Source organism: Liolophura sinensis, chromosome 3 (genome assembly GCF_032854445.1).
Source record: "Liolophura sinensis isolate JHLJ2023 chromosome 3, CUHK_Ljap_v2, whole genome shotgun sequence".
In the NCBI taxonomy this organism is placed as follows: Eukaryota; Metazoa; Mollusca; class Polyplacophora; order Chitonida; family Chitonidae; genus Liolophura; species Liolophura sinensis.
This window is the reverse complement of record NC_088297.1, coordinates 2,080,278-2,139,405: the sequence shown is the minus strand read 5'-3', so window position 1 is coordinate 2,139,405 and position 59,128 is coordinate 2,080,278. Positions and strand designations below refer to the sequence as shown.

Here is a 59,128-nt window from a genome sequence, read left to right as displayed (position 1 = left end):
CAATTTGCACAGGGACTTAAAAGAAGTTGAAAGCGAATTATAGCAAGACTTCCACAGTAGGCTAAAAGCTGGTTCAGAAACTTGTATTGTGAATATATAGATCTACCAGTCATCTGTTATTCCCGTGTAACTAACTATACCTTATACCTGACGTAAGTTAGAGACCTACATTCCGTTACCATAGAATATTCCCACCCCTTAAAATTGCATAGCATGATCACAATATACGATACGTGTAGATCTCTTTCCAGGCCAATGTGCATGTATATGTTTAGGATGTCAGGCATCAGCTACTGCATGGACACGTACGGCGTTAGACAACACTCAGAAGAATGAATGAAAAAAAGATACAAAAAAAAAAATAAAATAAATATATAAATTATGTTTCAATACTTTAAATAAATGGTAATTTAATAAAACATTTTGAATTATAATTTTGAGTAAATGGATTCTGTGTATTCAAATAGACTTTCCCGCCGTGAGTTCAAGTCCCGTCCATGCTGGCTTCCTTTCCACCCGTGCCTGAGAAGGACTACCAACAGCCTGCGAATGGTCGTTGGCTTCCCCTGGTTTCCTTTCACCATAATGCTGGCCGCCGTCGTATAAGTGAAATATTTTTGAGTGCAGCGTAAAACACCAATGAAATAAATAAATACATAAATAAATAAATATATAAATCAAATAGACTTTTTTATGAAACTGTATACCTGATTGCCTGTGTCGGTTTAGAGGTTTTTAAGACATTTATTATCTCTGTATGTGAGCATCTTTTTTTTTTTTTGGCACTCATGTAAGCATTTCTCTAGGTAGACAGGGGTTGGGAAGAGGCGTACCAGCCGGCCGTCTGGAGATCAACTGGGGCAGTGAATCTGTTGTCTTTGGGGGATTTAAAGTCATCCCGGCGATATACTATTCCAGCAGGTTATAATATTATAATTAAGACCAATGGCAAATATACACTGTATGATTAACGGTAAAATACTGGCAGCAAAGTTACCAGTAACTTGCTATAAATGTGTACAGTACGTTTCCACTGTAGAATTTACAATATTTTTAATGTAAATTTAGAGTAAATAGCTTACAGTGTAGAACGTAAATTATCGTTTAGTTATTGAACATGATTTATTCCAAATGCTCCCAAATGGTGGTTTCAGCTATATGCAAAAGTGCCTGAGTTCATTCAGTAGAAAGCCAGGTTACACAGATCCTTGATCCTTTGCTGTTTAGGGCACATCATAAAGGATTTGTTTTTGGATTCATTTGATTATTATACTTCGCTGTACTCAAGAATATTTCACTTATACCCTGGTGGACTGGACTATGGCGAGGGGAAACTGAGCAGGGTTCGGGGAAACTCACGATCCTTTGCAAATTGTTACCACGCCTCCACACGTGTGGCCGGAGCACGAGCTGGAGTTGAACTCACAGCAACCGCACTGGGGAAAGAATCCTTGCTTATTGCACCGCGTTGGTACGCTAAGCACGGAGGCCCCTTTACCTGATTTGTGTTCAACGCGTTAGACAGCTACAATATAACAGCTTGCATAGAGTTACATGGATGGAGCAAACCAATTTCAAGGAGTAAACCATAGACATTCGGCAAGTACCTGACGAATTATCCCACCCTGACATAGTGCAACGACTGGTTGACCCGTATCAGTATAATGGCTTGGGCGGGTCGGTAAGGCGTCTTAGTGAAGCAGCACTAGATAGAAGAATGGTGGAAATCCGTCCCGCAACAAGGAGGCAGATTACATGCACTCTAAGGATTCCTTCGTCGTCATATGACTGAAAAATTGTTAAATACGATGTTGAACCCCAAGGACTCACTCACTCCCACCTTGACAGATGTTCACCTGAAACGTGACATCGAAGTTTATGACACCTAGGTTGGCCCCTAAATGGAAAAATCCCTTTTTCAAAATGTTACAAATATTTCGACAACATTAAAGGCAAGGAAATCGCCAAATTCTCCGGCTGGAATCTGACAAGTGCAAGGCAACGGTCTCCAAGATATAAAAGGTGGAGTAAACTGAAAAATTACATGAAGTTCAGATGAAAGAGTGCAAAAAGGTACTTGTAAATGTGGTCTTCTATATTTTTTTGATATTTCTTTAAAGAAAAAAAAGACACTTTGAGTTAATTTTGTATGGTGGGTATTTGGGACCACCTTTTGGTATATATTGTCTTTGTATAAGAATGTTATCAATGAAGATGTAACGCGTCTTTAATAAATATATTTGCACTAGAATATGGTCTTCACTGCTAAAATGTGTTCAACCTAGATTTCGAATATATTTATACATTCAATGTATTCATAACCATGTAATTCAGATTAAATTCAGGAGCTTGGATATACACAACGAATTAATATTCAAATCAATTTGTCAGACAAGCATCACATCCTAATTAAGACAATTATTGATCAAGGATGACATGTATCAAATTATGGTCGGAACTATTCACCATACATTTTTTTTTTCAAATACCTTTTCTTCCGATAGAAAAAATCGAAAAAAAAATATTAAAGGCCGTTTTTGCGTGAATAAGATTTCACACTCCATCTGGTTTTGACATTTCTTTTAAATTTTCTTCTACTTAAATGAATGACAGAGAGCTCATCTGTGTTGACAGGATTGTAATTAACAGTGAGGGGATATGTATGGATCGAAGTGTTCTTGTTTGACTGGGGTGGGGCTTGAATCGCGAAATTGCTTTGGTCATATTACGACGAGATCTCCTTATAACAGGTTGGTTTTGTCGAGTCGACAACCTATAGCCACGTACTTCATAGCCTAACAATCTAACACAGCGAAGCTAAATCGACACTGCGTGGATTCGAACTCCCAACATCTCCTTATCCCGTTATTATAATAACATGATAATAATAAGAAAAAATCACTGAACTAAGACATTGTTTTGAATTGAGAGCAAAAAAAGCAGGTTCATAGAAGCGATTTAGCCATTTGTAACTAAGCAATTTGTAACCATGCAAACATAGAAGACCCATGAAGAAGACACAGAAGTGTGCACAAAGTTTTTTCAGAACTTTATTTTATTTACGAAGCTGTCATCATACATCCTTTGCTCCGGATAAAGTTCCATTGTACACTTCCAAGGATCAAGAAACTGTGATGAGCTTAAATCTTCACTTTGGTTTGACATTGTACGATAATTTTACATTTTGTCTCAAAGGCAACTTTTTGTATGAAAAAAAAGAGTCATAATTTTAGTATTGTTAGTGAAGAGTTTTGAAGTTAATACTACATGTAAGTATTATGTAAGCTAGTAATGCATGACGGTACCTTCGTTCCGGTATTTTTGGTGAAGTCACTAATGCAGTCATACATCTTTGTGTTTTCTCGGAGTAGTGCCATACTTCTGTCGTCTCGTACCTCAGGCCGTTAAAAGTTAGAGTGAGTCTGCTATGAAAGCACACACTTCCACAAATAGACACACTCAAATTTCGATGGTCTCACCTTCATTTATTAGCAGCCTCTCGTTCTCGAAGATCATCTTCCCACGTTACATGTATAAAACGAAGCTAACCCGTATAACGGCGACCGCGGTAGGTATTTGAGCCATGACTTTCATAGTGTTCGGCTCCGTTTAAACTTTTGCAAAAAATAACCAGTGTGCTTTTATCAAACAGACGTAGCAGGTTTTTGAATAGTTCACACATTTGTCGGTGGAAAATTGCAGTAGTTTTACGCTTCAAAATGAGCGATGTTGTGGTGGCAGAAGTGCGGATCCGATGGAAACTCTCCTGATACTGAATGCTACATAATCTACACTCACAGCGGCCACCGCGAGTGATAAGATTCGATTTAACATGGGACGATGATTTTTGAGACCGACAGACCGCTAATGAATAAAGCTGAGGCCACCGACATAGTATCGGGAATATTTGGGGAGTCCTGTACTCTCACAGGAGACATACTGTAAGTGCTTATAAAGGTACGGTGTGGTTGAACTCTGACACCACTAAAAGAAAAGTAAATATAAGAATGCATGACTACGCTATATAGTGACTTCAAAATAATATGGGTACGAGGGTGTCGTCATGCAGACTATAGCCTATGGAAACCAGCTTCCACAATGTCGTCAACCTGAAACCAGGGAAACTTCTTTGGCGTTGAAAATTTGAGGAAATTATTTACTTGAAAAAAAGAAATTGAGCAATATAATAAAAATGTCCTTGTTCATGGGGAATACAACAGAACGCTTCGAACCATTTGTTTATCATGTCCATTTTAGGTATTTTGCAAGGGCATCCCACAGAAAAAAAAAGAAAGTTCTTTGTATTTTACAGATTTCTCCACAAATGTTTTGTCGGCGCCAAGATGTTACTTTGCAGATGTTCTCGTTTACAGGAAAGGGAAAGCGCCTCAAAATATGTTATGGTAAGCAGGCTGTGAAATACATCGCGTGTCCGCGCAATCTTCGCTGATAAACTACATAGAGAGGAATTACGTATTACTTGAAAGTTTCCACCCTCCGTATCAGTTAGCATTTCTCTTACAGAAGTGTGCGCCTTCTCTCGGCGAAGGCCGCTCTGGCTTCGGTAAACTCCGGAGAGGTGTTTGGGCTAACAGGATATCCGGTGACCCGGAGGAATTTAAAAAGGCTACAGCGCAGGCTCAGGAAGGACTCACTCTTGTAGTTAGAGCCTGACGGCGTCGTGATAGATCGGAAGAAATCAACCATGTACGGTGCCAGCATCGCCGGTGGGATGTCGTTGATGAATCGTCTGTCATGACAGGTTTGTCTCTCCCACAGCCATCGCTCGAAGATGCTCACAGATACCACCATGTTACTCACGCTGGGCTTGGGGATGCTTTCGATGTCCTTAATCTTTCCACGACGAATACGGTTCAACTCGCGAGGCGTCATCGAGGCAATATTCACCAACGATACATTTTCCGGCCAGGGGACGTCACCTACTGAAGTCGTGTGATTGCCACCAGATGGCGTCAACATCTGCATGTGTTGACTTTCCCGTACGTGTACATCTGGAAATAGAGTGACAAATATTTCATTCTCAGTGCTGAAAGTGATTGATACAATCATAATTATTCAAATACACAGCAGTTTAATAGTTAAGGTTTTTCTGTTTCACGTGTCATGGATAACTAAACACAATTTATTATTACTACAGCGTCTGCATAAATGGCAGTTCGTTGTGGTGACAGTGAGTCACAATATCTGCAAATTATCGAAAAAAAGCGTACAACTCCAATCCAACAAATGAAACAAACTCTTAGCTGCTCCACAAGAAAACATTTGACTATTAGCTAAAATTGTCACAGAATCCACATTTTGCCTCAAGCTTGAGTACATCAGCTGTTCTTCTATCATGTACATCTTACCAAGAAACAACCGACCGAAGCTATTAGTTTACTATACACAAGAAGATTAACCTGGCCCAGAAATTTGGATCAAAATATACCATAGCTGAAACAATAAACAAGTCATCTATGCACCAAGAATTGAAAAAGTAGGCAAAAGGTTAGTCGCTCTGCTGAATACCTGCTCAGTTGTGATGTACCCCACAAATGGGTTAACGTGTTCACTGAATTTAGTTCGGTTGTTTTGGTAACAAGTGCGGTATCCTGACATAAAGGCTATAGATTGATGGCGCTTGCCAAAATCCGGCCCATCCTCCGAAACCAGTCACGTGTACAAGTCCATGTTTTGGAGTTTCTGGGGATACAATCAGGGGCATAACACCCGATATGCACGCCATATCAGATATAGCAGGCCCACCACATACAGGACCACTTGTGTTAATTTATATTGAAAAGCAAGGGGTCCTTCTGGTATTTCTGGGCCAAAGAAAGGGAAAGTATGCATTGCTGAGAGCCAAGTGCGAATGATGTGGTTTTTCGGAAGATGGGGGGGTCGGGGGGTGGGTGGTGGGGAGGGGGGGGGGTGAGGGCTGTGTGTGTGAAAATTTCCATCCACCCCTGTTTAGCAGGACGAACTTGACAGGTGGAGTTGCACTAACAAGGTCTCATTTCATTGAAGCCCAAATTCAAACATCTTCAAACAGCGATGACATTAGAAATAATTCCCGGAAGGGATCTAACAGAGCTCATGCCCATAAACATATTGTTCCCAACGCATCAGTCAAGTATTAAGAAAAAGGGATGACGACAAAAATAAAAGCAGTGGCATTCATCAAACAAAACAAGGAATTCATCGCCTTAAATCCCAGCCATATAGTAAACGCGTAATAATTATATAAATAACAGATGCATGGAAACCTCATCTAATCCACATCATCATCATCGACGCTTTATCGTCACGAAGGCGCCACTAACAATGATTGTTGGTCAACAAAAATTCTCTAGGTTGAAACCTGCACCTCGTGAGCCCTAGTGCTTGAAAGCAAGCGCCTTTAATCACTACACTACGACCTCCTTCCCATCATGGATTAAATGCGCGGCAGAATCTGTGGGAGATGGTGTCGAGCATGCGACATCTCCAGTCAATGTTGTATCTGCAGTGAAGGGGAGGCTTTAGCGGCGTAAGTGGGAACAAAATAATATGTGAAGTTGGAGCAAATTATCTCGCAAATATGACTTTACATTAGGTCAAATTCAGATCTGTAATCACTAATTCTAGTTTTTCTAGAACAAATCACATTGTAGTACGATCTTGAGATGACTTTACAACATAGTGACGAACGCAAAAAGTTCTTTAAGAAAAAGCAATGGTTTTTTAACTTCTTTTCAAATGAATTGCGAAACGCACCCTCATGTAAAGGGCCCGGATACAAGCACCCCTCACTGGACTGTACCTTCTGCACTATTAGGGGCGTTTCTCTGTTACAAAATAATGGCTTTGAACATCGGAATACAAATAGCTGGATCAAACATCTTCATGCACTTGAATTTGTGAATGAAATACATCACACAAAGTTCTTTCCAGCGTATACAAACCTAAAATATGCCTACACGCAATTGATCGTGATGACCGCCTACTTAGGAGGGAGCGTTTCCTCTCGAAGCAGGTTCCTCCTGTGCCTATAAGCGCTGTAGCACCCTACGAATATGGAGGAGGTCTTCGGGCATTCAGGATAGTTCGCTTCTTTGAGGTACCGAAAAATACTGACTTTCAGCGCCTGGAAAGATTCCAGTTTGTAATTCTGTCCTGACGGAGTTTTCACGGTGGAGAAGAAGTCGGAGAGGTAAGCGTCCAGTTCACGAGGGGGAATGTCTACGATGCTACGCCGGTCCGTAACCGAGGTCTCCCACAGCCAGCGCTCGAAGGCCCCTACTCCAGCCACCATGTTGATCACAGTTCGCTTAGGAAGCCGTTCCGGATGGGCTATCCGCATCCTCCGGGCGACGTTCGCCTCCGTGGATCCTCGCACCCCCAAAGGACGATCGGAGTCGGCAGATATAAGCATTAGTTCACTGGATGGAGTGATAAACCCGTCGCCACCAAGAGAAGATCCTTCCACCATAGTCCCTACCAACAACAACAACACAGACGAAATTCTTGAGCAGGCCAGAAAACACCACTCTTTTTTATGATGATGATGAAAACAACGAAATTTATACTACAAGACTTGTGAACATTTATAACATGAAACTCGTCATGGACATGCGAGAACACCACCTCAACGTGTTAATATATAGTAGTATCTTTTCGCATTTTGTATACAGTTGAATGTCTGTTACACTTTGGAAAGCGTTACTCTAACACTACAAATTCTTCCCCTCCTCCACCACAGCGGAAATGTAGGATTTTACAAATTCTTCCCCTCCTCCACCACAGCGGAAATGTAGGATTTTACAAATTCTTCCCCTCCTCCACCACAGCGGAAATGTAGGATTTTACAAATTCTTCCCCTCCTCCGCCACAGCGGAAATGTTGGATTTTACCTAATCAAGGTCACATGAAACATTTTAGTCCACGCACTTCTCATCTGATTATGTTTTCACATATGGCAACTGGTGAAAAGGCCTGCACAAAATGGGAAGTCCTCTGATATATATTTATGAACCAAGTATTTAACACTACCCTCTACTCTCCCATCACCAGTAGCAGTCGTCACCTCCACTGTCATTATGGTGTCTTACATCATAATCTAAGGAACGATGTACGTGTATTTCAGCGCAACTGGTATCGTACGCTGTACTCAAGAGCTCCGAACTTACACAAGGGAGGGATGTCTGGAGGAAACGGGCAAGAGACAAGCCAAAATCTGCGTGTTGGGGAGGAGCGCCAAAAAGACGGGGATGGCCTTTGTATGAAGAGAGAACTGCCAAAAACGGTAACCTCTACGTATGACAGGGGTCGTCAAAAAGACGGAGGTAGCCTTTATATGTGAAGAGTAGTGCCACCAGAAGGAAGACAATCAATAAGTGTGATAGAGGTCTCCCTAAAGACGGAGATAGCCTTTATATGTGAAGAGTAGTGCCACCAGAAGGAAGATAATCAATAAGTGTGATAGAGGTCTCCCTAAAGACGGAGAGAACTGTCAACAGAAATGAGATGAACTGTAAACTTACAAGAACATGTGGGAGGGGTCATAAAAACAGAGAAGTAGCCTGTATATGTGAAATGAACGGTCAAGAGATACGAGATAATCTGTATGTGTGGAGTGAATGAGTGAGTGAGTGAGTGCTTGGGGTTTAACGTCGTACTTAACAATTTTTCACTCATATGACCACAAATGAACCCTTAAGGTGCATGTATTGGTATGTACCTCCTTGTTGCAGGACGGATTTCCACCGCTCTTTTATCTAGTTCTTTTCACTGAGACGCCTTGCCGAAGGCAAGTAATTCGCCCCGCCCAAGCCATAATACCAGCCGTTGCACTATCCACTTCATGCTGAACGCCAAGCGAGGAAGATACAAATTCCTCTTTTAAGGTCTTAGGTATGACTCGACCCAGGATTGACCCTGGATCTACTGCTCCCGAAGGGGACACTCTACCAACTGTGCTATCGGCGCAGGTCTGTATGTGTGGAAGAGAACGTAAAAAATACGGAGGTTGATTCTATATGTGGTCAGAACTGCCACGAGAATGGAGATGATCTATACTTGTGGGAGGTAGCGTTTATATGCGGAGAAAAGAGTCAGGAGAAAGGAGATGATCTGCACATGAATATGTGGGAGGAGTCAAACAAAGACGGCAGTAGCTTTTATATGTGCAGAGAACGGCCAAGAGGAAGGTGAACTGTACGTGTACATGTGGGAGAGGCCGTACAAAGATCGAGGTAGCTTTTATATGTGGAGAGAGCGGCCAAGAGGAAGGTCATCTGTACGTGCACATGTGGGAGGGGTAATAAAAAGACGGAAGTAGCTTTCATATACGGACAAAACGGCCAAGAGGAAGGTGAGCTGTACGTGCATATGTGAGAGGGGTAATAAAAAGATGGAGGTCGCTTTTATATGTGGAGAGAAGGGCGAAGAGGACGATGATATGTACGTGCGCATGCGGAGGGGTAATAAAAAGAAGGAGGTAGCTTTTATATGTGGAGAGAACGCCATGAGGAAGGTGATCTGTACGTTCATATGTGGCAGGGGTAATAAAAAGAAGGAGGTAGCTTCTATATGTGGAGAGAACGGCCATGCGGAAGGTGATCTGTACGTTCATATGTGGCAGGGGTAATAAAATGACGGAGGTAGCTTTTATATGTGGAGAGAACGACCTAGACAACGAGCATGATCTCTAGCACTGAGAAGATGGAGTTATATCTTGTGTGAAGGGCATCTTCAAGACGTCAAGACGCCATGCACGAAGAAGGTCGCATCTAAGTTTGAGATCGCTTCTTTGAGATCGTCATGAGAAAGGAGATAACATTTTGGTGTAGAAGAGACCACCAAGATGGCGAAGGTTACGGCTACCCTTATATGTGTATACAAGCCTATTAATAAGACAGAGACAGCCTATATGTGGAAGAGTTCGTCAAGACGAATGCAACGTTGATGTGTAGAGGAGACCAGGCAGAACAAACAAACGCACGAGTAAGAAGTCGTCAAGGGAAAGGAGATAGCCTCCATACTAGAACGAAACAGCCAGGAGGACGGGAGTAACCTTTATGTGTTCAGGGCCTTCGTGGAAGGGCAGAGGAATCAGATTCTCTTGACGCGTGAAGTGCATCATTTATATACATGCAATCAGATCTAAAAGCAGCCATAACTATGCTGAAATGTCACTTAGTTGAATTAAACTACGTCAAGTCTGTCCTAGGACCTTTCTTTAGCTAGACAGATTACACTCCAGTACTTCACACAATCCTCACTTCACTTAAACAAGATCCGTCGCAAGACGCTTAGTCTTCCGGGCCACACTCAACAGTTCCGTTCATTAATGACGTTATGTCCTGCACGCAATACACGCTGTCAGCTTAACACAGGGCAACATTTATTTAAAGGACTGGTATTATACTACATTCAGTATACATTTGTATACATTCAGTATACACATGTGCTATGTATCAAATTAGGATGGGGAATGGTAACAGAGTTCGACACGCACGTTTTGCATTTATAAACCAGTGGAGTGGAGACCAGGCACTGGACATACTACATCAGTATTGAGAGACTCGAACAACCATTCACTATCAACAAGTTCCAATTTGATGTTCAAAGAGTAATCACTCTAGAAATAACTGACGTGGCGCAGTTCAAATGGCACATGCTCACATGATTTCTGCAATCCTTACACATCTCTATGGAAATCCAATCATAACCATAGTTGTAGGAGATTCACCCACTATCTGCATGCCCCTATTCCATATTCAAAGTGTAAACACTCCGGACATAATTGATGCGGCGCTAAATAGCACATGCGCTTTTGGTATTTTTTGGTATGCCTACAAAATGTCACGCAAATTCAATCAAGACTATAAGTATAGATAGGTCGATAGATTTCATATCCCTAAATATCTAAGGAAAATTTCGACTGGGCGAGCAATGCACCGTAGTAAGCTTGAATGCTGTACTAGCGCTACCAATCGTCATTTTGCGCATATTGCGAACATAATTTGCGACTTGCGAAATTATTTTCCGATAACGTCGCCACCTTGGCGAAGCAGCGCAATCCTACGGTGCTACAAGAACATTTGGTTTCAGGGCCATTTTCCGTTCTATTCAACATTGTGTCGAGACCGGGGCTTCTGCACTGTCCATCAGTAAACCGGAACTTTAGGAAGTTCAGTCTGTACAAACAGAAACACTCAACAGGATGCACCTTTACCTGTGCAAATATCAAGTAGAAAAATGAGCAAAACAACGTAACAGAACGTCGTAAAGAGACATGATATTCAGAAATACTGATTGATTTGACTGAGAATTGAGAAACTCACAATGACGAACAAAACTAACCTAGCAACTGGATATCTATTTGTAAATCCCACGTACCTTGTCGACTTCCTTTCCTCTACAGGTCATTTGACTAATTAATATATTAAATGAAGAGAGATCTCGTAAAGTTTAGGTTTTAGTGAGTAACGCTATGATATAACATTCGTGTCCATTCAATGACGCCATGCAAGAAGAAATAGTATCTATGCATGTATAGCTATGTGGACGTTGAACTTGTTGAACAGTACAATACTCCTCGATGAATACTCCTCGATGTATGAACATTGCGGAACGACAAAGACAGAAACGTTAGGAAGCAACCTGCTCAGTCCGTTAAATACAAATGAACCACCAACTATGATGAAAATTACCACCATCAGGGATGCTATTTTGAGATTTGTACACGTCTACGGCAGCAACAAGCACAAAAAAGCAACCAAGGGCATGTAAATCTAAGCGTAACGTACTATAAAACGGTATCTATACCGGTGATAGTAAGATGACAAAGGTGCTTGGCATGTTGCAAAGTGATATCACCTGATCATTATCACATCAAATAATACCGTGTTTGTTGGAGCCGAACATGAACGTGGAAATAGGTACTGAACACATCCTATTTTAGATGATACAGACTAATCTCCAAGACCGAGGCATTATTCTGAAGCGTTTTCAACTACACTACATCGTCGTCTCAGTCTGCAGTTTTTGCAAATAGTCCTTCTTTTTCATGAACGCCAGCTGACTCTTCGCAAACCTCGGGGAGCTGGAGATAGACTCCGGGTAGTTACATTGCCGGAGATATCTACTCAGGTAGGTCCGGAAAGTCACGAACGAGTTAAAGTTGTACTCGGCTCCGTTCGGCCGTTTGACCTTGGTGAAAAACTCGGCCAGGTAGACATCCAGTTGCTCTGGCGGGATGTCCGTCATGCTCCGCATATCCTTGCCCAGGCTGTGATCACCGGTCCATAACCACCGTTCAAAACACCCCACTGCTCCCACCATGCTGATGACAGACTGGCGTGGGATGGACGAGATATCTCCGAGCTTTTGGCGCCTGATCATCTGCCATCTGTAAGAATTTGGCGAACGGTGGTCAGGGAGCTTCGAGCCGAGGATTTCATCGCGTTGCACAGCAGCAATACGCGAGTTGTCCCGACTTCCGTCCCTTGTCATAACAGCTGGCAAAGAGAAAGCGAACCCTGGTCAGTCTGGCAAAGAGAATCATCCACAAGCAACGATGTAAGATGAAACTCATCCAAACACCTTCAGAATTAATATTTTGATCGAACAATGGTGCAATGGATGGAGGTTAAGTTAACGACATTCATCCGTGAGCGATAAACAACATTTGAATCACACTATGTTCTATACTAGAGCCCAAGGGCTTTGAAATGGGTCTATTGCTCTTCTTCTATTTTTATCGTATCTAATGACCAATTGTCAACTAGTACAATTCATTCAAGAGCCTATCAGCAATTCTGTGTGTAATGGAGGACCCAGCCCCACCTCATTATGACATGGCCTTAAAGAGAATGCACTGCACCAGAACGTCATACTATAATATACTGTAAGATTGTAGACATTTTCCCGAAATTTATTTGCAACGAAATCGTTACAATTTCTATTTTTTCGGTCAGTGCATGAGCATCTTCCTTATTTGTAACGTTACGGCGTGTGGCAACAGACCAAGAAAACATACCGTGATACATGTTTTGGTCCTTACATTGTATAGTTGTATCTCGACAGTATGTACAATCTGTCAACTATTTTTCCGGTCTTTCAAGATTATATCCAAATGTTCATCACATATACCTGTAGCAAACGTAATTAACAGCTCATTCCACAATTTAACTGATAGCTTCTTCAACAGACCATGAAAAACTTTGTGTAATAAGTTTGTTGGCATTCACGCAATTAGGAAGATCAGCTATTGGGCAGTAATCCAAGGGGTCAAGCAGTACTACAGATAATTTTCAGAGGAAGTGCGGTACTCCCCACTTTTCCAAAAGGGGGAGTACTGGGTAAGCTTACCGCACCACACATTTATTGAAAATATTCAACATTATTTTGGGTTCCGAATAATACACCTGGAAACTGAGAAGTTGACAGTGAAGGGAGTTGAGAAAATCGAAAGACATACACGTGCATACATGTCTATGCATGCTGGGTTTTTTCCAATACTTTACCTTTTCATTTTGTTTTGACAGCAGAGGCTGCAGTATTATTTCATTCTTTGGTAACTTGCCTAATGCGACTGGTACTTTATTTTTACCTGTTGAAACGTTACTGTAAAAACGGACAACTGGGATCAAAATATAATACGCTTGTCATGCTAAATGCAGATTTACGCCCACATTAAAAGACAATAAATTATTCGCGCTTTATTCATTGGCAGTATATTGTATAAATTTAAAGTGTTTCTGAACACCAGCTGTTTTCGTGATCGTTTGTATTTCATTGCATTAGCTTCTCTCTTCAGAACTCACCTATACATGTACACGTTGGGAAATGGACCCTGGATAACACTTTAACACAGCACAAATAACTGACGATCGGTGTGGAATTAAAAACCATACACTGGGAGCGATATTAGGACGATGTAATGCATTACAGTACCAGAACTGAAAATAACCCAAAAGACCATTTTTTTAGCTCTTGCTACATCTTCGTCATGGCAAATAATAGAGAATGTTACAAATACAAATATTACAGTAGTCATTCTCCACGACTGCGGGTACATGCGCCAAGCTAATGAAAAAAAAAAAAATAACATTGCACTTGCACACTGTAAATTCGGTATATTTTTATTTTACAGTTGGAAAAAGGTGGAAGTTGACTCTACATCTAGGTGTCATACTTATCGTATACGGCTTCAGTGTCAATATCCGCTGAACATATGACAGACGCTGTGTTCATGCGAATCAACATCTCTAAACGTGAGAGTTTCGCACTATCTTTGTTCAACTTTCAGCCACTTTCCCGTTTCTGGTAAGCTACTGAGAGACTCACATCACTGAAATATATGTAGCTGTAAGTATAAATATAATTGAAGACGTACAGCATAAAGAGTAAAACCAGAGCAGCGACGACAGTGTAATAGCTGGCAATAACACATGCCAAAAAAGTGTGAATTTACACATATGTACTTTGATGGTGAGGCAATTTAATGTTTTAGCTCTATAAGGATAAGATTCAACAAACCCGAGGACAAACAGCAATATTATGTACTGTCCACGAATTGTATGGTTTCCTCTATATCAAATGTACGCCGAAATGAAATGTTTACAACAATGTGCACGTACAAGCTACGTAAATAATCAATACTGAATGTCATTAAATGGAATTTAATCACACCAGAACATATTTAAATAGCAAATCATACGTAGATAAATTTGATCAGCACATTTTCATCCTACTAACAGAATCCTATTTGTCAATTTAACACATCGTGCAGCTTGATGGCAAATTAATGATTTCATGGAATAGTTCTTTCACTTTCCCAATATTCATCACAAATTCCGAATTTAAGATCGAAAACAAGTTGAAAAGAATTTAAATTTAAATGTAAAAGGAGTATTCTCGATCGTGCATCAGTCAAGAGCCTAGGCATCCCCACCTATGCTCAGGTTTTTCAGAGAAGGCCGTCAAAAATAAACAGAAGCTAAAACTACGCCTGTTGGAAATCTCTAAGTCAAACTCATTTCAATCTTGATTTCTCTCAATTTCTGTCTGTAAGCGAGATGGCTTTCGCGAAAAGTATTTGAGGTTGCACACGTGATTGATACTGGATAGCCTGTGCATTTTAAGTAGAAATCCAGATATGATCGCAACGATTTCAAAGATCCCGGAGAATAATTACTGCCGTTGGGTAGCCTGATAGTAGAGAAAAATTCAGCCAGATACAAATCAAGCTCTTGTGGGGCGATTTCATGAATTCCCCGTTGTTCTTGTTCATGCCTTGACCACAGCCAACCTTCGAACAGGCCAACTGTACTGGTTATGTTCACCAGTCGAGATTTGGACATCTCCTCACGATTTGGAATACGCTTTAGACGCTCAGCTCTCAGTCGCTTACTTTTCATCCTTGAGTGATTGTCCCTCACAGCTGCGTTAACATCCATCCTAAGGCCAAAACTGAGTCCAGTTGTGAATGATTCTGTTCTGACACGCTCGAGGTCTGGTGAGAAAAAGAAACCAGATGTCAGACAGTTGTCAACTAGTTGTCTTGCAAGAAACAGTTTCGTTGTGTGACTTTTTTGGACGCGTGCAAATTCACACATTGTTTGCATTTGATGTAGAACCCTAGCGCTGGCCCTGAATCACTTCCGATCGTTTAAAACGTCGAAAACTGAAAAAAAAACGTAAGACAAACATTAGAATATCTACTCCACTACGATCGCGCCACCGTTGACCTTGTGACATCAGAGGGGTACATCCCCTGCAGGCATGTGAGGCTTCTCTATGTTTACAACACAGACCACAGGAGACAATCGCTATACTTTTGCAACTAATCTTGACACTATTCCTTGCCCAAACATGGCTTTGTTATTGCAGTAACACAGCGCACGGTACTTCAAATTTACACACATGGTCTAAAAATGCCACACATTGAGAAAAAAAATCTCATCAAAAACACCATTTCATTACGGAGGACTCGATCGTATTCGTAAGAGACTTGCTAATTCAACCATGCTTACTAAAATAAAAGGCTGATGGACGAGGCTTATATCCCCCTTAAGAAAGCCAAACGAAAAAGAAAAGAAGTCCAGATTTTCACTCCCGGAATGCAGACGTTCAGTCACTTGCTTGTTTGAAACATTAGGTTGTGACACGAGTGGTAGCTAGCTTTTGCGCTACAATGGCCCTTCAGCTCAAGTCACACCTCGGCAACAGGCCTGGCTGTGCGCGCGATGCCTTACAGCAGGCCGTACCTTGAAGCCCGTAACGGGAACTCGGACAAATTTTAATTGGCGTTTCTGTGTGCAACCAATCGCAATTTCCATTCAATATCATACAAGCTTTATTTATTTTTTGCGGTGATACTTTTTTAAACATAAAAGATAAGCTCGATTGTTACTTTTACCGGTGTTGAGTGGCAGACTGTTCTCGTCACTGTAAATCACAATCTGCTGGCCCGACTGCATGGATCATCGTGTCGCAACCCGGTGGGGCTAACGAATTATAATCTGTGGGCTGCGAAACCGCGCCAAATTCTTCGAGGGCATTACCATAATTCCATGGATGCCCAAATCGTGTCAGACAAAAACGACGAAAACGCGTTTGCGTAATCTACGGTGGCCGGTATGTGAGCAAAAATCGCCCATCGTATCGCCCAGTCGCTATGCTGTGCACGCTTTTCCGTGATCTAATACAACTCCGGTGTCTTTCAAAATATTTGTTGTAAAACTCTATCACTTACACGTATAGGATTTTGAAGGTGCTATTTTAGAAGTGTAGAGGTAGGGGTAATTACACATTCAGCCATACGATAGCTTCAAGAAAAGAACATCGGAGGGCCCAATCCCTGAAATTGCCAATGCTTTGCAGGGCTTTTCAATACGTAATCCCAGCACGTCTTCACAGCATGACGTCACTCGACCAAGGCTCCAGGGCCAAGATAGGTAGAACGTCCAACTTAAATGGAATTTTTTAAGTGGAACTAGTTGAAATTATATTTTTTCAAATGCAGTTTACCTACTTACACAGCAAAAATATTGTGTCTAGGGAACATTTAGTACAAAAATATAGCCGTTGGGGTTCTCATTTACGCCTGTCAGAGTTTATCGTGCGACTTAATGCCAAACAAAAGTACCACCCCACTCAGCGGTCATCCTACCAATGTTTCAACTGCTACAATAAATCACTTTACGGCTCCCAACAATGGCCGTCTGAATCACCATTCAGTAACAGATACATCAACCTTAAAAATCTCCAGCACTCAGGATAAGCTATAGGAAGATATCGAACGTATTAGCTGAGAATATAAAAATTCATTATCATTTGTGTTTTGAAAAAAAAGAAAAAAATGTTTTAAAAATGCAATGAGATGAGGCAAAGTACATTTTAATAAACGGCCTGCCTGGGAATGCTCACCAAAAGACAAACTGCCAGAAAACCTAAGTGTCAAAAAATGATACAAAGCATCCATTCTTTTGCGAAAAAAACGATGCACACCACTCACTCCCAGAACATGCAAACTAATACATGCATATATGTGTCTCAAAAATTCAATGCAATTCTTAACATTTGTATGCTCAAGACTGAGACGTTACCCACTGGGCATATCACAACTAGAGGTCTCCAACAGTTTCACATATGCCTGTCTATGTTGCCATGTCCATCCTTATTTCCATTACTTTGCGTCTGTATGCCTCATAGCTTCGCGAAAACGCACCAGAACCGGTTGTGATAGACAGCGGGTAGTCAGTGCACCGCAGATAGAAATCCAGATAACCCCGTAACGACCTGAGAGAACCAGCCGAATAGTTCTTGCCGTTGGGTTGTTTGATGGTCGAGAAAAATTCCTCCAGGTACACGTCGAGTTCCTCGGGTGGAATATCATGCATGCCTCGCTTTTCTTGATCGTGGAAGTCCCAGAGCCACCTCTCGAACAAAGCCACAGTACTCGTGATGTTTGCCACTCTTGATTTGGACATCGTCTCTCTGTTCCGTATTCGGCTCATACGCTCGTTCTTCAGCCGTTCAGCCTCCTTCTTGGCTCTTGTGTAGGACCCTGCTTTCCCTCTCTCGGCCTGAGCCATATTTCCTGACCAAATTTCTGGTGACAAAAAGAAGCTAAGCGTCAGAAAGAACGCTAAATGAGAGTAACTCTTGCAACGTCAACAAAGGTGTCCCAGCACTTTACATGTGCAGCTGTGATGAAAATATCGTAGACAGTGTCTGGAAATCTTGAACAAGACTAGAAACCCATCCTCATTATACAAAAATACTCCTTTTTGAAAATACGTCCTGGCTATCTATTTAGCTCCTCAGGTTACGTTATACGCAACGGAAGTGCAAGGTCTAAATAAGAAACACATGTTCACAATACTTCCTTATGTGACGCGCTGCTCAGCCAATGTCGTACTTAATTAAAGGGCATCGTGTTGCCTTGATACCAGGTCGTTCGTTAAATTCCTGGCCCGTTGTAAAAAAAAAAAAAAAAAAAAAAAAAAATGGTGGCCCACGGTAAAAGATAGAAGTTCAACCAATCGATTTAGCTACAAGATATCAAATCAAAAAAAAAAAAGCAATGTGATCATACTAAAATATCATTAAATACGTACAGCATAGAGAGTACAACAAGAGGAGCGACGATGGTGATAGCTGGCAAATCGTCACACTTTACTGGTAAATTACGCCCTCCTGTCAATTTACCCCAGTCAGACTTTTATTCTAATTGTTCATGTAAACGCATAAATAGAAACAATTTACACGCTCGACTTTCTTAAAAGTCTTCTTGGTCCCACAAAGAATGTCTCCCGCACGACATTCACGCTCATCCAAACTGATGTCAGATAATCTAGTTGTTAACTTGAATGCTCTTGATTTTCCAATAAGATGATAATATCGTGGAAGTTTAATTTCCCTCTCTCGTCCAACAGAACGGCATATCACGGTAACTTTATTTTACCTGCTTGAGTCGTTTCACGTCAGCTCTGTCCACCACTTGAAGTTCTGTGGAGACTCACTCGTGAGATTAAAACGTCAAACACTACACGTTTTTCAGCAAGACAAAAAAGACAATCCCACGGGCACACAATTAATTTATCTAGGAAGCCATTTCCTTTCTAATTTCATTGATTTTACGTTTGTAGGCCTCTTGGCTTTTCCAAAATATCCCCGAGATACTTGTGATGGAGACTGGGTAGTTTGTACATCGCAAGTAGAAATCCAAGTAGCCTCTTAAAGACTTCAACGAACCCGGCGAATAATTGTTTCCGTTCGGCTGTTTGATGGTGCCGAAAAATTCGGCTAGATATACGTCAAGCTCGCCCGGTGGGATATCATGTATGCCCCGCGATTCGGTTTCGTGGGTGTCCCACAGCCAACGCTCAAATAAAGCCACAGTACTGGTGATGTTTGCAACTCGCGATTTAGACATGTTCTCCCTGTTCGGTATTCGATTCATTCGTTCGTTCTTGAGGCGATCGGCCTTTTGCTTTGTTCTACTATAGAAGTTGCTCGTCCTCGGCATCTCTTCTGGAGCCATTCCATCTGACGAAATCTCTGGTGAGAGAAAGAAACCAGTCGTCAGACAGAACGCTAGGAATGAAAATGTGGCTACGTTGTCATGTCCAAGGCAGTGACAAAGTATTGTTGTTGTTTTTATTTTATTTTTTTTTTTTGGCATGGTGATCTTTGTTAAAGAATGCCTCAATGCAAAATCTATGTAAAACGATATTTATTCTACAATAGCGCCAAATGGCAAGCACAGAGAAAAGAATATGAAAAATGGTATCATCAGTAAATAAAACTACTATAAACAATCAATAAATCATCAAACCATGACAATTTACCCCTCTTGTTATTAACCTTACCCTTCCTACTAAAGTAATATTTTACAACCAGGAAAACCACACTGCAGAAGGAGTAAAAGAAGATGGAGAGAATATATATGTGTGTATGTGTGCGTGTGTGTGAGTCCCTCCGATATCAACCATACAACACGAGGTAACGGTAATACAACCAGTTAGTTATGAGCTAGAATCCAGAAAGCTTCATAATAAATTTCAGCTAACTTCCTACAGCAAAACGTCCAGACACCTTACACCTATGGGCGGAATAAATTAGGAATACAGCCCATCTCCATACCTGCATTGTAACACCTCTAATTTCAAGGATAAAAAGAACTCAAGTAATGCATGAAAAATATAATATAATAAAGTCTGTTTCAAACTCATACAAAAGATGCGTGTTGCTGTTCTCTGTGATCACCAAAATCATCTTAATTTCACACTCCAAAGGTTGTTGGATGGAACCAATCGAGCGTTAAAGTGTCGCCTGGGATTTCAGGATATCCAATGAAAATTGTTCACAGCGACGGTCTTTAAGAACGTTTTAGTGACGTCGTCGTCATTGTTGGACTTTGCACACGTTGCCGCATGAAAATGAATAATTATTACATTATATTCCCTAATAGTGCAAGTAATGTTGGCGAAAATTAACCGTATATATGCCTCCATCACATGAACCCTAAGTATCAAATACAACATTAGCATCTATAAAGAGGGCAATAATAGTTCTCGCAGTACAAAACCTGAATGTAACTTATTCCTGAACACCCAAGAGATTCTTTTCAACTGCATACTATTCAAGATTTCTTCATCAGGCTTCCAAAACAACACAAACATATGTGTGATCGTGCTCTTCCGAAGAAGTTTTACGTCCTGTGAAGATCAGTTTAAAAACGGATTACTTCTTCGGAAGCTAGGCTGAGACAATATTACAAGGGCAACTCAAGTGTGCTCAGCAGGCAACGTCGAGGTAGCCATTTCCTGTCTTATTTCATTGATTTTCCGTCTAAATGCTGCCTGACTCTGTTGAAACACTCCAGAGTTGCCGGTGATAGATGCTGGGTAGTTTGTACACCGCAAGTAGAACTCCAAATAACCTCGCAATGACGAAAGAGAACCTGGAGAGTAATTATTGCCGTTTGGTTGTTTAATGGTGGAGAAAAACTCTGTCAGGTACCCGTCAAGTTCCTCAGGATATATGTCGTGAATGCCTCGCTTCTCTTGTTCGTGTGAGACCCATAGCCATCTCTCGAACAGGGCCACAGTACTGGTGATGTTTGCCAATCGTGATTTGGACATGTTCTCCCTGTTTGGTATTCGACTCATGCGTTCCCGCCGGAGTTGTTCGTCTTCCTCCTTGGCTCTAGTGTAGGAGCCGGATGTTCTCAACCTCTCAGCCTGAACCATTACTCCTGAAGTCTCTGGTGACAAAAAGAAACCAACTGTCAGATAGAACTTTTTAGCGTAGACAGCTCGGGCACTCCTGGAGGCAAAAAAGGCTGCCTTTGTAACTGTTGCGCTTTATACACATCGCCGATGTTGTGCCTGCAGTCATCATGTCTCCACTTCGGAGCTTTGGTCAAAGCATGAACAGAACAGCAGTCAGGTATCGATTCAGATAAAGTCATCAAGGGTTCGTCTTGGCTACCTGTATTGTTGAGGGTATGCGTCATTCAAAAGCGATCAACTGCTCGAGAATAAGCCAAATCTACAATTTCTGAATGGTATACTTAATGTACTATTATGTGTTTGATAATCTCTAATCAAATCAGTATTTCACAAATAAAAAGCGATCAAAAGTAAAACTACTGCAATAGCAAACTCAACACCGGTAGAGATGGTCAAGGGAATGGTATCATTGTTCATTAAAAAAAACAAAACAAATAACAATCAAGTCAATGGACAAAAAGATCTACTTGGCCTCTGCCTTCCCAGAACACAAGCTACAATTAACCGCCACTTCACAACCACCCAATAAGAAGTTTAATCAGCCTTATCCAATACTCCCTCCACTGCTACAAGTAAGACACATGCTCAGAGCAGAAAGACTTGGCAAGTTCAACATGTCAAGCGATCAGCCAAGCTCTGGGAATATCTCCTAATCGTGCAATCTTGTCCCTTCACACAAGGATGCAATCACCTACATGACTCAAAACATCAAATCATCAGCTGTCTATATTTGCTACCAACTTTATAGCTTTATAGAAGAAGGCCAAATGCCCCTCACGCATTTAATATGACAGTGTGACACCACTGGCTTCACAGCTGTAAGACATATATCCATGTACATCACTGAGTACAAGTTGTAAATTTATGACGAGTGAGTGAGTGAGTGCTTGGGGTTTAACGTCGTATTTAACAATTTTTCAGTCATATAACGACGAAGGAATCCTTAACTTACGACGAAGGCAAGATTATAAATATATCATATCGAAACACACATTCGTGTACCAGCCTTCAACCAATAAGGACTCTCCACGTCAATAATCCCAAGGCCAATTCCCAAAAAGGACCTATAACACAAACCACCAAAAGAACTAAGAAAGTATATAAAGTACGTACATCCATGTTATTTGATGTAGGGAACGATTGTGTGGCTGGCATAACAGAATGCTCGCATAACACCCAAACCCAGACCTACAACAAGATCACGTACCTGTTGATCACACACAATGACTTCATATGTGGCCTTCAGATGTCTAAAGAGTGAATTACTGTGAAACCATCATGCCGACATTTGATCAGATGGTAGAATATTCTTGACGTTTGGTATCACAATACATGTAATATAATTTATTTATTTATTTACTGATTTATTTGATTGGTGTTTTACGCCGTACTCAGGAATATTTCGTTTATACGACGGCGGCCGGCATTATGGTGGGAGGAAATACTGTAATATGATTTCAGATGCTAAATGATAAATGCTGAACTTAAACCTATATGCCATAGACATGATGAGAATCGGGCGTATACAAGAAAGCAACTTGGATTTATTTATTACATGTGATTGGTGTGTTACGCTGTACTCAAGTATATTTCACTTATACGAAGGTGGTCAGCATTATGGTGGGAAGAAATCGGGCAACAGACGCTCGGGTTGCTGCCACACATTCTCACATAAGACCGGAGAGGAAGCCAGAATGAAGACAGTTGGAGGAGCTTGGATAAAAACATCGCCTTGCAAATACAACGTGTACAAGGAGGAACAAAACTGAAATATAGACTAGAATAAAACATTTACAGCAGAGTGAATAAAACCAGAGCAGCAACGACAGAGTCATAATTGGCAAATGGTCACATGTAACCAGTGAATTACGACCGCCCGCCTCTTGTCAATTTACTGAGGGGTAAATTGACTCCAATAATGCATACATTGTTCAATTTAATTGTACAATACAAGAACAATACACTTGTGCTTGACAATATGATTTCCAGCAATTTATTGGTTAGACAGTGTTGGCATAAATTCTTTCCGGGTAAGTTTTCAGGTAGAAATACCTCAAATCAGGGAGTACCGTGAAGTGCAAGTACAACACGGGAACTAAATGTACAACTACATCCGTAATGCAAAATGTATTGTAAAGTATGACTGAAAATGGTATTTTATTTCACAAGATTCTGTCTTGAAAAAAAAAACACACACACACGACATTTTCTACGACATCTGATAAATATTCACAATCGCTGATCCGGTATTAAACTTTATTTTGATACCATCTGCGGGACTGCATTTGTCCTGTCAGAAGTGTCATCATTCACAGCAATATTTTGAGCACTTTGAGCCTTGAGTTCATTGTATTTCGTTCTGAAAGCTGCTTGACTTTGTCTGAAGACATCCGATGTTGTCACCGACGCAGGGTAATTTGTGCACTTCAGGTAAAAATCCAGGTTGGAGCGCAATGATTTGAAGGAACTAAGAGAATAGTTGTAACCATTCGGGAGTCTGACATGTACAAAGAAATCACACAGGTACGTGTCCAGCTGTTCTGGTTGGATTTCATGTATTCCTCTCGTCTCCTCTGTGTGCGTTTCCCACAGCCAATGTTCAAACACACCCACAGCACTGGTAATATTTCTTAACCGTGCCTTAGACATAACTAGCTTGTTTGGTATACGACTTAAGCGTTTTAACTTCAACGTGCTTTCTTTGTGACGAGAGTCGTCTGCCCTTCCATCCCATCTTTGTCGTTGATCATAATGGTCAGTATTTTGGCTGGTTGTCTTTGGTGATGCTCCCACATAGTCTGGTGAGAAAAACAAAGCCTGCGGTAAATCAGAGGTTTTACCTCATGGCAAAGCTTTCAGCCTTTTAACACTCAAGCTTTACTCTCCGAAAGTAAAGATATGCGGCTTAAATGTCAGGTAAATCACACATCTTTCAGGCAACAAACAAGTGTTTTCACTCAGAAAAAAACTAAAATAGTCTTCAAACCCCTGAACAGGTGCATCTGGTTACAGTAATACACATGGATATATACACATAGGATGTGAAAATGTTCTGAAAGAATCTTGCCGATGTACTTTTTATGCCTTGAACTTCCAAACCTCAAACAGAAACTTTGTTTCTGGAACCCATTGTGAACATTTTTTCTGAATCAAACATGACCAAAAAATGGTCAGAGCAAAATTGTGAATGAGCACAACTGTTGTAGCCTAAACCCACGGTGTTCTGAACTTTGAAAACCTGTATGCTGATGCTACATCCACAAGCCGAGTTAGGACATCAGTGAAAATAATCCAACATTTTGACAACTTCTACATGACAGTTTATACTGAATATCCTCTGTCAAGATCAGCAAGATCTCGCTCATTCACAACCATGTCATCTTCAAGCAACTTTTACAACACGGTTGACACACCTAAATACGCTCCATCAGTAGGGCGTCAGTCATATTATCTTCAACCATCCAACTACCTACCCTCAGGTTAACACATTTCATCAATTAAATTAAAACATCAACACCCTGGAAAAGACCCAAAAATAACCTCCCCGACCATGAATTGTCCATGTTTCATAGAACGGTTTCCTTTAATATAGACACATTGGTGTAGCAAATAGTACCAAACCAATGATTGATAGTAATCATAACAGTACATTAAGATCAAAGCGGTACTTATTTGATTGGTGTTTTACACCTTACTCAAATATGTATGTTTTTCAACCTTGGCAGAATATACATATTTGACCCAGCAGGTACAATGCAGTATATGTAATTTTATTAGGTGACTTTCCAACTTCGTCTAAATGGTATATGAAAAACAGAAGACTATTATCTGTAGCATTTAAGCTAAACATTTCAAATTCATGTACAAATTTAAAATCCATCTTTAAGGTAGGTTTTTAATTAAAATATGTGCTATATCTTCAAAACTTTTTTCAGCTTTTCAGAAACCACTTTCAGCTTACTCCTAAAACCACCTTTGACCCCAAGGCAGGTAATTTAGGGTGGTCCAGCTGCACTGACCCGATAGTGTTGACAGCCCAGATCCCTTACATACTTGATCTTAAATTTTCAAAACTTATTATCACAGATCGACCCACCATTTCTATGCATGCCTAGAATCGACCCACCTTTTCTATGCATGCCTAGAATCGACCCACCATTTCTATGCATGCCTAGAATCAATCTGAACTCCCATCACACCACCTCCTGTGGCTTGCTGTGACATTTACATGTAGCTGAGGTGTGAGTGAGTGAGTGAGTGCTTAGGGTTTAACCCCGTACTTGACAATTTTTCATATGACAATGAAGGAGTCCTTAGAGTGCATGTAATCTGCTACTTTGTTGCAAGCTAATTTCAATTACTCTTTTATCTAGTGCCGCTTCACTGAGATGACACACAGAAGGCAAGGATGCCGCCCTACCTGAGCCAATATACTGATACAGATCAACCAGTCGTTGCACAATCCCCTTAATGCAGAATGGCAAGCAAGGAGGGTACAGCTTCCTCTTTTAAGGTCTTAGGTGCGACCCGACCCAGGATTGACCCTGGATCTCACGCCACCAAAGTGGATGCCCTACCAACTGAGCCATCAGTTGAAGTGTGAAGAAGGAACACAGGAGTCATTTGGGCTATTATTCAACACAAAAGGTCACACTTTGAGCGCTCAGAGCTTTGATATTGTTCATTTTCTTTCTGAAAGCTGCTTGACTTTGTCTGAAGACATCCGATGATGTCACCGACGCAGGGTAATTTGTGCACTTCAGGTAAAAATCCAAGTTGGAGCGCAACGATTTGAAGGAACTAAGAGAATAATTGGAGCCATTCGAGAGTCTGACTTGTTCAAAGAAATCACAGAGGTACTTGTCCAGTTGTTCTGGTTGGATTTCATGCATTCCTCTCTTTTCCCCTGTGTGTGTTTCCCACAGCCAACGCTCAAAGAGACCCACAGCGCTTGTAATATTTCCTCGCCGAGCCTTAGACATGCCTATTTTGTTGGGTATACGATTTGAGCGTACTAACTTCTGCACATTTCCCATGTAACGAGGCTCACAAGAGTTGTCTCTCCTTCCACACCACCTCTGCTCTTGGTCAGAATTTGTGCTGGTTGTCTTAGTGGATGCTTCCATACATTCTGGAGAGAAAAACAAAGCCTGCTGTGAATCTACATGTTCGCTGATCCGAAGATTTCTGTATACCCTTAGGATCCTATCGTACATGTACCTAACATGCCTGGCTGAAATTTCACACACGTTTTCATTGAGAAGAAATGACAGTGAAGCATAGGGTTAGCTAGCTACCTGTGCATCCGTCCATGTGGGCGGGAGAAACAGACAACTGGTGCTATTGGGACACCCTGATCTCAGCATATATAACATGGGAGAGATTTGAGAAAATGAAATCTGGACACTGGTGGCTATAACAAAATGGCCCCAAAAAGGGAGGTTTGGACACCTCCTTTAAATTTCTGGCTACCCTGCCTGCACTGAATTGACATGAGAACTAATTCAAGACACCATATTTGCCATTCCAAGGTAACATAATGCGTGGCTTGGTTGCCACTATGTGTCAAATCAAAGGGAATTTATGCAGATTGGTGAGGTGACATGAACATACTTAATAAACTACATGTATGTCACAAACCCTGTGCTCACTGCGGACAGGGAGTACAGACTAAACTAAACATACATGAATATACATTCACATGTACTGTCTACTTAGCTGACTACGTGTCCAAATTGGTTGGACGCCATCTGATATGTTCCAATTTTATACTAGCAGAATACAGAATTTCAAAAGAACATATTGCAGGATAGGCCTGTTTGGTAAATTCTTTCACAGCATTTTATTTCAAAGTGCCCTTCCATTCTAATGGCATTTTTCAAATGCAAATGTACATATCCAAACTGGATATGTAAGATATATCCTACTGCAAGTCCACAAAATGTCCATCCTACATATTGCTGTACACTGTATATTTGACAACAGGTCCACAAAATGTCCATCCTACATATCCATGTATATCCTATGGCAAGTCCACAGAGTGTCCATCCCATATATCCATGTATAACCTACAGCAAGTACACAAATGTCCATCCTACGTATCAATGCATATTCAACAGCAGGTCCTCAAAATGTCCATCCCACATATCCATGTATATCCTACAGCAAGTCCACAGAGTGTCCATCCCATATATCCATGTATAACCTACAGCAAGTCCACAGAGTGTCCATCCCACATATCCATGTATATCCTACAGCAAGTCCACAGAGTGTCCATCCCATATATCCATGTATATCCTACAGCAAGTCCACAAATGTCCATCCTACATATCAATGTATATTCAACAGCAGGTCATCAAAATGTCCATCCTACATATCCATGTATAAATTATTGCCAGTCCACAAAATGTCCATCCCACATATCCATGTATATCCTACAGCAAGTCCACAGAGTGTCCATCCCATATATCCATGTATAACCTACAGCAAGTCCACAAATGTCAATCCTACATATCAATGTATATTCAACAACAGGTCCTCAAAATATCCATCCTACATATCCACGTATATATTATTGCCAGTCCACAAAATGTCCATCCTACAGGTACATCCACAGCAAGATGGCAAAATACAAAAACAACTATTCCATATCCATTTACAATGACTGGATCAGAAAACTGTCTCATTTATGTTTCATCTTATACACATCTTCCATTATATATAAAATGAGGTGTACATACTGTATGTGTATTAAAAGATACACAGCAATCATTTAATTAAGGATTTAATTGAGATTATATACTTGAATCAGTATAAGACAAGACAATGCACATGTATTCATTCCATTCAGACCTTTGAGAAAATTTTCAGACTACACCTTGTACTTCACCTCACACCTTGAAGAGCTACATAAGACACATACAGTATGTGTATTCATCAATGTGGGGACTCGTTTCATCTTACACCTTGTACTTTTCACAAGACTGAGGATCTACATAAGACACAGACAGTATGTGTATTCATCAATCTTGGGACTCATTTCATCTTACACCTTGTACTTGTCACAAGACTAAAGATCTACATAAGACACATTATGTGTATTCATCAATTTGGGGATTCATTTCATCTTACACCTTGTACTTGTCACAAGACTGAGGATCTACATAAGACACAGACAGTATGTGTATTCATCAATCTTGGGACTCATTTCATCTTACACCTTGTAACTGTCACAAGACAGAAAATCTACATAAGACACAGACAGTATGTGTATTCATCAATCTTGGGACTCATTTCATCTTACACCTTGTACTTGTCACAAGACTAAAGATCTACATAAGACACATTATGTGTATTCATCAATTTGGGGATTCATTTCATCTTACACCTTGTACTTGTCACAAGACTGAGGATCTACATAAGACACAGACAGAATGTGTATTCATCAATTTGGGGACTTATTTCATCCTACACCTTGTACTTGTTACAAGACTGAAGATCTACATAAGACACATACAGTATGTGTATTCATCAATCTTGGAACTCATTTCATCTTACACCTTGTACTTGTCACAAGACTGAAGATCTACATAAGACACAGACAGTACGTGTGTGTATTCATCAATCTTGGGACTCATTTCATCTTACACCGTGTACTTGTCACAAGACTGAAGATCTACATAAGACACAGACAGATTGTGTATTCATCACTTTGGGGATTCATTTCATCCAACAACTTGTACTTGTGGAAACCAAAGGCACACATACATGTACACATACTTGCACTGGTGCAGCCCAATATCTCAAGTTATGTGTACATGTAGCTCTAAGGCCAGGCCTACATGGATAAACATACATGCACGAGTACAAGTACAGTGAACCTTGTATACACGCACAATCCTGTACTTGTTCATGGCGGGCGGGTATAAATATTCACAGTAACAATCTCATATATGTATTTGATGTACAAGCATAAACACGTAAATGGCTGGACAAGCTCCTAAAAGTTTAAATGATGCGCAACATATATCAAAAAAAAAAAAAAAAAAAAAAAAAAACAAGTAGAAAAAAAACTTTAGCTGTGATCTTACACACCGGTTCTGTTTCAAGGAAGATATGGCTGATTTTGTATGTCTGTGTACACTTGCTGATTTTGACACTGCACTCGTTCAGTGTGTGTCCTTTATCATAGAGATGCATGGTTGAACACAGGTTGTCACAGTGATTAACTGCGTTTATCATACATGAACAACATTCAAGGTCATCGCTTTATGGATACCATCTCCGATAATCAACACTCACTTTCCTAAACAAAACCTGATACTTCCCCATGCGCTGTTGCAACCTACTACACAGTGCTTTCTAGTGATTGAGGCAAGTTTCGGTCTCGTTCCAAAATTGTATTTATCACACTGTCTGTAATCGTGAGAGTGACGATGTATGAAATGACACTACGAGTCCTGAAAAATCTTTTAAGCTTCTAAAGAATGCCACAGGATTAAATTTTCTTCAGAAAAGCATGTAAAGAGATGCGCTGGAAAGCCCAGTAAAACTGAAAGGTTTTGACAGCGTTCGGTCCGTGATTGTCCTATATTTGCTTCCACCTACTGGCTAGATGCATGCGTTTTCAGAAACTAGATTGTGAGTTCCCATGACAACAGACTGTCGGTAAACTAACCAATCAGGTCGATTCGACATTACGGTGTTAACATGCTTATAAAAGAGTCGAGAAGGGTACAGGCAAGACAGAGCTAACCATATTGACACTTAACACTCTTGCCAGGACATCCCTGTTGGTTGGACAGAAATGCTGAATTATTTGCATACAATGTAGGTGTACATAATGGACATATTGGAAATTGTGCGAACAGGTAAACCTGGACTTTTCCACTGGGGCAAACCCTGGAATAGTTCCTTAAGAGAAGTAAGATGAGGGAAATATATACAGATATACAGGTACACTTGTCACATGTTGGGATTCATAGAGGTTTACACTTTTTTGAAAAGGGGGAGGGAAGGAGCGGAGGGGAGGGGAGGGTTCTGTGGCCAAGCTCTTAAAGTGCTAGTGCAGCACAATGATTCAGGAGCTTCTCACCAATGCGGTCGCTGTGAGTTCAAGTCCAGCTCATCCTGGCATCCTACCTGGTCATGCATGTACGTGGTTAGCTCTCCCAGCATTCCATTTCATCCCACCATAATGGTGGCCACCATTATAAAAATGAAATACTCTTGACTACAGCATAAAACACCACTCAAATAAATAAATATATTGCACTCTTATCTCAAACACTTCCATGTAGATGCATGAAGAGACAAATACCCATGCTTGCATGGATCAATCCTGGGTGGTTACTTTTCTTTATTTTTTTATCCCTGAAACAATTTCAGTTTGTAGTTAAATACCAAAAATGTATGACCTCAGAATAGAATGTATATACATGTACATGTAGGCTATTATCGGACACTGAGGTCATCCATTTTAAATCCTAAGTGGTATTGCCAAAATTTCAGCACATGATTCTGTACTGTACCAAGAAAGTCATAGCCTAAATAATAATAATAATAATAATAATAATAATAGTGACTAAACTTTAGTGCTATCTGTACATAAACCACTATCTAAGTGACATTTGATATGATAAAGGCATCAAGATCGCATGTGTGCCTTTTTCTCTCAAGTGGCATCACAAAGAGTAGGTTTAGCCAGGGGTGGGGTGGATGTCTCTCAGTGTTTTTGAGATGTCCTATTCTGACAAAATTAACATGGGAGAGATAGGGAAAAATAAGAGAAAATTGGTAATGAGATGGCCTGATTTCAAATTCTGGCTAAATCTATGCTAAATATCATTCCTATATCAACCGCTTCAAGATGTGCCTCCTCTTCATTATGGAGGAGAAAACTTACAATGACATGATAAACCTCTATGAACACCAGACAAGCAGATTTTAGGAAATAGTCAGTACCTACCGCTAGTATTGACGGTGTCTTGGCCGAAGTCTGTTTGATCAGCAAAATCAGCAGCTGTTTTGTTAAAAGACAAATCGTCCACTGACACATCAGCACTCAAGTCTGGCAATGTCACATTATCTGCAATACTGGTGGAGGGAAAATCAGAGTTGCCTCCCCTGTTTTCACTATCCTTTATAGTGTCATTATCAAATCCACCAATGACTGACATGAGACTTTGATGGGAAGGCGATTCAGTGGTTGACATTCGTCTCTGTTTTGGTCCATCTCTGAAGTCAATAGATACACTGTCCGTGGCTGAACGCTTGCGATTTTCATGTGCGTGCAAGCTAACTGGATAAACATCGGGTTCCTCTTTAACAACAACAACATCAGGTGAAAGTCGCTCAGCCAGCTCTCTGCTGGGCACAGAGTGAGATTGTGATTGGGGAATGTCTGAATCTGAAGATGAGTGAGCTGGTCTGTGTAATGATGGGCTTCTGTAGGCACCTGGGCTATGAATTTGCGTCCGTCTGTCAGTCTGACTGTTTAGTCTGGATGGGGTCTTCTGTTTGCTTAATCCCTTCAGCCATATTGGATCTGGCTCTTCTCCAGAGCAATCTATATTTGACAAAAAAAAAAACAAAAAACAAAAAACAAACTGAGAACAACATGGTTCTGGATCTTATACTTTTTCATTCCGCTGCTAATGTCTGCAAGCTTTGGTCAAACCTTTTGATGTTATAACACAAATGAAGCCAACGTGTTCCAATTAAACTTTCTTTTGTTATTATACCTGAAGTTTGTATAGTATGTGTATGCATGTACACTACGAGTTTAGTTTTGTGCTTAACAGTCTTCCAGCCATATGATGACGAGGAGTCATTTGGTGTGAGTATATATATATATATATATATATATATATATATATACTGTGTCTTGTTGTGGCAGACAAGTCCATGGCACCAACATGCTGCCACCTTTAAAGTAGCACGCCGAAGACACCAGACATGACACCTTGTCACATTATCATGAAATCAGGCAAACCAGTCATGTTTCCTTTTTCTAACCTCTGCGTGCTGAATACATAGCAAGGCAGTAACAATTTATGATCACTGGTATGATCCAACACAGGTTGGATCCAGGAGTTTCCCAACTTTGAGGCAGACACGCTAACCATAAGGCCACCGAAGCTGTCAAGGATTTACAGTTATAAGCTACACGTACAAGTGCATAAAGTATGAATGATGGTGCATGTAAATTACATGAGAATGGCAAGCCTGGGACATTAACCATGTTTTCAAATATTAAAATACATGTACAGTATATCAGCATATACACGTCTGTACTCACCAAGTGATATGGCCCCTTTTAACTTGTACTCTGCCAGTCTGAGGTCTAACCACACTGCAAACTGGGAGAGAACATCTGGTTGGCTGCAGAGCTCTCCAATGATGGAGGCGAATTTGAACTGCACTCTTTCCAGTGACATCCCCATATTTGCGTTGCTGTATATTAAACTGGATAAGAGACACAAGTTGCCCGGTCAACCTGTGGAGATATTAGATGACTAAAATTAGGGGTTTTAAGTTATTTAGTGATTATCACGACACTGGTTTGCATTTAAAGAATATTATCAGAATTAGCAGACCACTAATGACCCACACGCCATTCACTGGTCGTCATCTGTGTGCTTTGCCACTATTATAGAATCCTGCTACCTAACGAGTCCACACTGACATCACAACAAAATCACATTTTAATGCAACCATTATTTGAATCATTTAAGCAGTTTATCTTTTCCTTTTTTTTTTTTCACCACTGCAACTTAATGCATTATATACAGGAAGTTGAGGGACTACCATAGCAGAACTTTTACAAATGGCAAAAGCTTTGTGTGATCTATAAAACAAACTATTGACACCGATGTCTATTGGCATAAGAAGCATCAAAATACTTCAAAGAAAACCCATACATGCAATTCATAAGTGAAGGTTCATGAAGCACACCCAGTTTTACTTAAGTTCGCCCTACTATGACACGTCCTGGCTGTGAAATATTTGCTATTCCCTAACCTTTCAAAATATGTGTATGAGTATATGTGTATATGTATGCACAAATGCTCCCACATAGAAATCCCATGAGCGAGGAATCCGCTTTAACGATACATCAAACCTTTTGGCTTATTTTTATTGTGCAGTTTAGGACATGTAATAACATACAACACTACATAAAAAAATTTCAATCTTCATTTCAGGGGATAAAAATGGCTTCCAAGGACAGCTTTTACAAGGCCCCAGTGGTCAGTCCAGAAATTAAATACCTTGCAGTTGTGACATATAAGATGATCTGTGTGGGGGAACAGACTGCATGGGGGTGTAAAACAGACAGAGTAGTGGGGGGGGGGGGAGAGGCAGGGGCACAAAGGGAGCACTAAGCTGGCTACCCCATGCAGTGTCTGAGTATGACAGTATGCTTACACTGTATATACATGGCAGACATGCCATTCAGTACACAAAAGTGTCAGAATGAACCAAAAATCTACAACTATTTAACAGAGGAGTTTGACACTGACAAGTTCAGACCATACTCATTCGTTCATTCGGGGGAAAAGTTGGATCGTTTGATTTTCCTTGTTCATTCCGGTCGAAATATCATATCATCTGGAAATCTGAATAAGCTGAAGACTGAAACCATCCCATTCTTTTTAGAACAGCTAAAAATGGCACAACAAACCAACCGTGAACCTAGGGAAATAGCAAAGAATGAATGCATTGTTTGCTGGAAGAAAATCTCAGTGAAAAACAAAACAACACCGACTGATCAGTTAATTACACTTGGGGTCCCCACTATATCTACCATAGTTCACTTGGCTTGGGGCATTTCAGGTGGTTCACCATGCACTGAACAAGATCCACGGCGACATAATTTAAAAAAGTATCCGACCATTGACAGAAAATATGGACAAAATATATATGAATGAAATTTCAAGAATGAAAATGAAAAAACAACAAAAACAAAAAATCTTGGCCATAATTTTCTTTATTTGGCTTTAATAGAAACACAATCTTTGTTTTAGAGCTTCACAGTCTTTAGTAAGGTGACCGTTAACATCAAGCAATCCCTGAAAAACTTCTTTGATGAGCGTAACCAAACCCTACCAGAAAAAGATGGCTAGGTCCATAGGAAAGTTCTTTTATTTTATTTTAATGAGATTAACACTTGGAGAAAAATATAAAAAAAAGAAAGAAAAACTTCTGAGTAGGGTTATTTTGGGCTACCAAAAATGAAGATACTTTATTATGGCTTCTATGAACAGATCATGCCTAATGACAGTGAACAGTGATCATCAATCAGTGTTCTTACTGTTTACTTGGTAGAGTGTGACCATAGTGTTAGTGTGAATTTGGCAATGCCATTAATTAGTACCCAATGAATGTCAGGATTTTAAAACAGCACACAGTGTTCACCCTGATAGTCTAATCAACGCTGTATATAAAGTCCCACAGACATGACAGAAACATGTGTACATGTATAACATATGCTATATCATTGTCATTCTTGTTGCTCAAGTGTGATCGGCTTTACAAACCCAACATCGCATTTCGTATTTTAAGATAACTTAACATGACTATAATCCAGTACCTGCAGGCGAGATACAAATTGCTGGGGAAAAACCCTGGGGATACTCTAGAAGTCGCAGAAATGTTCACGGTAACACAATCTGTGGCGAATATTTTCAATAAGACTAACCACCAGATTTCGGTCGTACTTCACTGATGATTTATCCTTTTTCTACACGCGATCGCCGACCGTCGTTAGGATTTTCTACACAGGCGTCTAGAATTCATGACTAAGGTGTATATAATTTATCAGAAGAACCAAATTACCGTATCAATTCTCATAAAACTCACCAAGAACAAAACAACGAAAGCCAGTAATGGCGGATGAGTCACTTTCTGACCTCCACAGGGAAGAGCACGCTGTGCCTCTCTGACTAAAGCTGTCTAAGATCTCCACAAATTCGAGAGAAATCAGCAAAATATTACTTTTGGTGAATACACTTAAGCCTCCTTGTCACATTGAAGCCGGGTAATTTTTAATGATATCTTTAAAACGAAAACGGTTAAGGGTGCTTTCGCAAAAATTACTGATTGCTCCCTGTCGGGAACTCTTCAGTCTTCTTCACGGACAAGGGTTCTACATAGCGCACGTTCCAGGCAGGTTTGTTTCGCTGTTGTCTTTCTACATCTATTGAAATCGTTGTTGGTATTGGCCACGTAGTAACAATCATACAACATTCTGTTAAAATAACGACAGCACAGACAAACATTTTGTATCAACCACTGCAATTTTTCAACAATTTTGATCGCCGCACGTTTACTGATGTTTTTGGTTATCTCCCTTTAGCAATTGGGACCATCTGTCAAAACTATATGTGATGAGGGCGATGTTTACTGTTAACCCTGAACATGTCAAGCAAAGGAATACAGCAAAATAGATGAACGCTGGCTTCAGTGTATGATCTGACCCAAATGATTTTTGTAAGATATGCTTTCAATATCAGTATAGTTTGACATTGCCAGATCAGTCCTAAATAGTATCTGTATGATCAATGATGATACGGGAACTAAATCTTCTTTGTTGTAGAACTGAACAGACACTGTATAGAGTGTTATAAGCTATCCACTATCATGGGTGTGTCTTTGGAGAGGGTGCAGTTCAGATTTGCCTCCATCATCGGAGAGCTCTGCAGCCAACCAGATGTTCTCTCGCAGTTCGCAGTGTGGTTAGACCTCAGGCTGGCAGAGTACAAGTTAAAAGGAGCTATATCACTAGGTGAGTAGATATGACAAAAAGGGACAATAATCTAATCTAAACAGAAGTCAGAAAGATTCATTTAGGCCTGCAGTTTAGAGTGCGCCTAGGGGCCTCCGTAACCGAGGAGGTTAGCACACAGCGTGCTGAGCACAGAGTAATGACAGATGAGTCTCTCACCAATGCGGTTGCAGGGGGTTCAAGCCCAGCTCAAGCTGTCTTCTTCTCCTGCAGCACATGGGAAGATTTTGGAGCAACATGCGAATGGTCGTAGATTTTGCCTGGCCCTACCTGGTTTCCTCCCACCATAATGCTGGCCTCTGTCGTATTAGTGAAATATTCTTGAGTACGGCGGAAAACTCCAGTGGAATAAATAAATACAATGTGCCTGGCGTGTCATACCATCACAAATCAAAGCCACGTGAATGTACTTGAGTGGTTGATATACAGGTGATTGATTTCCATCACCACAGATGCCATGGGTTCGTCCCTTTCCCAGATGGGAAATTTTGGAAATGTTCCCTGGTCTCATTGTAGGGAGAACACTGTACATGTACATGCTTGAAGTTTGCTTAAGACTGTAATACAACTTGTCTTACACCAAATAGGACATGCCATATGGTGGAGAGTTTGTCAGTGGTTTGCCAAAGGTATGTGGCTTACTCCAGGCACTCCACCACCAATAACACTCAATTTCGCCACTTTGGAAAATTCTTGAGTATTGCGTTAAACAACGATGAAGGAAATATTTATTTATTTATTTATTTGATTGGTGTTTTATGCCGCAAGCAAAAAATTTTTCACCTATACATAATAAACAAATCATATAGAGAACTGTAAGATATATGCAAATGTTGTTCTTGCATAAAATTAAATACATGTAATTATTAGGGACCTCTGTAGCCAAGGTGGTGAATTTGTCAGCGTGCCAGCATGGTGCAATAACCCAGGAACCTCTCACCAAAGCGGTCGCTGTAAGTTCAAGACAAGCTCATGCAGGCTTCCCCTTCAGTCATACGTTTGAATATCTGTCAGCAACCTCCAGATGGATCTAGGCTTCCCTTGGGGTCTTCCTGATTTCCAACCACCATATAGGCATACATCTACATGTATAAGTGTACTATTCCTGAGTACAGTGTAAAACATCAGTCAAAGAAAAAAATAAATAAATAATGAATAATTATCAGTTTAAAACCCTATTATTTCTGTACTCCCTTTTATGTTGTACATGTATATTTAATTGAGCTTTTCAATTTTTACTCTTAGATTGCTCTGGGGAAGAACCAGATCCAATATGGCTGAAGGGATTAAGCAAACAGAAGGCCCCATCCAGAGTGAACAGTCAGACTGACAGACGGACACAAAGCCATAGCCCGGCTGCTTACAGAAGCCCATCATTACACAGACCAGCTCACTCATCTTCAGATTCAGACATTCCCCACTCACAATCTCACTCTGTGCCCAGCGGAGAGCTGGCTGAGCGACTTTCACCTGATGTTGTTGTTGTTAAAGAGGAACCCGATGTTTATCCAGTTAGCTTGCACCCACATGAAAATCGCAAGCGTTCAGCCACGGACAGTGTATCTGTTGACTTCAGAGATGGACCAAAACAGAGACGAATGTCAACCACTGAATCGCCTTCCCATCAAAGTCTCATGTCAGTCATTGGTGGATTTGAAAATGAGGTTGATGAAACTTATAACAGTGGAGATAACTCTGGTGTGAGTAGTGAAATGCCTGACAGAACGATTGACATGCCAGTTGAACTGTCTGATCTTATGCAGTCATCGTCGGAAGTTACAGCAGCTACGACTGCCCAGCCAGGGACAGATACATTAACAGATGCTGATGGAAGTGGAAATGGTATGTACAACTACATGTTATTTATTTGTCTGTACAGGATGGAGTAGCATGTTGTTACTATGTATGGTTAGAGGGATATATTTATTTATTTATTTACTTATTTATTTATATGATTGGAGTTTTATGTGGCACTCTGGAATACTTCACTTATATCAAACAGCAGCCAGAATTCTGGTGCAGGTAGGAAGTCTGGCAGAGCCCAGACAAAAACCTCACAACCGTACGCAGGTTGCTGGAAAACCTTCCCAGTAAACTGATGTACTTGTAGAGGTAGAACCACAAATTTCTGGCTGTTGTGAGAGAAAGGCAAGTGGATAGAATTCCTGACCTAAGGTGTATTTTAACACGTCTGGCTATGACAGAATTATTCAAGCGTGATCCACCGTTAGCCTATCAATGTCTAGTTTCTGTCCCTTAAAAACATACATGTTATGCTTATCTTTCAAAAACTTGAGGCACTGGGTCAATACTTGTCTTGAACACAGATATTTTGTAATTACCGTGTTTCCCCTGTAGTCATGGGTTTGACAGTAGGGGACATTTAGGTGATGTTAGATGAAGTTTGTTGAATAAGGCATACACCAGGCATGAGAAGAGCTGAGTGTCACATCAGAGAGGTACTTGGGTTAACTCCCTTTCTTCATTGATACATTGGTTTATAGACGTCATTTCTCCATGTGCCCACCTCCACTTTCTGGGTAAAATTGAGTATTTCTTTCAGTTGAAATTCAGTGAGAGGTACTCAAATTTAATATTTTGGTATTTTACAATCCCTCACCGATTAAAGTAATTATTGCTGCCTGTATATGAACTCAATCTGACCTCCTGGTTGATACTGCAAGTTGAAAAGCGGCACACTTTACAGTTCTTGCTATATATATTTCAGTATACCAGTCCAATAAAATGTTAGATCTGCCCAGAAAGCTTAGAACCTAGAGCATCACTGTATATTGAGCAATTTTTCTTGACGTCACTTTTAAAAAAATACTCAGTAGTCATGAATCATGACAGATTGGTCATACTTTGGTGGCTTATTTTATATGTGGTTGTCACTCTCAGTCTCTGTAAAAGGAAATGTCAAAAATGATTTATAGAAAACATAAATATAAGAAGTAAAGGTATGAAACGGCTTTTGGCCGACACCACACAATGTCTCGGGAATTCAAGAAACAAAGCCTTCAACCTCCAACTTTTCCACTCCTTTCCCTACCTGGGGCTATTATCTCCTCGAATCCACCATTAGAGTTTGCAGACCGATTTCAAGTGAATGTGGGAGGAAACCAGTCAGACTGTGTGCGCTCCCATGCAGACACCCGTGCTTAGTTAATATCAAAAACGGAAGGATCAAAAGCTAAAGTAGGTCCGTTTATTTGTGAGGACCGATTTGGTATTATATACCAAACAAGCTTAGAATGTGTCACGTTCGATTTCATACACCCCTCCTCTTCCAAAAATTGCCTTGTTATATCTAATCAACACGTAGGGTCAGGAAGATTTCCGTAAAAGGGAGATAAATCATAATGTGAACAGGATGCCTTGCAGAATTTTGGATATGTTCAAATTGAGTTTGTGTAAAATTAGGAATATTTCTTTCCCAGAACAATCTCACATTGAATAAATATAATCAGTCATTGAGTATTTTATTCAATCGACAGACTGAATACCCACTCGTCCAGACCACTTCTATGAATCCCTGCGATAAATGTGACAGCCATTTTTACAGTAAACAAAAAAAAAAAAAAAAAAAACAGCTAATTTTTGGTGCAATTATGTTCTTTGCATTCGCTAAGGCTGAGCATCATGAGAGATAAAGTTGGGTGAGAGTTGTAGGTATGTAGGGAATAGGAGGTCATTCTGTCTAAATTCTAACCCACTCTGTTTAATCCATTGAGCATATGGAGTGAGTTTATTGCAGGCAATCTACATGTACAGTCAATCATATTGTACATACGTGCCTTCATGGTAAATTTGCTGGCCTTCATGGCCTCCAGATTTGATTGTCTCTCAACCAAGAATTGCTGACCTCTGACACTAATACATGTATTTTATGTCTCCACCATATAGAGGGGTTGTACGACCTACATGTACTTCTGGCAGCCATATTGGAGCTCTGTGCCTATACCAATCAATATTAACAGGGCAGTCAGGACTCCAACATGGCTGACTGGGTATATGAGGATGATGATGTCATGTACAACCCCTCTGTTTGAGGGCTGGACTCCTCTTCGTGACATGCCCTGAGATGGGGAATTTTAGGAATGGTGTGTTTCTTGTTCATGGAAGTTTTAGAAACAACTGTGGTGGTCTTCCTTAGGCTCATAACATCAGCGGAAATGCCTTGTGTTGCTAGCCGCTGATCAATATAGTCTCATCCTCAGTTGAAAGTCTACTTGTAGTTTACAAGATGCTTCAACCAGCGAAACGTGGCTACAAACAATGGCTGTTGTATGAAGGATATTTACTTGGACAATGGCAGTCACATCCCGGACAAAAATGACTGGAAATCCATTTGCCCTAAGATTAACCCCTTGTTAATTGTTAATTAACACAGTCGATTGACTGTTCCAAACTTCCACGGTGCTGCTAGGGGAGGTATAAGTCCCTGTCAGGGTAGTGAACACTTTAATAGAATAAAACCCTGATTAATGTAAATTTGCTTAAGGCCATATTTCACAGGGGACAAGGAGCCATTTGCAAACTTTCACACTGTTGTCGCAGCTGTGGTTCTACTTCCTGTGTTGGAAGTATTTTGTGTCAGGTTTTTAATTAGGCTGCCATTTAAACTGATGCACTAATCATCAACCTGCCAGATTTCTCATACATGGAACACATGTTAATCCTTTCCCTTTCCCAGTTGGAATGATTCATCCTGCTAGTGCTGTCTGAGCACCACTCTTTGGAGACAAACTTGTTTCATTTGGGACAAAACTGGGTCCCAACAAACTGCTTCACTAGATGTGTCCAAATCTGTGAATGAACACTGCTGCCTGGTGACAGAATCCGTATCATTGTATAAAACAGCACTAGTCAGTGTTTTTCTGAGTAGGTCATATTATAAAAAAAATTTAAAAAATCCCGTCTCTCTTGAGCCGTTTTCCTCTGTGATTTCAGTGGTCTACAAGAGGAAACTGAGTAATGCTGAAAAACAGAAACTGTATAGAGAAAAGAAGAAGTTGATTATGACAGATGAGGAGCGTGAGCGAGCTAAACGAATGTCCCAGGAACGATACAGGCGTTGGAGAGCCAGGAATGTGGCCAAGTTGGCAAAAAAGACAGGCTGACACAACACAAGAGCGAAAAGTGCAAAATCATGGATATCTGGTTGTTCTGGTAGGAGCCTGGTTGACTGGAGGAGAGTACATATGGAAAGTTATGGAAATCTGAATCATGGTCATAACTGGTTGACTAGAGGAGAGTACAGATTGAAAGCTATGGAAATCTGAATCATGGTCATAACTGGTTGACTGGAGGAGAGTACAGATGGAAAGTTATGGAAATCTGAACCATGGTCATAACTGGTTGACTGGAGGAGAGTACATATGGAAAGTTATGGAAATCTGAATCATGGTCATAACTGGTTGACTGGAGGAGAGTACATATGGAAAGTTATGGAAATCTGAATCATGGTCATAACTGGTTGACTGGAGGAGAGTACATATGGAAAGTTATGGAAATCTGAATCATGGTCATAACTGGTTGACTGGAGGAGAGTACATATGGAAAGTTATGGAAATCTGAATCATGGTCATAACTGGTTGACTCGAGGAGAGTACAGATGGAAAGCTATGGAGATCTGAATCATGGTCATAACTGGTTGACTGGAGGAGAGTACAGATGGAAAGCTATGGAAATCTGAATCATGGTCATAACTGGTTGACTGGAGGAGAGTACATATGGAAAGTTATGGAAATCTGAATCATGGTCATAACTGGTTGACTGGAGGAGAGTACAGATGGAAAGCTATGGAGATCTGAAACATGGCCGTAACTGGTTGACTGGAGGAGAGTACATATGGAAAGTTATGGAAATCTGAATCATGGTCATAACTGGTTGACTGGAGGAGAGTACAGATGGAAAGCTATGGAGATCTGAAACATGGCCATAACTGGTAGACTGGAGGAGAGTACATATGGAAAGTTATGGAAATCTGAATCATGGTCATAACTGGTTGACTGGAGGAGAGTACATATGGAAAGCTATGGAGATCTGAAACATGGCCGTAACTGGTTGACTGGAGGAGAGTACATATGGAAAGTTATGGAAATCTGAATCATGGTCATAACTGGTTGACTGGAGGAGAGTACAGATGGAAAGCTATGGAGATCTGAAACATGGCCATAACTGGTTGACTGCAGGAGAGTACATATGGAAAGTTATGGAAATCTGAATCATGGTCATAACTGGTTGACTGGAGGAGAGTACAGATGGAAAGCTATGGAGATCTGAAACATGGCCGTAACTGGTTGACTGGAGGAGAGTACAGATGGAAAGCTATGGAAATCTGAAACATGGCCATAACTGGTTGACTGGAGGAGAGTACAGATGGAAAGCTATGGAAATCTGAAACGTGGCCGTAACTGGTTGACTGGAGGAGAGTACAGATGGAAAGCTATGGAAATCTGAAACGTGGCTGTAACTGGTTGACTCGAGGAGAGTACAGATGGAAAGCTATGGAAATGTGAATCGTGGCCGTAACTGGTTGACTTAAGCAAAAGTTAAATTATGGAAAGCTGTGGAAAGGTGGTTGTTCTTGGATGACACTGGTTGACTCAAGCAAAATTGACATTATGGAAAGCCGTGGAAAGGTGGTTGTTGTTGTATGATACTGATTGGCTTGAGCAAACTTTATGAAAGCTGCTGGAGGTGGTGTTCTTGGATGGGACTGGTTGACTAACAAAATGCAGATGATGGAAAACTGTGGTTCTTCTGGGTTGAGACAAGTTGACTCAAGACAGGTTTATGTCATGGATGACCATGAATAAGATATGTCAACACTGAGGTGTTGGAGAGACACAGCACCTACAGCGTCTTGCAAAAATACGTACAGAATGTTTCAAGTGAAGGAACGCTAGGATTGCCTTAAAGGTCTACAAATGACATGCAAATAGCGGGACTGTTCCATCCATGGATGTCTCTGTTGGTAGATTTCCTGCCACTATAACGCTGGCCGCCGTCATATAAGTGAAATGTTCTTGAGTACGACGTAAAACACAAATCAAATAAATATATACATAAAGTAAACGTTGCAATGAGGAAAAGGAGAGAATGTGTGGTTGTTCGTAGATGTTTTTAAGAAGGGTTCAGGCAGTCATTCCAGGGAGGCCTTCAGAGATTACATGTCGGTTTTGGTAGTCAAGAGCTAGTCACTGCCAGTACGGTATTGCTTTGTGCTTTTCAAATATGTCACTCTGCCACTAGTGCTTCATTCAGAAAAAAAAAATCAGGGATGTCCAAAATTTCATTGGTTTCACAGCTTCAAACGTTCTGAAAGTCAAAACCAAGTATTGCTTTTTTACCTCCACAGTACTGAAAAGCTGCAGCAGAGAGAGAGAGAGCAGTGATGACAGCGTGAGAGATGGTCACGCCTACATGCCCCACCTGTGAAATCCGGTCTCTTGCCACCAAACCGCAGTCAGGGTTTTACTTCAGCTTGGAGCTTATCCTTGTCAGCCCGTTTGACAAAAACAGCATGTTAGGGCAGCGAAATGACTCATGCGAGTCTTCAATACGAACGCTGGGAGTTCAAGTCCAGCTCATGTTGGCCTCGTCTCGATCGTACAGATCGCAAGGTCCTCTAGCAACGTGCGGATGTTCTTGGTTTTCCCAAGGGTTCTGCCTGTCTTCTTGCCACCATAATGTAGTCTGCCGTCATAGAAGTGAATTTTTTTTGAATACGGCGCAAAATACCCGTCATATAAATCAATCAGTCAAATGTTTACGGCAACCAATCTTGCATGTAGATACTGTTGTGTGTAAATATGGCCATTTGTGCATGCTGAATTTTAAAGGAAAAACGAGAAATTTAAATATTTCACAGATAAGATCACATTCATGACTCAGATGATTTATGAATCAATCTTTCTGTAGCCAAAGCGATGAAATGGGTAATTCAAATTTCCTGTTCTTCTTTAAACCATTTTACAGATAACCCAGATGACTTGCTTTAATCTTTATCAACACGTAAACAGCGAATGATTCTTTTCACGTCACATTTATGACAAAGGAAAGTCGATATTTGTGTCGTTTATACGATGTTTTTATTGTACGGATCGATTGCATGTATTAAGTAGATAGTGGCGTTTGTTGGATGTGCTGAAGTCTGCGACAACGTCAGTATACCTAATAAGCTTTACCTCAGAAGTTAGACAATGCTCCAACGAAAGCTTCGTCTAAATAGAAGTCTTGCATCAAAGGTTAGAGGAAAAAAAACACAGCAGCGATGGCATTGAAGTAGTTGGAAAATGCTTTCTCTTTCTAAAGTTTCTCACGCCAGTAATTCGCTAGCGCAAGAACGGAGACGCTTAGAAATTATTATTAACTAGATCAGCAGCCAAGTTTATAGCTTCACTGGAATATTGGGGGGGGGGGGGGGGGGGCTCCGTGGTTCATTTGGTTAGCGCGCTATAGCAGCGTAGTGACCCAGGAGCCTCTCACCAATGCGGTCACTGTGATTTTAAATCCAGCTCATGTTGGCTTCCTCTTCGGCCGTACGTGGAAAGATCTGGCTGTAACCTGTGGATGGTCTTTGATTCCCCCCGGGCTCTGTCCTGTTTCCTCCTAGCATAATGCTGACCGCCGTCGTATAAGTGAAATATTCTTCACAAAGCGTAAAACAACAAAAAAATCAAATAAACCTATACGAATATGCAACCTAATCATGTAAACCCATAAATAGGTGATATTCAAAGATTCTTGAGTGAACATACACCTTGGAATTGGGTGATGCATTGTTGAAGCTGTAGGAAGCACAGCCAAACTCCTGTAGGAAGCACAGCCAAACTCCTGTAGCCCTCTAAGATCTGTTAATGGGCTAAGGATCATTTAGCCGACTGCCGTCAATAGGTTACGGAAAAAAATTGACTAGGCTGTGTCACGAAAGTAAACCTGTCCAAAGCTTGGCAGGTTGAACATAGCCGGTTAACATAGCTGGTTACGTGGCCGTTCTGCAGCAGTCTACAGCATTTGGTTGAATTGTTGCTGGTAATTGCTAAATCATTTAAAAAATTATAAATGCTATTTATAATTATTAAATACTGTGACTTTGTGGAGAGTCATGTAGGGTATGCATATACTGGGACTGTGGGTCGTCATATACGGTGCCCGTATACTGTGACTTTGTGAGGAGTCGTGAAGGGTGTCCATATACTATGATTTTGTGGGGCGACATAAGCGGTGTCCGTATATTCTGGCTTTTTTGGGGCATCATATATGGTGTCCGTATACTATAATTTTGTGCGGCGTCATAAACGGTGTCCGTATGCTGTGACTTTGTGAGGAGTCAGTTGGGCGTCCATACACTATGATTCAGTGTGGCGACATAAGCGGTGTCTATATATTATGACTTTGTGAGGAATCATGCACCGTGTCCGTATATTACGACCTAGGAGTCAAGTCTGGTGTACTGTGACTTGATTGGGCTTCATGTCTGGTATATTTTGCTTATGGCGTTATCCTCTAATGGAGCAATATATACGCAGTAGTGGTCCGTTGGGGGACCAGCTTGATGATGAAACAGAAATATACTGTTACTGCGGATGGTGTTGTGTTTCCCCGGGCCTTGCCGGGTTTCCTCTCACCATAATGCTGGCTGCTGTTGTTTAAGTGAAATATTCTTGAGTACGGCGTAAAACACCAATCACATAAATAAATGAATTTAAGGGAGTCACTGACGACCGTTACCCACGAGAAAACGATAGTCGGGTGAATATAAGTTTGTTTCTTGTTAGTTTTGTCTGAACTTTGGACATGTAACTTTTGTTCCATGTACATATGGTGGACATTTACAGAGTGGTCTGCCTGTATGCTTTGCTCTTCTGGATGCATATACAGGACTGAAATCTTGCGATTATATTGTCTTCCTAAGTTGTTTGTAATCTGTACGTGTGCTGTCGTCAAATCTTCCCCAAGCCATATTTCCATAAAGCTTCCTGCTGGCTACTCGAATCCTGTATACGTGGAGTAGTTGTGAAGATAGCATGGCTCGGATGCCCTTTGTTTGCCTGCCTATCTGCACACAGAAAGACACAATTCTTACCCAGACTGTTTGTAATGTTAAGTGGTTACTGATAAGAACATGAAACATGGGCAGAAGGGTTGGTATCAATATACTTGTGCGCCTGCAAATGGCTTGGTTTTTGATATCGCGCTCAACTTTTACATGTAATACGCCTTATTTGGTGTTTGTATCACGGAATAAGGCTTCCTACATGGAGCAACACAACCAGGTAATGACTAAGCTGTAGATATTGTGATATATTGTTTAGCCATATATAGCCGCTGCTTTACATCGTCAGCGCAATTAATTGGTATATCGTCTTATCTGTGCCTGGTAAAATAATGAGTCGTTCTGCGACAAGCTACAAACACGAACGTTTATTTATTTATCTTTTTTTTTATTCTTTTATACAACAGTCCGATGTGTATTGGAGAGCAGGACGTATACTCAGTTGACGCTCATTATTCGATTGATGTTCCACATCAAGGCTATTATGTTGCGTCGATTTCCCCTCTGCCATACACGATACATCAAATGGATTACTTCCCGTTTTGACAAAATGGAACGAATGTACCCCTTGTTAGATAACTTTAAAGACTTCCAGCTCATGGGAGCCAGCAAACTAGCGTAATCATTGCGCTTAACATTGCACCATAATTGGAACTCGATCGGTTTGATCTCATCTGGGACATATGTTTGTTTTGTAATCCTTGCATCTCTGATTTTATGTTGACGTATATATACTTGTAATTTTCTTTCCGTTTTATCGCGTTTCTACACGTAGTTGACACTTGTTTCACATGCGTTACACTTGTATGTACAGAATTCGTGTTAACATATTGCCGAAAGAAATTCAGATTTTATGAGTTGGTTCAGCCAAATGCAAAAATGAGTTGCATTTGACTCCTACCTAAACACCCTAGGCCTGTATTTTTGGAAAAATATCATATTTGGAAAAAGTACAAGAGGAAATCCGTCATTGGTGTAGACTGTCCGACCAACGAGATAAATTGCGAATGAGGCAACGCTAGTGGCAACCTTCGCTTGTGGATCGCACCTGCAAATCAGTCAAAGAAGTCAGTCCTCTGCCATGTTTCTAAATATATAGATGGTCCCAGGAAAGCCTCAGATAAAACTGGACATTTGGTTGTGTACTCAATGTTAAATATTTTTCATTAGTCATGTGGAAGTTTGAATAATGTGTAGATGACGTTTAAAATTGCACCGGCGTGTCCTTGTAAAGGACGATGTTGAATGCATGATTTGTAGATGTAGCTGACGCACCAGTCTGTGGGCAACGGACTGCAGTCCACGTTTCCAAGATACGAGTACTCGTTGGACAGTGTTACTTCGTGTTTTGCCTGAAAGAAAAGACGTCGCAGTTCAAAATTAGCCAAATCGGACGCAGAGAAAAAGATGCAATGTTATCAAATTTAACCAAGTAGTTGCGAGTAATGTCTATAACCCAGAAAGCAGCTGTTTCTGCTGAGGTCACTCGTACATTGTTTTGCCTGTTATATAGTCTTGTATACAAGACGACGCCTCGTTAGAATTTTGATTAAAACGTGGTGTGTATTGTAGAGTTCCCTAGTATGGAGGAACATCTTAGCCGTTTACACCTGTTTCCATATTTCTTCCAAAACGACCAAGACTGTATTATTTGTTGTCGTTTCGTTTAAGCTTTTGTTATGTCGATGCTGACAGTTTGTCATTCTCTTACCAGTCTGTTCGGTGCCTGTGTTCTTGAACGAAGGAGGACCGTCGTCGGGCGAAAGCCGTGATGGCCATCAAAGAAGTCGGTACCTGTCTCCAAAAAGCTCTAAAGACGATAGCCAGTTTATCCGCAGCCGTATTCAAAACGGTCACCTCATGTCCAGGGCTAGGATTTCTAACATCGTCGTGGCCGTGAAGACGTTCGAGCGCTGGCTGCACGGACGACCGTACAACGATCAACGCAGGATCTTCGAAATTCCGCCGAAATTGCTAGATGAATATTTAGCGGAGTTCTTCTCCAACGTGAAAGCGCCTTCTGGCGCCGAATACAAATTGGAAACGCTCCAGTCTATTCGATCGAACCTCTCCCGTTATCTACGAGACAATGGCTACTGCAAGAATGTTTTGGCTTCTCCACTCTTCACAAAATCTCAGTTTACTTGGAGGGAAAGAGTCGCGCGCGAAAATAGAATGTGCTGACAAGGAAGAAAAACAAACATAAACAGTAGCCTCGGTAACCACAACAACAACAATATGGAGGTTTGTACATGTACATAAATGCCACAGCAGTGTACCCATTTTGACAACTATACCCAGCTTCTGGCGTCAGAGGTATCAGCAATGCAACAGGATTGATTCTAAGTTAAGATGCACCTGTTTTTCTTTCTACACGTATCAGGGCCCAGCTTCACAAAGCGTCGTGCGACATTTTTTTTTCATCGTACATTTGTCGTATGATATTTATTACGTCACTCTCCCCGCACCATTGTCCAGTATGTGCGATTATCGTACATGTACGACCTGTTTGTGAAACTGGTCTGTGATTCACATTGCTCATCAGTAAATCGCAAGTGCCTGACGATGTTCAGCGATAAAAGACAAGACATGGATTCATGTACTTGCAAAAATGTTTGGCTTTATATAGCTAGTTCGTAGGTATTTCCGGTGTAGGGTGCGCCTGTGTGAGCATTTCTAACATGCGACAGATGTTAGAAAACATATTTTATACATCTTCTCCTTTAGTCGTGTCTGCCATGGTTCCATTTATACCGCACAGTAAACCTGATGGCAGCTGTTGATTTCAAAATTCAGTTGTTTTCAAGGACAAAAATAAACATTCTTACGTTTTGGTTTATGCAGTGTGGAAGTGTTTGTGTTCACTATCTTCACTCTTGCCTATTCCGGAAAGAGAAGGTCTAATGGCGAGACGGTATATTTCTTATTCCTGTGAGTCAGAGCTAGTGTTAAGCAGGACCTCGAGCACTTCTCACGTTAAAACTGATTTTAATGCAACGTCTACAGTTTTACAATCTATCAATTTCTAATCTACTGTCGTTTTGGCTTAACTTTAAGGTTATAAAAAAGGAAAATTTCACGTTAATATAATCAGATTTCACGTTAATATAATCAGATAATGGTGTCAAGGTCCCTCTAGCGGACGTTTGACGGGTCCAGATTAACTTCAGACCAAATAGGCTGACTGAACACAAAATTGTTTTGTCTGTTAATGAGACCATGTGAACGGGTGAATATTTAAAAACATACCTTATCAACTGTACTTTTGCATGAGGTTAACATTATCCGTATATATACTAAAGACGGGCTGTGAGCTACAAGACTCCAGAGAGAGAAAAAACAAACAACACTTGTACGTCTCTCGGTTCCCTGATCGATAAGAACAGGGAGTTTTGGGACGATTTGCTTCTGCAGGCCTGTACATCCGTGCATCCGCCACACACTGAATATGCTTTTGTGTAGTTACCTTCTCCATTACAGCAAACCAGGAAACATGATGAAATTCAAGACCGCTTCAGGGATGAAACCCGGGTCGGGTCATAACAAAGACTTATCAAAATGGTACTTGTCGCTGCTTCGCTTGGCGTTCAGCACAGAGCTTAGAGGAAGAAAACAGGACTTGTTGGCTCGGTGTCAGTATAATATGACCGGGTGGCGGTGTCATATCTGGTGTCTTCGGCATGGTACTTCAGTATGTACACAAACCTAACGACTCCTCGTCCTCATATGTCTGAAACATTGTAAAGTACGACGTAAAACTTCAAGCATACCGACATATACCTACATACACTCTGGATTAGGGGTTTTTGTAGCCACCTTCTCTTAAACCAGCAAGCAAGGAAACCTGGTGGCACTTAAAGACTCTCAGACATTTTCAAGATGTGTACCGTATCTTTATTTTGTACCACGAATCATTTGGTATTCTGTACTTGTGAAACATGTCGTTCTTAATTATGCATGTGGTATCCATTTTTTCTATTTCATGTGATCAACTTATTCGGTAAAGAAAGCAAGCTTCCCAAGCTCATAGTTGTTTTGCAGGCAAGGCGAGTTAAATATGGAGATTTAAGCGCAGTATTATCTGAAGAGCTCAGGGTCCAAATGCGTAACTAATCCATGCTAAACACAGCGGATGCCTTTGCGTTAGTCTTTCTGCTGCAGGTTTTTCAATTTTCAACTCTCTTGCAATGATCGTATAAGGTCAAGAATTTATCAAGTTTTATTTATATTTCTGTAACATAATAGTACCATTTTGCTGATGTGGAGGCCATAAGTTTCTAACAATACTACATACCCACTGACCATGCTTTGTGTCATATGTGGTCACAATGTCGCCAATTGCTCAGCGAAGACCGATGGTTTGCTCTTGGCACTCCATTTTCCACCTACCGTGAAAGGGACTGTTGCCGTGAATTATTCTTCTCATAGGGTAATTCCCGGTTTCCATTGGTCGAAAGACGATCACATGATATTCCGAAAAACATGATGTACAACGATCACGTGTCCATGAATGCAACGTCACGCTCACAAAATATTATCTCACGTTTACGCGGCAATATCCAACGATCTCGTGCGTTTATCCCACAACAGTTATCTCCCTTCGAGACCTTTCTGGCGTCTGCTTGTTCATAAAGCAAACAACCGGAGGGTGGTTATAGCTCCCTTATCAACGTACAAATTCGGTGATTTAAAGTACAAGTCGAAAATGTATTGCTGTGGACAAGTTATATTCAACCCGAGATTCTCCCACATTGAATATCACTTTTCTCGAGCTGGCAATACTTGTCATTGTGCGGTAGACACGTTTGGCAAGTTTCCGATACAATCCCGCCTCCGTCAAACCGCCAACCACACTGACGCGAGCGCCGCGGATGAGATCGGCTTTAACTCTATGAGCCAACCGAGAAAGAAGTTCTTTAAAGTTGAATTTACCGGTATGATATCGGACGAGGATGGAGCTCAAAGCGATACGGATAAGGAATTGTACCTGATTCAAAGGAAAGGTCTTACCTGTACACGTCTTTGTGAACCAAGGTTGTCCTTACTGGGCAAGCCTGTCAACTAAAGGGCCCACAAAAGGAGTGTTCGTTACCGTGGGGCCCAGGCTAAGGTGTAGAACGTCTTGTTTTTTCACAGCATGCACTATCTGTATAATTTCAAGCGATCAGTCAATTTATACTTTTTCTCGAGATTTTACCACCATGGAATCAGATGGAATGGAATCAAAGTGTTACCTTCTCATCCAAAGAGTTTCACTTATCAAATGACTCGTGTAGATCTATATATCCTTCGCTTTCCGTGTGCACATAGAACGATACTTGATAAGTAATCTTAAAAAGAAGAACTGAATTCAGAGCAAACGAAAACTCATCGGTATTGTTTGTGTTATTGACCATATCGATTAGACAAAGTAAGGCATTCACATAAATATAGCGCACTTTTTTGTAATCGTTCCAGATATTACTGTAGGAGTCCCTATCTTAGTCATTTTTAGTGTCTAGTTCGACCAGGGTACTTTATGCCTTTGTGTTGCACTCTAAGTGCTTCCTGTCTACGAGTAGAGAAAAGATATGGCTCAATAACAGCCCAAGCTCGTAGAAAACAAGAAGCCAAGCGAAATTTTTTTTAATCATATCGGATGCACTTTCCCTTTTTTGTCACCTGTTTGTATCCACGCAGTTATGTCGCGCGATGTGTACAGTCGATATCTTTTGACATGCCTCTTTCTGAAGCCATACAAACTAGAAAGTTGACCTTCGGATCGCATGCTTGCTATTCACTATTATTTGTATCTATTCTCTTAACGAAGACACTAAAAGAAGTGCAGTCATTTTGGAAAAAAGTACTGTTGTGCAATTGAAAAAAAAATCTGGCGTTAACTCTGTGGTGATCTTTAAAAACTCCAAACGCCTCACTGAAGAACTAGACGCTCAAATATACGTACAGTATGAGGTCATCGCCACTTGAGATTTCTCCACTCTATATACTATAGTTTCTCAGAAAGATTTAATAGATAGATTTTCATTACTAATTGTATCGGTGTTTAAAACTGTTCAACACTACATTAAGGTCAAAGGCAACAAAGCCTTCTTCAGTTAAACTACATACAAGGGTTACCATTCACGGGTATATTTCGTTTGTCATCGAGTTCCTTAAGTTTCTCACTCAATATCTATATGAAATTCGGGGAAACCATTTACCAACAGGGCCTAGGTATTCCAATGGGTACTAATTGTGCACTCCTTTTGGCTGTCCTATACTTGTTCCCATATGACTACTACTATATTCAGAAACTATCAAGGAGGAATTCTCAACAGGCTTTCTCATTCACAACGGTCTTTCTCATTCACTAAGCGGTACATTGATGATCCGCTAGCATTAAACAACCCATATATAGTGAAGGCTGTGAAAGATATTTACCCACCTTCGCTGGATTTAAAGGAAACCCCAGATGGTACATCTTATTTGGACCTATAATTTCACAAAGACCAAAACGGCTTCCTCTCCCTAACCCGGGGCTAGAGGCTGCATAGTCATAGTGTTGAATTAGATCGTCACTTTGGACACATGAACAGTTGCAATCAAACCGCAACTGAGATACGCATTTTATTATCAACAACTGATATTGTGCCGTGGTTCACGTTTTGAATACTGATTTCACTCAGTCGCCTAGAACATACTTTCCTATATCATTGAAAACTGTTGACTGTTTCTTTTCGTATGATTCCATCTTATTTTCGTACTATGTATACTTTCTTAGTTCTCTGGTAGTTTGTGCTAAGCGCCGTTTTGGGAATTGGTCTTACGACTATTGACCCGGAATGACCTCATTGGTTGACGTTTGGTATACGAGTGTCTGTTTCGACGCATAGATTCATGGAGGGGCCACCTGTACTTCGTATATTCCCTTTTCCCCTATTCTTTTTCACAGCTCTTTTCTGGTGCCGTGAGTTAAAGTGTTCTTCCCTCGGTTTCCGATCTGCCCCTGACCAATCAGGTTCCAAGTTCAAACCTAACTATCGCTGTTTCCCTAGCCTGTGGCTTTAAGTGAGTGGGTTATGATTATGAGCGGTGATTTACCCATCTTGTAAACCTCGTCACCGTCATGTATGTGAACAAGTTTGGTATGTTGAACGAGAGCTTCACGTGTAATTCCACTCGTACTACCTGCGCTGGATTGGACCGTCCATGTACATGCGGGCTTACCTCTTACCTGTGAGTCCTTCACCAATCAGTGTTCCCAACATGTTTCAATACATTCATCCTACTGACCTGAAAACTTGTACATGGCAAATTTCAGCTCGAGTAGTATTTTCTACATTAATATAGATATATATGTGTTCTCGTTTTGCTTCTGTTGCAGATTGGGTATTCAGTACTACCCGAATGTTTGGTCTTTGTTGTATTCCACTGTCGTCTGTGTGGTCTACACATATCTTATATTATCATCTTTTTCTATTCTGTATAATTATTGTAAAGTGCAACGTTTTTTTCCGATTGCGTTGCCCTCTTGGAAGTTTTATAGGGTTCATGTTAAGGCATAATCACTGGTTCATTCATTCTGACCAGTCTTATGACTTCAAGATTTATGTTGGCAACTTAAATACGTCTGATTCAACGTTGCTTATGTTCTGTGATGTAGGTAGTTTGCCAAGAATGTCCCCACCAAAGGCCTATAGATGGTTATACAAGTGCACATATAGACTCGGACAGCGAATTCCGGGGTCTAGATTTTGTTACTTCTAGAAGTCATTCTAATGGAATTGGTCGTCTGCTATTGGATATAGATAGATTTTTTCCTTGTTATATGCTGTTGGAACAGCTATTGAAGATATTGTGTTCAGGAATCCCCGACTTTCAGTATTCACGGTGCATTGATTCCAACAAGCGTATGCTCTGCATGAACTTGCTTAGAGACCACTTCACATCCTGTCACATCGGCAGACCTCGCAAATTGCTCGCCAGGCCCTCTGGTTTCCTCTGCCCATAAAAATGGCAGCCATTCTCTAAGTTAGAACCTTCAGCATGGCGTGAAATAGCAATCAGTGCTTTTGTAGCAGTATTTGAAGCATCATTCTGAATAATGATTTCTTATGATCATGTTTCTAGAGCATTGCGCTTTCAGCCGTTTGAGTTTGGCTTCACTCGCTCCGCGTAGAGCTACCTGATTGTTGCGTTACTTACATTCTTTTATTCGCCCTTTCAGGCTCCAACTGTACTAAACGGAGAAATGCAGGACAGAAGTTTTCTTTCTGCATGACATATCGGCATCGAGCAAGCCCTTTAGAGACGCTGCGGAGACGGGGTCGTATTCCCAACGCCGACAGCCTGCCGGCATCAACCGTCAGGAACATAGTCGCAAACGTCGGCTGCTTTGAACGGTGGCTTTGGAGCAGGCCGTACGAGGATACTAGATCCATGCATGAAATCCCTCCAGCAGAGTTAGACGAGTATCTAGCGCAGTTTTTCACGGACCTGAAACTGCCGTCAGGGGAGGAGTACAGACTGGAATCGTTGTGTCCGTTGAGATCTTACCTGGAGCGATATCTGAAAGGCAATAGTTATCCGGAGTCCATCATATCGTCGATAGCGTTTGCCAAAAGTCAGGACGCCTTCCGTAGAAAGAAAGAGCACATTGCGCAGTTACAGTCCACTTCAATGCCTCGATCTTAACAACTTTTTGTGAGTTCTTTCGCATACATGGTACATCTTCTTCAGATTTTTGTTATTTTTTTGGAGAGGAGGACTTACCTGTATTGGACATCCTAGTATCCTCCGTCAAGTCTATTGGCATTGGCACCTGCTGTGTTTCCTTCTTCTCATTCGTTTATTGATTTATTTGAATAGTGTTTTACGCCGTACTCAACAATATTTCATTTATACTGTGGCGGCCAGCCAGGGGGAAACCCACGACCATCCGGAAGATGGTGGAAGACCTTCTCACGTACGACCGGTGAGGGAGCCAGCCAGAAAGAGTTGGACTTGAACTCACAGCAACCGCATTCGTTCAGAGGCCATTGGGTCATTGCGCTGCGCAACCGCGCTGTACACAAGGCCACGGAAGCCCCGCTTTTCATTCATTTTGCATATTATACACACAGGTGGTGCATTTGGCTCCTAAAAAGTGTAAAGGCGATTACCCGAATCATCTAATGCGAGTTCCACTGAATACGTACATGGCGAATGCTTCTGTGTGAAAAACACTTTGCTGGATTACCTGTACAAAATGCTTGTATTGTCGTGGGAGGAAGCTATTCTTGATAGAAATTTTTACATTTTAAAATGCCACTGTATAACTAGTGGATTTAATATCTTATGAGAAAAGAAAATAACGACGTTATGTCAGAATTTTCAAGTTTTCTGTCGAACGTTTTTTTTATGATTTCCATCAGTATTAATTGGTGCCCTAAACTCAGTAAAAACACTCAGTAAAAGAGATTCTTGAGGCTCCTTCACGTTCGTCTGGTTAGAATTGGAGATCTTCAGGCTCTGGAGGTAATAGTGCCTTCAAACGCTTTCCCTGTTCCCATGGCTCTCCGTGTCTACTGCCACGTAAGTCACAACAAGGCGCCATGTAACTGTTCTGTCAATGTCGGTGTCCATGAATTCTGTTTTCTCAGTCCACGGATACAATTATAAATTTACAACACACATTATAGCTTCCGCAGAGAGACGCACAGTGTTTTTATCATTTTAAACCGTATACCTAATAGTAAGTCTTTTTGCTATGGGTCATTACGTAACGGAATTTAATTTCCAGTATTAACGTATCTGAAATTCTTTTTTCCTTTATGATAAGGAGCCTGAGGATGGTCTGAGCTATTTGGCAGTACGTTGCGAACACAGAAGCGTCGCTCTTATTACGACTGGCAAACTGGATTTAATCCCAAGAAAGTGTGTATATGTGTTAAAGTTGTGGGACAATAAACCGTGTATGCACACCAGCACATGCTGGTTTCCTCTCCAGTCGCACGTGGCGGTTGGTCCTGGGTTTCGCAACGCTTTGTTACATTCCTAAAGGCTTCTTTGTTACATGTAGATTTCCTCTCACTGTGAAAGAGATTGTTACATGGAAATCTGAGGCCATACTTTTGTCGATCTCATCAAATCGAGCATTGCTTACATTTCATCTGTAGATTGAACGCTTTTCGACCTTCGGAGACGCCTTTATTATCTCTATTACCATTAATTTAACATCGAACTTCGGTCAGTCAGTTTGTAGTTTGCTGTGACCAATATCCTATATCCTAAGATATTTATATAGACTTAGTCTGCTAGTCAATCTAATTCATTCGTTTGAATAAAGTATTGTTTAAGAGTGTCGATCTTATTTCCATTCTCATGTAATTTGCAATGTGTACCCAAATCTGACAACTTTATAATCACTTGTTTGCAATGACAGTCAATAATCGGTCGTCGTATGATTTATGTTTTTTTTTCTTGGGGAATGTTTATTGTAGGACTTCAAACATTTGGCCGAAACGTGGCCAAGTAAATGCTTGCCTTTCGGTCGTTATTTGTCACCAGAGATGATTATGTCTCATTTTCAGATACGGAATTTTCTAGATTTCATTAATTAATAATCGGGACCATGGTACTCTGTTAGCGACACCGGGCCAAACAGTCCTGTTTTCTTGTTCTAACCAAGAGTGAGCAACAAGTACCATTTTTAAAGTTTTTCCTGTGACCAGCTTCTGGTTTGATCCGTTCTCTTGTGGGTATCGATATCGATACAAGCGACATGCCCGTAATTTGTGAGGTTTCGTATTTGAATCTAACAACGAGAAGCATTAGGCCAGAAGATTTCTCGGGTTCATGGCGAAGGACGCTGGTTTCCATGGTGTGCCTTGGTTTAACAGCGCTTGTGGTTTAAGGTTCGTTAAAGACAACGTGTATTCCCTCCAATGCGGCTGCCTGTATGCCATAGATGAGAATGTTTGCCAGAATCTTGCCTGGGGGTCGGTTAACTACGGGTGTTCGGATATCCTCTACCCAACAAGCTGGCAGCGTGCGTATTATTGAAAAACTATCAATTGTAGCTTACAGAACATAATACTTGGATTTTCTTTCTACAGATTTAAACTCTTGTGTAGATATATCTATTTGCATTGTACTAAGGCACTGAGGTAGGACTTTTATTGGATTCATACACCTGCATGCACATGTACTTATGCATTTAAACGTCGTATTCACAAAATAACCTAGATCAAATTAACCGAGTGTCACAAGAGTTGATTTTTATTCCATGTACATGTACGATACATCAGCCTATTTAATATCACTGTTCCATAACCATACCATGTTAGTTAACCAGTAGTTAGTTGAGCTAATAAGTATATATATATATATATATATATATATATATATATATATTTCAACAGAAAGTCTCAGTTGGGGTCTATATATATATATATATATATATATATATATATATATATATATATATATATATATATATATTTCAACAGAAAGTCTCAGTTGGGGTCTCCACGGCTGAGGGGTTTAGTAGGCCACCGCAGCACAATGATTCTGGACCCTCCCACTAACGGGGTCTGTGAGTTTGTCCAGCTCACGCTGGCTTTCTCTCCAGCCGTACGTGGGAAGGTCTGTCAGTAGTTTGTGGGTGGTCGTGGGTTTCACCCCGGGCTCTGCCCGGTTTCCTCCCACTATGATGCTGGCTTCCGTCGTATAAGTGAAATATTCTTGAGTACGGCGTAAAACACCAATGAAATAAAGTAAATCTAAATGAATTGTGGAAGTGCGTCGTTTCCAAATGTGAGGGTCTCTTATTATCTCTGCTGTCAAACCCGTAAACATCTTTTTTACCGTGAAAAGTAGATGTGGGGTGTGACATTTCTGACTTCTTGGATGACGCTGTCCTACAGTATCTGTAATTGTTTGTTACTTTCAGTGACTGGGGGTGTAGTGACAAATGAGTTAATCCCAACAGCTTATAGTCAGCACGAACTCCGGAAAATGCGGATCAAGAACAGAGACAGCATCCCCAGGAAGTCAATTACCAATATGGTGAGTGCAGTGACAACTTTTGAGCGCTGGCTCTGGTCTCAACCTTACCATGACAACAGAACCATCACCGACATCCCGCCCGCTCAGTTGGACTCGTATCTCGCAGAGTTCTTCACAACTGTGTCTAAAGAGTCTGGGGAAAACTATCGTTACGGTACCTTCGCCTCTATGCGGTATCACATGGAGCGATACCTAAAGGAAACCGGATATCCTGTGTCTCTTATGTCGCCAATTTTCAGTAATAGTTGTAAAGCGCACCAGGACAGAGTTGCCAGGCTTTTGGCGGAGCAGAATCCAACACTGGATGACCTGGACAGAGGATAGTCTGCCAGACACGACCGGAAGTGTTTAACTGGTAAACTGGACGTAGTATTAACTCGCTTTTCAAAGTCTTAGCACTTAGGTATGGTCATTCGAGAAATAAAAGAAGCCAGCAAGAGTTAGCAAGAACTCAAAGGGGTAAATGGACACATACATTTTATCCATTGTTTTCTTTTAAAGTAGAAAGATGATTGTTTACAAAGCGGGAACGCTAACTGTTATTGTGGCTTCACGGCCTTAATAATTCTGCGCGAAAATAGGATGTGGGAGTCTGGGTCTAATTTGGCCAATGCAGTTCTGTCAGATTTATTTAATTGATTGGTGTTTTACGCCGCACTCAACATGGCGGCCAGCATTATGGTGGGAAGAAACCGGGCATAACCCGGGGAAAACCGACGATCATCCGGAGGTTGCTGACTGATTTTCCCACATACGGCCGGAGAGGAAGCCAGCATGGCTGGATAACCCGTTTTCAACAACAAATACTCCCTCGCTTACACAGTTTTACCATGTGTCTCTGACACACAACGCAGTCAGTTGATTCACAGATTCAACGTGCCTTTTTGCGCCTTGCTTCCGTGATCATTAAATTGTTCGCCTTCAAACACCCCACCTGTCTTTGTCAACAGGTTGACCAAT

General features: G+C 40.9%; 2 protein-coding genes across 11 annotated transcripts; one reads left to right on the top strand and one right to left on the bottom strand.

The window, feature by feature from the left end:
• Positions 1-3,049: 3,049 nt before the first annotated feature.
• Positions 3,050-32,776, bottom strand: LOC135463739 (uncharacterized). 9 transcript variants are annotated; one of them, XR_010443584.1, is made up of 4 exons: positions 32,590-32,776; positions 31,258-31,857; positions 18,959-19,554; positions 17,969-18,103 (listed from the first exon to the last, which is right to left on the bottom strand). XR_010443584.1 is itself a non-coding variant. In XM_064741157.1 (4 exons), exons 1-4 carry the CDS (start codon positions 32,732-32,734, stop codon positions 24,046-24,048), a joined length of 900 nt encoding a protein of 299 aa, XP_064597227.1. In that variant the 5' UTR covers positions 32,735-32,776; the 3' UTR covers positions 23,306-24,045. The 9 variants fall into 9 exon arrangements, 8 of the variants coding, with proteins under 8 accessions (XP_064597221.1, XP_064597223.1, XP_064597224.1 ...); XM_064741157.1 differs by lacking the exons at positions 17,969-18,103; positions 18,959-19,554 and adding exons at positions 23,306-24,088; positions 26,310-26,421; XM_064741151.1 differs by lacking the exons at positions 17,969-18,103; positions 18,959-19,554 and adding an exon at positions 3,050-5,012.
• Positions 32,777-35,425: 2,649 nt separating this feature from the next.
• On the top strand, positions 35,426-58,622 carry LOC135464147 (uncharacterized). 2 transcript variants are annotated; one of them, XM_064741642.1, is made up of 4 exons: positions 35,426-35,460; positions 35,887-36,075; positions 37,321-37,917; positions 58,053-58,622. In XM_064741642.1, the coding sequence occupies exons 2-4, from the start codon at positions 35,931-35,933 to the stop codon at positions 58,490-58,492; spliced, it is 1,182 nt and encodes a 393-aa protein (XP_064597712.1). In that variant the 5' UTR covers positions 35,426-35,460; positions 35,887-35,930; the 3' UTR covers positions 58,493-58,622. The 2 variants fall into 2 exon arrangements, with proteins under 2 accessions (XP_064597712.1, XP_064597713.1); XM_064741643.1 differs by lacking the exon at positions 58,053-58,622 and adding an exon at positions 41,029-41,281.
• Positions 58,623-59,128: the final 506 nt, after the last annotated feature.

Excerpts from the sequence above, each read along its gene's own strand:
- LOC135463739 (XM_064741149.1), bottom strand. The coding sequence starts at position 32,734 with ATGGGGATGTCACTGGAAAGAGTGCAGTTCAAATTCGCCTCCATCATT. Across the intron at positions 31,858-32,589 it reads AAAAGGGGCCATATCACTTG|ATTGCTCTGGAGAAGAGCCA; the intron begins GTGAGTACAGAC and ends TGTCAAATATAG. Across the intron at positions 24,089-31,257 it reads AGACACCGTCAATACTAGCG|ACTATGTGGGAGCATCACCA; the intron begins GTAGGTACTGAC and ends TTTTCTCACCAG.
- LOC135464147 (XM_064741642.1), top strand. The coding sequence starts at position 35,931 with ATGGGTGTGTCTTTGGAGAGGGTGCAGTTCAGATTTGCCTCCATCATC. Across the intron at positions 36,076-37,320 it reads AAAAGGAGCTATATCACTAG|ATTGCTCTGGGGAAGAACCA; the intron begins GTGAGTAGATAT and ends TTTTACTCTTAG. Across the intron at positions 37,918-58,052 it reads TGCTGATGGAAGTGGAAATG|TGACTGGGGGTGTAGTGACA; the intron begins GTATGTACAACT and ends TGTTACTTTCAG.